The 71042-nt window shown below is 50.1% G+C and overlaps 1 protein-coding gene across 1 annotated transcript; it reads left to right on the forward strand.

The window, feature by feature from the left end:
• The first annotated feature begins 5684 nt into the window (after nucleotides 1-5684).
• Nucleotides 5685-45694, forward strand: MARCO (macrophage receptor with collagenous structure). Its single transcript, XM_019469331.2, has 16 exons — nucleotides 5685-5885; nucleotides 19553-19654; nucleotides 20749-20970; nucleotides 22290-22325; nucleotides 27367-27411; nucleotides 27728-27772; nucleotides 28092-28199; nucleotides 31612-31710; nucleotides 31807-31842; nucleotides 32328-32426; nucleotides 32519-32581; nucleotides 40824-40868; nucleotides 41863-41961; nucleotides 42546-42590; nucleotides 43091-43267; nucleotides 45426-45694. Exons 1-16 carry the CDS (start codon nucleotides 5777-5779, stop codon nucleotides 45554-45556), a joined length of 1461 nt encoding a protein of 486 aa, XP_019324876.2. The 5' UTR covers nucleotides 5685-5776; the 3' UTR covers nucleotides 45557-45694.
• The last annotated feature ends 25348 nt before the right edge of the window (nucleotides 45695-71042 follow it).

The following is a 71042-nucleotide window of genomic DNA, read 5'->3' on the forward strand; positions in this document are numbered from 1 at the left end:
CAGCAGTTCTGATGTGTTTCCTACCTTCTCTGTTCCATCCCAGTTGCTCTTAGCCCCGGATTGCTCGGGCACAATTTGTCTCAGATCGATGAGAATTAGCACAGGTGACCCTTGGCACAACTATGACACCAAAATTCCTAACAGTGGCTCTTACCTCTCTTTCAGTGCATATTTAACATCTTCTTATTCAGAGACTTCCAGGGACCTGGGTAGTCCCACTGTTTCCCGTTGCTGCATCACCTCCAACCCCCGAAACCTGCTCTGGGAATAGAATAATATTGCCTGTTTATACCTCAGAATGGATAAGTAAATGTTTCCTCTCTTGGGAGGACACATTTATTTTTCATGTTAATTTATTTATTTTGAGAGAGACAGAGAGAGACAGAGCATGGGCAGGGAGGGCAGAGATAGAGGGAGAGAGAGAATCCTAAATAAGCTTTATGTGTCAGGACAGAGTCCAACGCGAGTCTCGATCTCATGAACTGTGAGATCATGACCCGAGCTGAAATCAAGAGTCAGACACTTAATCGACTGAGCCACCCAGGCACCCCTGGAAGGACACATTAAAAAAAAATTTTTTAATGTTTGTTTATTTTTGAGAGAGAGACAGAGACAGTGTAAGGAGGGGAGGGGCAGAAAGAGAGGGAGACACGGAATTGGAAGCAGGCTCTAGGCTCTGAGCTGTCAGCACAGAGCCCGACGCAGGGCTCGAACCCACGAGCTGTGAGATCATGAGCCGAAGTCGGATGTTTAACTGACTAAGCCACACAGGCGCCCCTGGGAAGACACATTTTAATGGGGCAAGGGAATAAAGGATTTGGCTTCTGTGAAAACTTTGCAGATGTCAGGAAAGTAGACCACAGGGTCTGGGGTCAGGAGAACTCATGTTCTTGAAATCAGACCTTTGCCCTGGGTGGGCTGTGGGTGGGGGGAGTAGCATTGGATCAGTGGGAAAATCTCACCATAGACCTGTTTATTTCACTTTTTTTTTTCTTTGTTCTGAAAACACAGGCTGCAGTCCTGACATAGCAGTCCCAAAGCGTGGGTAAGTTTCCCCACTCAGGGAGGAGAGGGTGTGGGTGGCTCAGTGAGGCCTTTAATTGCTATTTTAATTGACTTTATGGAGGTATAATTTATATACTATATCCATTTAGCTTTATGAGGTATATTTTGGAAACTGTATACACCTTTCAAGCATGAAGTTCAGTATGTTTTGGAAGTAATGTGCCAATCAAGATACAGAATATTGCTATCACCCCAGAAATTCCTCTGTGCTCCTGTGCAATCAGTTGCCCCCTAGCCCCTACCCAGGAAACCATGGTTCTGTTTTCTGACACCACAGATGAATGTTGCTTGTTATGAAGCCTAATATAAATGCAGTCCTACACGGTGCCCTCTTTGAGGTCTGGCTTCTTTTGCTCATACTTTTGCTTATTATTTTCCACTGCTGATTAATATCCCATTGAATGGGCATACCACAATTTATTTACCTATTCACCCAATGATGGCCATTTGTGTTGCTGGGTTTTTTTTTTAATTAATCAGCAGTTATTTTAAAATGTTCTTTTAATGTTTTTTTTTTTTTTTTTTTGAGAGAGAGAGAGAGAAAGAGAAAGAGAGTGTGAGTGCAGGAGAAGAGAGAGAGACAGAGAATCCCAAGCAAGCTCCATGCCAGCCTCGCAGAGACCGACACGGGGCTCAAACTCATAAACCGTGAGATCATGACCTGAGCCAAAATCAAGACTCGGATGCTCACCCATTTGAGCCACCCAGGAGCCCGATTTGCAATCAGCAGTTACCAAGCTTCATTAAGCACCAGGCGATGAGCTAGGTGGGGGGGCCCCTGACCACCACCATCCCGCACAGCTAGAAAGAAAAATAAAGTCAAAGAACTTTTAACATTTTTCTTTGGTATGCTTTATACATTGCCTGGATCCCCCTTTCCATTGTCTCTGCTGATGAGCTCAGGCAGACGACAGAATAAGTGGTCAAACAGCCAGGGAGGTACGACGGAAACTCTGGGACCACCACTGGAGACTGGGCTTGTCTGCTTGCTGTGGGGTTTTGTCTGCCTGTTCTGAACACTTGGGTTTGTGCTGGCGATTTTTACATCATGCATTAACATGGTTGCCCCAGTGTTCAGCTGGAACGAGGCTGCTCAGAAGTTCTTGATCTGCCGGCTGACCCACCAGCTAAACTAGTTGGGGATCCACTAGTTCATAGAAAGCCCAGCTGTACAGAGACCACCAGGCATGGGGTCCCACTTGCCTGGGACTCCAGCCACATTACCCCTGTCTGATAAGAGCACCGTGAGCCACTTGGTTGTCACTTTGGAGAACAACAGAACTTGAGGTAACTACATCAGAGCAACGCTGAACACACATTTAAATTCTTCAATCCTTGTAAAAAAAAAGGGGGGGGGGGGTGGCGCCTGGGTGGCTCAGTCGGTTGAGCGTCCGACTTCGGCTCAAGTCATGATCTCACGGTCTGTGAATTCGAGCCCCGCATCCGGCTCTGTGCTGACAGCTCAGAGCCTGGAGCCTGCTTCCGATCCTGGGTCTCCCTCTCTCTCTGCCTCTCCCCCGCTCTCTCTTTGTCTCACTCTGTCTCTCAAAAATAAATAAATGTAAAAAAAAAAAATTCTCCAATCCAATTATACGCACTGGAAAAGTAAAGCCAAACCCCGCATTTCTTGAACAACACGGTCCCAAAGGCAAGTTAACCATTTCAACCTGTGCTCGAGAGAAAAAAACAGCCGATCCTTGTTCCCAAAGATAAAAGTGTCTGAGTGGAAGACACTTAAGAAGAGACTGTACAGTATTTCCCAAATTGCATGTTTTGTACTTTATGGGAGATATAAGGGATTTTTAAGGGTCATATTAACAGTGCAGGAGTTTCACATCACATGCTGGCTTGACAGGAGATGCCACTCTCCTGAGGGCCCTTCCACTGATAAACAAGCTTACGCTATTATTGTTCTGTCGGACCCTCATGTCCACCCTGTGGGCAAACAGGGCAACTACCGGTGTCCCCTTTTGCAAATGAGGTCGCCGAAACTTAGTAAAGAGCAGCGCTGGGACCAGGGAGAGTAAGCGATGGATCATTGCAAATGCAGCGGGGGATCCTGTCTTTTTTTTTAAGATGCTGACATTTTGTTCATCACGGGCTTTTTGTATTTAACTGACTTTTAAAATATCGTGTTAAAATGTTAACGACCTTGATTACTGAATCTCTTTGCACCGGAAGCTGGTGCCTCAATGACCTTATTCTAGGCCCAGCCCTGCAGGCCGAGAGGATTAGCTTGAATCCTATGAAGTATCCATTTACTACGTGTCAGAAAGGGCTGAATAGCAATAATTTTGTAGGGGTGCCCCTAATGGATGCTTCCAGGAAGGAGTCCTACGCGTCTCTGTGCTACGTGTGACTGTTTTATTTTTGGGCGTGCAAAGGTCCTCAGCCTGGCTGCACATAGATCCAACCATGGGGCTTGTGTTATAACCAGAATCTCAGGCTGGGGGGGTGGGGGGTGGGGAGAAATGGTATGTGTGTTCCCAAAAAACTCCTTCAGTGTGAGCTACTGGGTTACAGCTTCTGGATCAAACTCGGTCTAGACCAGGCTAGAGAGAGAGAGAATACCCTGGATTCCAATTCTGGCGGCCTCACTTTCTAACCACAAGAGTTGAGGCTAGTTGCACATTGTAGAGAGTGTTGAGTAACACATGTGTTTAGCGCAGTGCTGGGCCCTGAGAAACCCTGGACACCCGTTAATGGTTCGATGCACTGTTACTTGGTGCTGAGGCCCAGAGAAGTGAAAGTCACCCAAGGTCACCCGGCAAGTTCATGAAAGGGCTGGGTTTGTGGCCCAGGTCTTTCTGGCCCCGTATCTACAGCCAAAAGAACCATGTTTGAGATCCACTAAATGCTCCCTCCAAGGATGATGCACTCAGCAACTAGCCCACCGGGAATGAGGGTTACTCCTGGCCAGAGAGGAGCTGACCAGGCAGGGGGAGCAGAAATGAGCAGGTTCCTGTCCCTGGAGGATTGCCCTCCTGCAGGGGAAACCCCCACCCCCACCCCCCGCAGCCTCTACTATCTTCCGTGGCCCAGACTTCTGACTAGAGCTGACAGCTGCTTCCCTTTCCTCGCCTTTAACCTTTCCCGTGCTGGCTTCAGCTCCCCGCACCTCAGCCCCAGCCAGGGACTTCCTGATTACTGAAACCGCAGGCACCACTGGGGACCTCTGCCTTGTGGGCACTGCCAGTAACTCACTTTCCCGAGTTCCTCTCCCGTTTGGCTTTCTGTCACACGCCACAGGCCAGAGAAAGTGACTCGGCGGGGCCCAGCCTCATCTCCGGCCACCTCTCCTCCTCACCTCTCGGGTTCCAAGCAGCCCCAAAGTCTCGTGGCGCCTCGGCCCTGAGGCCTCCCTGCCTGTGCGCTGTACTCACCACCCTTCTGACCTGGGAACCCCCCACCCATCTCGCTCTCCAGGCAAAGCCCCGGTCAGCCCTCGAACCCGGAGCTGATCAGCAAGCTCTCTGGTGGCCCTGCTGCCTCCAGGCCATTCTGTCAGGGACTTCAGTGACTGCCTCCTTTCACAGCAGTTTTCTAGAATTCGGTTGTATCCACTTTCTCCCCGCATACCGGACTGTGAGCTCCTTTTGAGGCAAAAGCCGTTCCCTTCATCTCCCCGGAAACCAGGAAGCTCACGTCTCTAGCGATCATAGCCATGCCCCCTGAGCACCCACTGCCTGCCAGGTGCCATCCTGGCCGTTATTCACGGTCTCATCCTTTTAGCCAACAGCCAAACGAATATCACCATCCTATTTAGTTTACGATCGAGGAAAGTGAGGCGCTTGGAGCCCGCCTGATGTCCCCGTGGTCAAACAGCTCCTCTGCGGAGCAGGTGGAATTCGAACCCGAACACTTGAACTTGTAGGGTCTGTGGCTTCACCACCCGGCTATCCATCCAGGAAGGATGGGGAATGCCTGACAAGAGGGAGCTAAGGAAGGGGTTTCTCCCTTCCAGGAGTCCAGGTCTTACTGGGGCCAGAGCAAGCACACGGGCGGACCCACACAGAGCATGGGAAAATACGAGGGGAAACAGAATCAAAAGCCACAATGTGTGCTACAGAGAAGTGCTTCTCCAGCGTGTATGTACCTCACCCGGAAATCTAGTGAAACTGTAGATTTGGATTCGCATGGGGACGGGACCCAAGACTGCATTTCTAACAAGTTCCCAGGTGATGCTGATGCTGCTGGTCCCGGGTCCACACTTTAAGGAGCAAAGATGAACCCTGAAGCCAAAGTAGGCCAAAGGAGGCCAAAGGAGGGAGATTTCAGTGTAAGCTGTGGAGGTCCTGGGACAGTGTCCTGGGTCTGCGATGATGGCGGGGCTCTGGTGGGCGGAGGGAAGGGAGGGAAACATCCTCCTTGGGGTCATCCACCACCCTGCTCTCAGGAGCCTGGAGCGAGGGGTGGTTCCAAGGACCTGTGACTTATGTCCTAAAGCCACCTTGACACCCCCCCCCCCTTAACGAGCAGCTGCACGGAGCAGGAGCTCCACATGTGAATAGCCTGTTTTTGAGAAATGTCCCATTCTGATCATGTCAGGAAACATTTTGCAGATTCAGAAGTCAGAGCCAAAGGGAAGTGCCGTGTGTCCTACAATTAGCTGCAGTGGTTAAATAGGAACAATCTTTCCCCCAAGTGGTTCCTCTTGAGGGGAACGTTTCTGCTGGCTGCAGGACTTTTTGGCCATCTATAAAGCTTCACAATGGAAAATAAAGAAATTCTCAAGGAGGACAAGTTCTTGGCTAGCACTGGAGAAAGAGAAACTATCAACCAAACCATGTTCCCTGCTATGGAGACCTTTGAAATCAACGGTAAAGTACTCCTTCCCAGTAATGGCATTCCCTGGTGATGTACTTTTTCTGTTGGCAACATGAGAATGGACAAGGTGATAGGAAGCCTAGGTTTGTACCATAGACTCTCACTAATCCATTTCTGGAATGCTTCAAGCTGGAATTCGTAGAATGCGAGTAATAGATGCTGTATCGTTAGCATATAGTTGGGGTTGCTTTTTTTAGCTTCGCAATAAATTGTATTCAAATAATTTCCCCAGATTAATGCAGTCACCATACGCTCCTGCTTTTTATTAGCGTCTTATTTGGACACACAGATTGTGCGATGAAATGGCAAAACGAAACAAGAGGGATGAAAAGTTTCCACAAAACTAAAGCCAGTGCCACATAGTTATTTAATGTAATTCCTTGAAAATTCTTCTAGGTGACTTCCATAATAACTGATGTGTTGATCAGGGAGTGCTTTCTGCATTTCGTGTGGGCTAGGCTATGTTTGTAGCTTCATAATTAGTTTGTCTTAGATTCGCTTCAGGTTTTAAAAATTCAGGCAACTCTGTCGTCTTTATTTTCTCCCTCATTGTTATACAGGTGGTGCATTTTTTAAATCTTCTAGACTTTAAAGTCACCAGGGGGTGTTTTCCACAGGGGATCTCTGGTTTTCCATTCCAGAATATCCTTTCGGAATTGCCTTCTGAACTAATGAGTCATTCCTGCTCCCAGTCTTTTCTGGAAGTTGTATGTTCAGAGCAAGCGAAGTTCTGTCCCCTGGCCTAATTTGTCTCTCCCATCCAGCATTTGTTCGTGTGGTCACCGGCTGGGATTTAAGGGGGTACAAAGATGAGGGGTTGGGTGTTCTGCCTTTAGGAATTTGCAGTGTGGTAACAGAGAACGCATGCACGCAAATGCCTTTAATAATTGTTGGCTATTCAGAACTTGGGGGAATGCAGCATTGCTGATATGTGCCTTTTAAGGTACTGAAAATGTGCAAGCAAAGTCAGCTGATCAAACATATTCAGCACCTGCTGGGCACTGTTCTCGGCACCGAGGGAACAAGCAAGAGTAAATGGGGAGTCTTCAGTCACGTTGGTGGTGGCAGGAGGATGGCAGGATGAGGCCACCCGTAAACTATTTCTGAGCAATTTGTCACCAGCACAGGACAGATCTATGGACAGATCCAACCTGGTCTCATGTGAAGGTCAGAGGTGGGAACTCTTCTAAAGTTGAAAGAATAAAGGGAATTAGTGACAGAAGATGCTGGCTGGAGCAGGAATAGAGGACCACAAGTTTATGATCTATTCATAGGGGATATTTAGAGAAATACAGATGGTTCCATGAGGTGGGGTCAACATTGAGTGGGGAAGTTCAGAGGGGACTGAGACTGGGACCAATTAATTTAGACTTTGTCTTGAAGGCAATGGGGAGTGTTGAACGTTTGACATTGGGCAAAGAGGCATTGGTTTGCATTTGAGATTACTTGATTACAGGACGAGCTACAAAGAGTAACTCTGAGGACAGAGAGAAGCATGGCAGCAAGAGACAATAAGAGGCAATGGTTATGAGGAAGGGAAAGAGAGAATGCTCTGGAAAGATATTAGAAGTCACGTCAGTAGGACTCTAATGGCGGGGCAACGCAAGTGAGGGGGGAGGCCAGCTTCAAGGAGGGATTCCAGCTTTCTGACTTGGTTTACAGAGGCCACTAACTAAAATTCTGACCAAAAACCGAACGAACAAACAAAACCCTCCAGCTTCGTCGGAAGGAACATTTTTCTAAATGCATTGACAACTTCCTGTCTTCTCATACAAAGATCGCGGACCATATGGAACTTTCCAGATGAATGCATTATGAACAGTAATCTCTGTGAGGCTCTGTAACATAGTGACCCCCTCAGAGCTTACTGAAATGAATAAAACTCTTTGCTTCAGCACTAAATGGCTCCAAGCATCTTCCTTTCTTTCTTCCTCCCTTGCTCCCTCCCTTTCCTTATGTCTCCTGAAGATGGCTTTCGTTTTCTGAAGAGACTCAACCTACCGCTGGTCTTGCTGCACAGAAGGCCCACCAAAACCCCCGGTGTTTCCTTGGGGACCAGTACGAGCCTCCCCCTCCCCCTCAATGGCAGAGCGTCTGGCCTTGAACAAGAAACTCTCCCCTTGTCCCCTGTGTCAGTATCCTTCTGGGATGCGCTCCTGTGCTCCTTTTGGAAAATTACGGACATTTTTCTTTACTGAGCTTCCTGTCTTTCCCCCAGTGTGTCTGGTTTCTCAAGAAGGAGCTCTGTTAGCACATCAGGAAGCTCTTGCGGTCCGTGGGATGGAATCTGTCTGGACCTCTCACCCGGAGCCCTCCACTATTTCGGGCCTCACGTCTTGCTTCTTGTACGCCTTCCCACCAATTTCCGTCTGAGAACATACTTCTTGACAGTGAAAACCCCCAAACACACGGGTGGAAAAGTTGTTTGTTCTGCTTAGCAGGAAGCACCGTTCCCCCCAGCGGTGGGTCTAGCTGTCTCTTCTTCCTGCTCTAAAGATGATTTTAAATATTCTCCAAATAGACCTGAACACTGGGCGCTGGCGAGATTGCTGTCACTCCAGGTCCTTGTTCTGACTTTGGTTTCTGTCACGTCCCTATTTCTCAGCATCTTTTAGACATCCAGCTCCACCCTTGAGTTCTTTTTTTCCTAGCTTTTTATTATGAAACCATTACAGACTCACAGAAAGTTGCAAAAACATGTGTAGGGAAGTCTCTGTGACCCCCCACCCGGTTTCTCCCTCCCGGTGAGAACATCTTGCGTAGCTACAATATCACAACCGGGAAATGGATATTGGCACAACTTATAGAGCTCAGATTTCATTAGTTTTACATGCATTCGTGTGTGTGTGTGTGTGTGTGTGTGTGTGTGTGTGTGTGTGTGAATAGTTCTCTATGAGTTTATCCTATGTGCATATTTGTGTAACGATCACCAGCATCAGAATACCGAACTGTTGCATCACAAGACTCTGTGTCATGTTATCTTTATAGCCACACATACATACCCCTCACCGCCCCCCACCGGCGATCCGCGTCCCCTGGCAATCACCAATCGGTTCCCCAATTCTACAGTTTTGCCGTTTAAAGAATGGTGTATAAACGGAATCACACAGTATGTAACTTTTTTAAGATTGGCTTTTTTTTCCACCTAGCACGATTCCCTCGAGATCCATCCAAGTTGGTGTTATGTATCAACAGCTCTTTTTATTAAGGGGTGTTTCTCGTGAGTATTATCCCATGATATGAATGTACCGCAGCGTGTTTAACCACGCACCCCTTGAAAGACGTAACACACTGTTGCCAGTGTGCAGCTACTGCGAATACAGCTGCTATGATCATTTACGAAAAAGTTTTTGTGTAAGCCTAAGTTTTCATTTCTCCGGGATAAGTTTTCATTTCTCCGGGATAAACGCCTCCAAGTGCAGCGGCTGCATTCTAAGTGTGGGTTTGGTTTTTTAAGAAGCGGCGGATCTATTCTTCCAGCGTGGCTGTGTCATGTTACGTTCCCACCCGTGACGTACAGCTGACTCAGTTTCTCTGAGTCCTTGCCGGCAATTGGTATTTTTACTATTTTTATTTTAGCCATTCCGATGGGTGCCTGATTGCGATATCCTATTGTAATTTTGATTTGCATTTTCCTAACGGCTGCTAATGTCTGCAAATATTCTCTCCCAGTCTGTAACATGTCTTTTCATCCTCTTAACAGTCTTTTACAAAGCAAAAGTATTTAATTCTATGGGGGAGGCCCTACCTAGCAATTTTCCCTTTTACAGATTTACAGTCTAATTTCCCCTTTTGCAGATTTAGAGATTTATAGATTTACAGATTTACAGATTTACAGTCTAAGCCCTCTTCACCTGGCCTGAGGGCCCACAAGTTTTCTCTTATGTTTAATTCTAAAAGTTTTATAGGGGAGGTGGGTGAGGGGATGGGCTACACGGGTGATAAGTATTAAGGAGGGCACTGTTGGGGATGGGCACTGGTGTTATATGTAAGTGATGAATCACTAAATTCTACTCCTGTAACCAATACTACACCATACTTGTCGATGTCGAAACATCAAGTAGCTATTCCTCACATTTTATTCTTTTTCAAGATGATTTTAGCTATTCCATGTAAATTTTAGCATAAGCTTACTGATACCTACAAAAAAAAAAAAAAAACCTTTTTGGGATTTTATTGGAATTGTGTTACACTTCCAGGTCAGTTTTGGAGAATTGACATCTTAACTATGTTTAGTCTTACAATCCGTGAACACAGTGCATCTCCACATTTATTTAGGTCTCTGTTTTTGTTTTTTTGGTTTTGTTTTTTAATCAGGGTATTCAAATTTTCAGCCTACACCTCATGTATACATTTTGTCGCCTTCATATCTAAAAAGTTCATTTCCTTTGGAGCGACTGTAAATGCCATTATGTTTTAATTGTGATTTCCACCTATTTGCCAGGAATATATCAGTAGTGACTGAATAAGAGAGTGAGAACAGACATCCGTGCCTTCTTCCCAATCTTCAGAGCAAATGATCCTGTTTCATTATTATGTATCATGTTAACTTTAGATATTTTTAGATGCTCCTTTTTTTTTCAAGTTTTATTTATTTATTTTTGAGAGAGAGAGAAAAGAAGCACACACGTGCACACAGGAAGGGCAGAGAGACAGGAAGAGAGAGAATCCCAAGCAGGCTTTGCACTGTCAGAGTGGAGCCCAAAGCGGGGCTTGAACTCACAAACTGTAAGACGATGACCTGAGCCCTAATCAAGAGTTGAACGCTTAACTGACTGAGCCACCCAGGCCCCCCATTAGATGCTCCTTTTTTTTTTTAAGTTAAGGAAATTCTATTTTATTTCTAGTTTGTTGAGAGTTTTTACTTATGAATTTATTATTTATAAAGAGAGTTAGAATTATGAATTATAATTATGAGAGTTTCAGTATGAATTTGATTTTGTCAAGTACTTTTTCTGTGTCCATTATATGGTTATCTGATTTTTCTTCTTTAGCTCATTGATATGGTGGATCATACTGATTGATTTCTGGATATTGAATCAGAGTTACATACCTAGAAATCCCCTTTAGTCATGGTATATATAAATTCTTTTTATACATTGTTTAACATGGTTTACTAATATTTTGTGGAGGATTCTTATGTCACATTTCATGAAAGGTACTGATCTTCAGTTCTCTTTTTTTATGTTATCTTTGGTTTGCATTTTCAAGATAATCCTGACCTCCTAAAATGAGTTAGGAACTGTTCTCTACTCTTCCATTATCTTGTAAGAGAGTATGTAAAGCTAGTGTTAATTCTCTTAAAGGTTTGATAGGATGTTCCAATAAAATTATCTGGGCCTTGACATTTCTTTTTCAGGAGCTTTTTCAGTACAAATTAAGTTTATTTAATATATACAGACATTCATATTATGTATTTCCTATTGGCTGAGTTTTGGTAGTTTGTAGTTTTTGAGAAATTGATTCATTTCTTCCAAGTTGTGAGCATAAAGTCAGTGACAGGATTTTCTTATTTTCTTGTTCCGGGCTGCAGGAACTGTGGTGATAGCTCCTATTTGAGTCCTTATATTGATGATTTGTGTCTTTTCCTCTTTTAACTTTGTGAGTCTTGCCAGAGCTTTATCGATTTTATTGATTTGATTCATGGAACCAATGTTTTGTTCTTTTGATGCTCTCTTTCGTTTTCCTATTTTAAATCTCATTGATTTCTGCTCTGATCTCTGTTATTTTGTTTGTTTGTTTGTTTCTGGTTGCTTAGGGTTTATTTTGCTGCTCTCTTCCAATTTCTTGAGCTAGGACCTTAGCTTATTGGATTGAGACCATTCCTTATTTGTAATGTCAGCCTTTAGTGCTGCTATGAATTTCCTTCTCAGTGCTACTTTAGCTGAATCCAATAATTTGATATGTTGTATTCTCACTTTCAATCAGTTGCATTTTTTAAAATTTTTATTTAAGGGGTACCTGGTTGGCTCAGTCAGTTAAGCATCCAACTCCTGATTTTGGTTCATGGCATGATTTCACAGATCATCGGTTCAAGCCCCATGTCAGGCTCTGCACCGACAGCACGGTGCCTGCATGGGGTTCTATGTCTGCCCCTCTCTCTGTCCTTCTTCTGCTCTCCTTCTCTCTCTCTCAAAAAAAAAATATTTATGACTTTATAGCTCATACATTATTTAATTTTTAAAAAAAATTTCCAAGTGTTTAGAGGTTTTCCTTGTCTGTCTGTTACTGATTTCTGTTTTGATTCGATTGTCAGGAACCATACTCTGTGCAACTTCATTTCTTTTCCATTTTGTTGGGGTTTGTTTTAGGACCCATGATATAGTCTATCTTGGTGAATATCTCATGTGTGCATGGAAAGAATGTGTATTCTGCTATTGTTGCATGGAATATTCTATAACTGTTCTTTAGATTCTATTGGTTTATGCTGTTGTTCATTTCTTCTATAGCTTTGCTGATTTTTGATCAGTTTCTGAGAGTGGGATGTTAATATCCCCAGTATTATCGTGGATATATTGATTTCTCCTTCAGTTATATCAATTTTTGCTTCATACAAATGGGAGCTCTGTTGTTGACTTTCTTGGAGATAGCATATGGTTGAGTCATGCTTTTTAATCCACTTTGTCATTATCTGCCTTCTCATTGGTTTGTTTTTTAAAGTTTATTTATTTATTTTGAGAGAGAGAGAGAGAGAGAGAGAGCATGCACACGATCAGGAGAGGGGCAGAGGGAGAGAAAGAGAGAGAGAATCACAAGCAGACTCCATGCTCCATGCTGAGCCTGACATGGGGCTCGATCCCACGACAGTGAGATCAAGACCTGAGCCAAAATCAAGAGTCAGACGCCCAACTGACTAAGCCACCCAGGTGCCTCCTAACTGACATCTTTAAACCATTGACATTAAAGCAATTATTGATGTGTTAGGGCTTAAATCTGCCATGCTATTATGCATTTTCTCTTTGTTCCTCTGGTTCCCATTAGCAGTTTTTCTTATCTTACTTTCCCATGAGTTGCTTGAACATGTTTTAGGATTCCATTTTGACTTATTTATATTTTTTTGTTTGTTTTTAGTTCATCATTTGAAATAGTTTTCTTAATTTTTTTTTTCTGAGCACTACACCGTACATATATAATTTATCACAGTCTACGGACATCAACATTCTACCACCTTCAGTCAAGTGTAGAAATCTTATTTCCATTTATGTCTTTTGAGCCTTTCCAGTTTTGAAATGTAATCATCTTAAACATTTCCTCTACATGCACTAGGTATCACATAATTATGATTTTTTTTTTCAAACATCAAATGTGCTTTTAAAGGGGCGCCCAGGTGGCTCAGTCAGTGAAGCCTCCGACTTCGGCTCAGGTCATAATCTCATAGTTCGTGAGTTCGAGCCCTACATTGGGCTCTGAGCTGACAGCCTGGAGCCTGGAGCCTGCTTCCAGTTCTGTGTCTCCCTCTCTCTCTCTTCCCGTCCAGTGCTCATGCTCTGTCTCTCTCTCTCTGTCAAAAATAAATAAACATTAAAAAAATTGTTAAGAAATCGATTAAAAAAATGTGATTTTAAAAAATCATGAGAGGGGCGCCTGGGTGGCTCAGTCGGTTAAGCGGCCGACTTCGGCTCAGGTCATGATCTCACAGTCCGTGGGTTCGAGCCCCGCTTCAGGCTCTGTGCTGAAAGCTCAGAGCCTGGAGCCTGTTTCCGATTCTGTGTCTCCCTCTCTCTGACCCTCCCCCGTTCATGCTCTGCCTCTCTCTGTCTCAAAAATAAATAAATGTTAAAAAAAAAAAAATTTAAAAATCATGAGAGAGATGGCCTAAACACATCTCCATGTTTACTCATTCTTTTTTCTTCTTCTTTCCTTTTGCAAGTGCTATGCTTTCTGCTGTTATCATTGCCCTTCTGTCTGAAGAACTTCCTTCGGCCATTCTTCCTTTCTTTTTTTTTTTTAAGATTTTATTTTTATTAAAAAACATTTTTTTAATGTTTATTTTTGAGAGAGAGACAGAGACAGAGAGAGAGAGAGAGGTAGCACGAGCAGGGTAAGGGCAGAGAGAGAAGGAGACACAGAATCTGAAGCAGGCTCCAGGCTCCGAGCTGTCAGCACAGAGCCTGACGCGGGGCTCAAACTCACAAACTGTGAGATCATGATCTGAGCCGAAGTTGGACGCTTAAGCAACTGAACCACCCAGGCGCCCCAAGATTTTATTTTTAAGTAATCTCTACACCCAACCCATAACCCTGAGATTAAGAGTCACAAGCTCCACTGACAGCCAGACAGGCGCCCTCTGTTAGCCATTCTGTAAAGGTAGATCTAGCAGCAATAACTTTGTGTAGTTTTCCTTCATCTGAGAATATCTTTATTTCCTGTTCATTCTTAAGGGATATTTTCACTGGATACAGTTGATAATTCATTTTTTGAGCACATGAAAAATGTCATGTCACTTCCGCTTTCAGATGAGAAATCTGCTATCATTCAAATCGGTATGTCTATAGGTCATGAGTCATTTTTTCTTGGCTCCCTTCAAGATTTTTTCTTTTTCTTTAGATTTTTAATTTTCTTGGTATGTAGGGCTGTTTTTTCCCCAGCTTTTTTACTTGTGATGTGTCTTGTTATTGAGTGCTTTGAATTTATCACGTTTGGGGTTCGCTCAGCTTCTTGAATTGGTAGGTTTGTGACTTTCGCCAGATTTGAGAAGTTTTCAGCCACCATTATTTCTTTAAATATTTTTTTCGGCTTCACGCTCTGGGACTTTAATGACATGAATGTTATGTGTTTTGCTATTGATACATAGGTCTCTAAGTCTCTTTATTTATTCTTTTAGTCAATTTACTCTGTTTTCCAGAAAGCGTGATTTCTATTGTTCTATCATTTAGTTCATTGATTCTTTCCTTCATCACATTTATTGCACTGTTGAGCCCATCCAGTGAGATTCTTTTTTTAATTGGTAGTTTGAAGTTCTACAATTTCCATTTGGTTCTTTTTTATATTCTCTATTTTTTCGTATATTAAAAAAATATGTTTGGGGCGCCTGGGTTAAGCATCGGTTAAGTGTCCGACTTTGGCTCAGGTCATGATCTCACGGCTCATGGGTTCGAGCCCCCGCGTCGGGCTCTGTGCTGACAGCTCAGCGCCTGGAGCCTGCTTCAGTTTCTGTGTCTCCCTCTCTCTCTGCCCCTACCCTTCTCATGCTACCTTTCTCTCTCTCTGTCTCTCTTTCTCTCTCAAAAAGAAATAAACGCTAAGATTTTTCTTTATTTTATTGTTTAAAGAGTATTTGTAATTGAGTGTTAAAGCCTTTTTGTTTTACCCGCTCTCAAGTCCTTATCAAATAAGTCCAATGTTTTTGACACCTGCCAATTATCTTCTCTCATTCAGGTTGCCATTTTCTCTGTTCTTGGTATGATGAGTGGTTTTCCGTTGTATCGTGGACACGTTGTGTAGTATGTTAGGAGACGCTGGATCCTTTTAAATCTTCTGTTTTGGTAGAAAATCACTTCGCTGGTATCACATGCATTCTGGCCCATGTTGTGGGCTGTGGTTCCAATATCAACTTAGTTTTCAGAGCCCTCACTACGCTGTTCCGGTCTACTTTGTTCCCCTGATGCTATGGGTATCCTTGCTGGTTCCCTTCTGGTGCCGCCTGCAGGGGCAGAAGATACTTCCTCAAACTGTCCAGTGGTGCTAGGTGGGGGGTGGAGACATCAAGCCAATAGGGCAGAAGCCACTTTCCTGGGCCTGCCCACCAGTAGCCTAGTGCTGGGTTCAAGGCGGGGTGGGCAGGGGAGGGTGCTTCTGCACCCACCAAAGCCAAATCTGCCACAGCACAAGGAGCTGGGAGAGGGCAAGCCTGGGAACCCTAGAGTCTGCGTATGGATTTTTTTTTTTTATTCGTGGAGATCTTTTATAGAATTGAAATTTTATTTGCCTCTGGAGCCACATTTTCATTGGGAGTCAAACAATAGAGCTGCCACATTTCTGAAAACTGTTTCTCTAAACTCTTCAGCCAGACTCACCACGGTTTGCTCCGGGGAAGCTCTTTCTAGCTCGCCAGCGGCTTCTTTCATTCTCTCGTCTCAGACTGCTCTTCCTTGTTGGGGAGATCCAGTCTGGAGGAGAAACTCCTTCGCAGTTTCTTCTACTCCCTTAGAGCTTAAATGATCGGCATAGACGGTAAAGAATTTATCAGATTGGGGCGCTTGGGTGGCTCAGTCGGGTAAGTGTCCGTCTCTTGATTTCAGCTCAGATCATGACCCCACCGTTCGCAAGTTCGACCCCCACCTTGGGCTCGGCATTGACAGCACGGAGCCTTCTTGGGATTCTCTCTCTCTCTCTCTCTCTCTCTCTCTCTCTCCCTCTCTCTGCCCCTTCCGTAACTCTCTCTCTCACAATAAATAAATAAAAACTTTAAGAAGATTCATCCCGAATCTTATTTAAAAAAAAAAGAAAACTTAAGCAGATTATCAGCTCTGTACAAAGTCAGTTAGAGAAATGCCATTCCCAGTTTCTAAAATACCTTGCCTCTGTGTTACATGATAGCTCTGGCTTAAAAAAGCACCCTCGTTGGGGCACCTAGGTAGCTCAGTTGGTTAAGCGGTTAAGTGTCCGACTTCAACTCCGGTCATGATCTCACAGCTTGTGGGTTCGAACCCCACGTCGGGCTCTGTGTGGACAGCTCAGAGCCTGGAGCCTGCTTCGGAGTCTGTCTCCCTCTCTCCGCCCCTCCCCCACTCATGCTCTGTCTCTCTCTTTCTCTCTCTCTCTCTCTCTCTCAAAAATAAGTAAACATAAAAAGAAAAAAAAAGCATCCTGGGCCTGAGTGAACACCCCTGAACTACTCCCATCATACTATCATGTCTGGTTTTCCTTTCATCATCCTTACTCAAATGCCTTCCACCCCTCCGACCATCTGGTTTGAACATACTCGTATTTTCATATGTTAACTAACTTGAATCTAAATATGTTTTAAAGCCGTTAAAGAAAGCTATGTGTCCCCTTGCCAATTTAATTATACTAAAATGTGAATTAAAGAAAAGAGAATATCTATATTTTTCATGCTGGCCCTCATTGCCACCTCTGACCTCTCTAACACCGTGTCTCTGAAACACACTATCTTTCTATTCCCATTGTTTCCTTGGGTTTAGTGCTGTCTGCTTTGTGAGTTCGAGCCCCGCATCGGGCTCTGCGCTAACAGGATGGGGTTGCTTGGGATTCTCTCTCTCTCTTTCTCTCTCTCTCTCTCTTTCTCTTTCTCTCTGCCTCTCTCTCTATATATCTTAAAACAAACATTTTTTTACAAGGTGTAGTGCTGTCTACAAGATTGTATTCATCGTCCGCCATCTTCTGTTAAACGCGAGGCCTCCCTTGTGCGTTGCCCATCCTTGCCACAATGACACGCTTACCTGAGGTCTGCCGTTGCGTTCCTGATGCTTTCCCAACACTTCTAACCTGGCAGTGCTCCACTCTGCAAGTGCTCAGCGCCCAACCTCTGCGGCCACTCATTCATCCATTGAATATTCATCTTCCAGCACGTCGTGTGTGGTCTACACCACATTGGTGCCAGAAGGCAGTCCAAGAAGCTTCCGGGCTATTTGGGGGAAACTGAGACATAAACAAGACACGGTTCAGGGAGATGGATGCCTCATCAAGCGGAAACCCAGGGTGATGTGGGGAGGCAGAGTGGGATCCCACCTAACCCAGGGGAGTCAGAGAATGCGTCCTGGAGCAGGAGGAGCTCCGCCGTGCTCCCCAAAGATGAGGGGGAATTAGTCACGCAGAAGGGAGGAGGCAGGGCCATGTACTCAGAGGAGATACATGGCCTGGAATCAGAAGGGTGTCACCACGAGTGGTCCGGCCTGACTCTTGGTCAGGGTCCACATGGGGTGTGGTGTGGAGGTGTAGCCACAGGACAACTGGCTGGCAGGAGGTGAACAGGACAGTGGGCAGTGAACAGCCACTGGAGGGCTGAAGATAGGGAAGCGACTTGGCCAAGTTGTGTGTCAGAGTGCTCACCGAGGCCGCCGTGTGGGCCCCCCTTTTGGGAGGGGCAGTGCGGGGGACAGTCTGTGCTAGACGAAGCGTAACCAAGTGCCACTAACTAAAAAACCACCCAATCAAATAACCACTCCTCTTGCCTCTGCCAGAGCCACCTTGAGACCACCATGCATTAGACGATGCCAACGCAGAGGCATGTGCCCTGCAGGTGGCTGGAAGGATCATCAGCAGAATAGTAACGGTTCCACAGGTGATAGAAACTAGACGCGAGGTTCCTCTACACCGTCACCTACCACAAAGCAAAAAAAAAAAAAAAAAAAATGTGTTCACCACCCCTGCCTCCCTCCCCTGGGAGGCTCACCTATGATCCCTTTTGCCCTCACACCTGCCCTTGGAGTTCATTGCAAATGCATTTTTCCAAGGGTGACTGTCAGTGTAGGTTGATGAGGGAAGCTCAGGCCTTGGGGTTAGACAGACCCAGGGACACATGCCTGTTGTGTTGCCCTAACTTCTCTGAACACCAGGTCTGTACAAAGGGATAATCACACCTACCTTGCAGGATTGCGGGAAGCATTAGAGATGATAGAGGACAGTGCCTGGCACCGAGTAGGCCGGCTCCCCACCTTTGGATGCCCCAAAGTGGGGAGACAGGTGGAATGGGGAAAACACTGGAGTTAGAACCACCGTGGCCTCCTTTTGTAACACCCCAGACTGGAAACAGCTTGTCAAAGGGGACGTTATCTGCAGGAATTGTGGCTCTTGTCTTTAAGGAATATCAGGCAGCTGTTAAAAGAATGGCCCAATCTCTCTCTACAAAAAGACAAAAGACAAACAAACAAAAGACTGGAGGAATGTCCGTAGAAAATCACTCATTGCAGAAAGCAACGTGCTGTATTATATGTAATATGACGTCATCTGGGTAAAATCGAAAGAAAAAACAAGTCCATTCAGCAGGGTACGGGTTTGTCAGTTTCCACGAATAAGCAGGACGAAGGCCACACCCCAGAACGCCAGCAAAGCTTATGTCAGTGGGTTAGGACGCCAAGGAACTCAGGTCCCCTGAAGTCCCTGATGACAAGATCATTAACCTTTGCAATGCTCTCTATATTGTTTGATAAATTATATTAAGCAGGTTGTGTTTTTATAATTACATAATCTAAAGACAAAGAAGCCAAAGCCTGAACCTGATTTCCAGATCTGCATCTCACGACCTGATAGGTTTTTCAACTTCTCCGAACCTCACCCACAGTTTATAAAGAGGCAACAAGCATCCTCCTCCCAAAGTTTTGAAATTTAAGTATGTTCACTCATTAATTCATCCGCCGAACGTCTCTTGAGAGCCCTCTACTTCCAGGCACTGGAAGGGGCTTTGGCAGTGAGCCTGGTTTAAGGACTGCACTCTTCCAACTGATGACGTGTGGCATGGGTGTTTGTGTGCCCAGCACACCAGTGAGTGACCGATGATAGCATTTCCTGGTTTGTGGGAAGAGGAGGATCGGGGGAAGACTTGGGGGTAGTGAGACATTGTGTCTTTACCCTCGACCTCACGGGGTAAAGACCTCACGGTCTTTACCCTCCCCTCACACAGAGGGGAATCGGATGCAGTTTGGGGCTCCCTGTTCTCTGCCTTCTACAATAGCCACCTTCTACCGGGGTTGTGTTTCAGATCCGAAGTCCAGGAAGAGAAAGACGGTTAACTGCTTCATGGTCATGGTGGCCATCTACCTGGTTCTCCTCACCGCAGGTGCCGGGCTGCTGGTGGTAAAAGGTAAAGAGATCTGGTGCTGTCTGGTGCTTCCTGGGCTGACAAAGGGCTCAGGTTTGAGCGAAGAGCCCTGGGGTCACCTGTGGAGAGAGAGTTCTTAGTCTCTGGGCAGCTACATTGATGGAGGGGGTGGGGAGTGGCCAGGGAGGAGTGTGTGTGTATGTGTGTGTGTGTGTGTGTGTGTGTGTATGTATGAGAGAAAGAGACAGAGACATATTGATAGAGAGAGAAAGCACATGTGAACCTATGTGTGTCTAGAGCGGTGAACAGTGCGATAACTTCACCCAGGATGTCATGTGTGTCTTTCATCAAGGATCCCCAGCGTCTGGGTGCGAAAGGGCTCTATTGAGCGGATTGTTCATTTTATTTTTATTATTTTTTAAATTTTTTAAATGTTTTTATTTATTTTTGAGAAAGAGAGAGAGACAGAGCGTGAGTTGGGAGGATCAGAGAGAGAGAGAGAGAGAGACACAGAATCCAAAACAGGCTCCAGACTCCAAGCTGTCAGCACACAGCCCCATGCCGGGCTCAAACTCATGAACCGCGAGATCATGGCCTGAGCGGAAGTCGGACGCTTCATCGACTGAGCCCCCCGGGGGACCCCCGGTTGTTCATTTTAACATGATCTTACTTTCAAAGTGTCCCCAGTCCAAATGTTAAGGTCATGAAGCAATTCCACCCGCAGACACAGAAGTCATGCAAGAACATCGTGTGCTCAGCTGTCATAAACATGTGTCACTCGCATATTAAGGTCACACATGATTAGATCACACCAGTACATTAGTCATCATACGTTCACACCCAGAGTATCCAGGAAGGCTGAAGGTTGATCGCGATGCTGTGGGTACATCCCTAGGCCACGCAGGAATATTCTATGATGTGTAACGTCATGCCCGGTATAAAGCACACATGTGCAAGGTACGGAAAGAGCTCTGTGCTCACGTTAGGTCCTCATAACACATGACATGTGTGTTTAGTATTCAGGACCCACAGAAGCCATGCACATATGACACAGGAATGTCAGGGACATGCTCACATGCCCGGGGCTTTAATGAGGTCCCTAAGAGAGTGTTGTGGGGTGGGGGTGGGGTGTCCAGTTCTGAATCTTCAGGAGCGGCTCTGGGCCCTGGAGATGCACTTCGCCAATGGAACGCTGGGCGCCGAGGACAACCCGTCCTTCTCTCTGCTCCAGTCAATGCCCATCCCGCACCTCCCTGGGGGCACGCTGGGGCTACAAGTCTTACAGGCCCAGATCACCCAGGTCCGCACCAGGCAGGAGCATCTGCTGCGGAAAGTGGACAACTTCACTCGAAACCCAGGTTTGGCCCCCTCCCCTTGCACAGGGACCCTTCAGAGGATGGAAAGTAGGGGCTGCTGGCTCATGGGTAAGGGGATCTTTGGGCCTGAAAGTCCTTCCCCGGCAAAGAGAGCATTCCAGAACCCAGAGTATGAGACCCTGGGGCCCAAGACAAGGGGTGAGAGCCAAATGGACGGGCATGAGGTTACAGCCCCATCGGGGGCTGCAGACAGTGGGTCAAGAGCCTAGGGTGCAAGTGCCCTATCCAAGCAGAGTATGACCTCCGAGAGCCAGGGACCAGAGCAATCGGCCCAAGGCCAGGTCTTAGTCACAAAGCCCACAGATGGATCTAGAATGTTTGGGAAGGTGGGTAAAACACAGAGCCTGGGACGATTCCCAAGACCACTCCCGTGCAGCCAACTAATACTGGCTCGTGGCTGAAGAGAGCATCACGGAAGGCACCAAGCTGGTCCAGGTCACGTGGGAACCCTGGAGGGAGGGGGCAGTGGGCCTGCTGGGGAAGTGTGGTGGCTTGGAAGATAGGGCTGCGCACGGGAGAAAACAGAGTGGACGGTGGAGATGCCAGTGCCCTCCGCCTTCCCTCGGTCTTCCCTGGGCCAGGCGAGGCTGTCCGCCACTGCACCTGCCACCCTCTGGCTGTGCCCACGCAGGAAGAGCTGATCTGGGCCAAACCGGCTCCTAGGTGTGATCTGTTTGCAGCGTTCACACTGTGGCCTGGAGCTCCGGCTCTTCTGTCTCCAGAGACAGCCTTGGGGGCTGATTCCATGACGGTGGTTCTGTGCCCAGGGGAGCACATGCTGAAAGGACTCAGGGTCCAGGTGGGCAAATCCCTCCGAGGCTGCGTCGTGAGCGCAGACAGAGGCCGAGCCCTGATGTGAGGAGAGGTGACAGCCGTGGTAGATGGGTGGAGTCCAGGCTTAGCCGCTCAGACACCGGGACCAGCCCTCTCTTCATTGACATACAAAGGTGGTGATCCACACGAGGGGCCCTGCCTTTAACCTGAGGCTCTTCCTTCGTGGGTTTGGCTCCAAGGTCTTCTGACCACACAGGGGAGACTCCGGGGGTCTCAACCTTCTCTCCACACTTCTGCAGCTCCCAGGGATCCACAGCTCTCCGGTGCAGACCACTACCTGCAACCAAACATCCGGCTTTCTCGAAAACATTCATTCCTGGAAAATACCCGAGCGTTGGGCCCCTGTTGTCCAAATCCCCGTTTGCCTGAAGCCCCTGATCCTCAGCCCCAAGGGCACACAGCCTTCCAGCTCTGAGCTGGGTGCACCCGCCCGGCCCAGCCTACAACCCTCTCTTCTCCCCTTGCAGAGCTGTTCGGGATCAAAGGGGAACGAGGCGCTCCAGGTACGTTCGTTTCCGCTCTGACCCACGTCGCCCGCTCCCCACAGCCTTCCCCCAGGGGCTCCTGGGCCTGTGCTTTTCTGGGCCTCAACCCCAGCTTACCTCCCACTGGCCTCCAGAGCCCCCCTACAAACTCACTGGTCCTCAGTCGGGTCTGTTCTCTGTTCCCTGACCGTGCTGGGACTCCCAGCCTCTGGGCCTCTACCCTGCTCCTTGCCTGAAATGAGAAGTGACCTCTCCCTCCACCGCGCCCAGCCGATTCTAAGCCATCTTCCGAGGCCAACCTACGTGCATCCCCCCTGCTCCTTCTCCTCCTGGCGTCCCTGCTGCCCATGCAGGACTCCCCCTCTGTCTCCCATAAGCACTGATTCCAGGGCTGATTACCCAACACCTAGCTCGTCTCCCCACCTTGCCGTGATTGTTGACAGGGCCGCACAACTCGCGTCTCCTAGAGCACCGTAATGACATGGGGGAAGGGGTGGACCGTAACGGGAGGGGCAGCCTCTAATCCCAGGTCTGCTGCTTACCAGCTGTGTGACTTGGGGCCAGGTACTTAACTTTTCTGGACCCTCAGCCACTCACTGGTGTCAAAACTAAGGGAGACAATTGGGCTCACTCCATAGGGATGCTGGAAGATTCATGGGAAGTGGCGGGCCACGAATGTCTGACAATGGCAAGTGCTCTCTGAGGACAACCCCCTCGGCTGCTTTCTCTTTCTCCTTGAACACACTCGGGTTTCGTTGCACACGTGTGCACACGCTTCATTCACGTCCTACTCCTTTCTGTCACCTGAGTGGTTGAAATTCCACCCGGAAGATAAGGGTACACAGCCTTCTTGGGACAAAACTCCTTGGCTTCAGAATCTTTCACATATGGCCCAGATCACGCTGCTGGCCAGGAAGAGTTGTGTTGTTTATTTTTTAATGTTTATTTATTTATTTTTGATAGAGAGATTGAGAGAAAGAGAGAGAGAGAGAGAGAGCTCGCGCGTGCGCACAGGGGAGAAAGGGAGAGAGAGAATTCCAAGCAGGCTCTGTACCACCAGTGCAGAGCCGGATGCGGGGCTTGAACCCACGAACCGTGAGATCATGACTTGAGCCGAAACCAAGAGTCAGACACTTAACTATTTGAGCCACCTGGGCGCCCCTGCTGGCCAGGAAGAGTTTTGAGGCAGCAGAGTTTTGAGTGTGCACTGTGTGACTATCACACCGGGACAAACAGTGGCTCCCTCTGGAGCTGGGTGGCCTTGAACCAGTCACTTAACATTTCTGAGTTCTGTGTTCTCCCCTCGCAGCAGGGGATAATCCCAGGACCTCCCGGGATTGGTGCGAGAATTAAAATGATGAAGGTAAACATGCTTAGTCCAAGGCCCAGCTCAGAGGAAGCATTCGATAGTGTCGTTGCTGTTATCTGTTGTTACTATTTGCTTTGTTATTTTCTGGGGCAGATTGAATGCGCTAATTCCGGGGCAGTCCCGGCCTGATTGAACGTCGTCTCCTCCCTTCCAAGGAGATGCTGTTCCAACAGCTTCTACCGCCGTAGCCAACATGATGGGGGCTTACACCTCTTGTCAACCCAGTGGGTTTAGTCTGACGTTTAAAATCTGCTCCATCACCCGCCCCAGGCCCAGTGCTCCAGGAACAAGACACAGAGCCCAGCTCACCCTCAGGGTGGAGAGCGTCCTCCCTTCTGTCCCTCTGTCTCCGTCTCTCTCTCTGTGTGAACGTATACACAGTCGCTGACATACAGTGGCTCCAGTTACGATTTCTTAACTTTACCACGGTGCCAAAGTGATACACATTCAGCAGGTACTGTACCTTGAATTTTGAATTTGGATCTTTTCCTGGCTAGCGACAGGCAGGACGACGCTCTCTCGCGAAGCTGGGCGGGGCAGCTCCTGGTCGCAAACAACCACGCCGCTGACAACCACTCTGTCCCCAGACAGCCATCCTGACCCTCACTTTCAGTACACTAGTCAGGAAGTTACATGACAGGGCCGACACCGTGTTATAAAGTGGGCTTGCGTGAGATGACTTTGCCCAACTGTAGGCTGATGTCAGTGTTCCGAGCATGTTTACGGTGGGTGAGATTGAGCTGTCACGGGCATTAATGTTTAGGTGCATTAAATGCATTTTCGACTTAGCATATTTTCAGTTTATGTTGTGTGTATCGGGACCTAAGCCCACTGTGAGTCAAGGAAGATTCTGTACGTGTATGTATGTATATAATCTCCAGTACTCTCTCTCCATGTCTCTTGAAGCCTCTCTCTGTCCCTGACTACCTCTTTGTCCCTGTCTTTCTCTCTCTTCTGGAGCCCAGAAACCAGAGGCTGGAAACTGATTCTAGCAGCTGGAGCTCAGCAACGCCCCCACCACCAGTACCTTCCCAGCGTCCCCCACCACCCTGGCCCACCCAGGGGAGGCTGCAATCTCTCTCCCCTCCCCCATGGCCTGCTTCGCCTGGCTAGGGCTCCCCAAAGGCACATTTTCCTGCAAAGGCCCCTGGTGACCAATAGGTGGATCCCAGAGGACGTTTGGGTGCAGGGCTCAGGATGACCGGTTTGGCCCTGAGGCAGCCTGCCGAGAAACTGCACTCTGGCCCAAGCTTCCAGAACAGCGGGGATGGAGAGGGGAGCTGCACCTAAGTCAAGTTTGGGGAAAGGGTGATGTGGAACCCACCCACACCTCTTTCCCTCCCCTGTGTGTTCCGGACTTTCCAACAAATATTTACTGAAAGCCTCTTAAGGACCAGGCAACGTCCAGCCACTGGGAACGCAGACATAAAAAGACAGACAGAACCCCTGCCCCCAGGGAAGCATGATTTGGTTCCAGCCCCTTCTGCTCTGATAGACTGGGACAACTCCCTAGGTAAGGAGGGCACAGAAAGGGCCTAACCCCGGCACGTGAAGGGGTTTCCCAGAGAGACCTAGCGGCCTTGACCTGGGTATGAGCAGAAGGTGTCAGGAAATATGGGTTCCAGACAGAGACCCACATGTGCAAAGGCCCTGAGGTAGGAAGGGGGTTTGGTGAGCGTAGGAAGGCAAAGAAGGCAGACCCACGTGCTGGAGTGCAAGAACCAGAGGAGCAGAGGTGGAAGACAGGCTAGGAGCGGCGGGGACGAGGCCGGCCTGGGTCAGGGGAGGTGAAGGGGGCACCCCTAGCTACGTATTTTGGTTGACTCCTCATGCTAACCCCAAGTGGCTGCTGCTATTACCCCCGTTTCACAGATGAGGAAGCAGGCTCAGAGGGACGTTGACTTACTCAGGCTAACTCAGGCAAAGTTGGAGGGGCAGAGTCGGACTCCGCAGCCTGAGTCCCGTTCCCGCCCCGGGGGCCAGGCCACCGCAGCAGAGCTGGTACAGCCTGTGTAGCCTGTGGTGGGAAGGAGCCATACTGACGGGCATAGGATCCTAGGGACTCGCCTCGAAAATTCCCCTGAGGGACTGGACCTGTCCTATCAACAAGTGGGGCACTACTCTTAAAGGGCCAGGGGCCGGAGCCTCTGGCCTTGAGCCCTGTACTCGCAGGGTCTCTGGAGTTCTTGCCTCTTTCCTTTGGCTGGTAAGTATAGCCAAAGCTCACTTTCCCTGGGTTTTTACCGTGTCCCATGACCCCATATGGTCCCCCGAGGACCCTGTGAGGCAGGTGGCGGCATTCCCATGTGACATGGGAAAACGGGCTAGGCCGTGTGAAAGGCTGGTCAGTGGGGGCCAGCGGTCAGAGCCTGAACTGATTCTCCAGTGCTCTTCCCTGAGATTTGTGTGAGAGAGACCCTAGTCCCTTGCTCTCCTTCCTTGCTTCTGCCCGCCCCACCCCCCGTCTTGTGCACGTAGGAGAGATATGGCATCATGGGTCCCACCAATCAGACTGGGGTTCTACCCTGAAGTAGAAAGCATGTAAGAGGCCTTGTCATCGTGGTGCCCTGACACGGGGATAGGCTTTGCCATCGGGAGACCTGGAATCTGCCGGCCTCTCTCCACATGTGTGAGTTCAGGAAAAGCCACGCCTCTCAGAAAGTCACCCCCCTCGTGGAGATGTGGGGGACGAGCCACAGCCTGAGTGTTTTTCTCTCATGAAAATTCATACGTTGAAAACCTAACATCTGAAGCGACAGTGTTAGGAGGTGGGGTCTTTAGAAGGGGATTCAGTCCTGAAGGCAGGGCCCTCCTGAATGGGATCCGTGCCCTTATCAAAGGGACCCCAACGAGCTCCCTCAGCTCCCCACTGTCGCGTGAGGACACAGTGAGAAGTTAGTGGTCTGCAACCCAGAAGAGGGCCCTCTCCAGAACCCGACCACACCAGCTCTTGGATATAGGACCTTGTGCTTCCCACCTGCAGGACAGGGAGAAATGAATGTCTGTCGTTTCAAAGCCACCCGCCCTGCGGTGTTTTGCTATAGCAACCCGAACGGACTAGGACAGGACGTCCCGCGCTCCCGGGGTGCTGTGCATCTCCAGCCTGCAACACAGCCCTGGGAAAGGGACAGAACCGCGCGCAAGGTGCAGCAAAAGCAGGTTCCGTTTATCCAGAGCCTGCCTCCGGGACAGCCCTGCAAAGCTGGCATATTAGCCCCATTTCACTGACGATCAAGCTGAGGCTCAAAATGAGGGAGAGATTCGCACGAGGTCTGTGTGACGCAGCCTCCCTCGGGTGACGTCATCGATACGACTGCGTTTCGCCTGTTAGGCCCTGAGCTTCTTGTAGGAAGGAGCCCTGCCTTTCCTTTTCTTGCCCACACCGTTTGGCCCGTTCTCGGTGCTCAGCGACAGTTCGTTGAATACATAAAGGTGTGATAAGTGGCCTTGTCACCCCACCTCGTGGGTTGGCCCCTTGGTGTCTGTGCCCCTCTTCTTCAGGTCTTCCAGGTCAAAAGGGGCCCAGGGCATGTCTGGCATCCCTGGCCTGCCAAGGCCACCGGCTGAGAGGGGGACTGAGGGGACCGAGGCATGCCAGGGAGCGGCAGATACGAGCGTCTGTCTACTAGCCCCGTAATCCTTTTTCTCCTCCTTGTCCAGGCCACGTTCTGAATTCCTTTTCCTTTCCAGGCCTCCCAGGACTCCAAGGCCCGCCTGGAATCAAGGGAGAGGCAGGTGGGCAGGGGCTGGGTGAGTGCGCGGGTGGGGGGAGTCAGGAGGCAGGGGCCTGGCTCATTTACACCCTTGTGTCTAACAACTCAGCCTTTTCTTTCCTCTCTCTCTCTCTCAATCTCTCTTTTTCTTGCTGTTGTGAAGGGTGAATGTTGATACTGTTGGGGTGTCTGTGTGTGTGTGAGAGACAGAGAATGAGACAGACTGAAGCCCTTCCTTCCCCTCGTGCTGGGCCCTCGCCCCCTCCTACAGGCTCTAGAACGTCAGCTGATGGAAGAGCCTGGAACACTGTGACTAATTCTTCTTTCCTTCTCCGCAGGCCTCCAAGGACCCAGCGGCGCTCCAGGGAAACAAGGAGCCCCTGGTAACGCATGTTTCCCCTGCCTGGGCTCAGCCCTGCCTTGGCTGAGGTGCTGAGCCCGTTGCCCGGGTCCCCCCTCCCCACATCCCCACCCACAGCCCCAGGGGGTCAGTGCCCTCCCACAGTCCTCTGCTCTGGAGTCTTACGGTGCCTCATCGAGACACCCAAGAGATGACCTAACATCCCCCGGACTTCTTCCAGAGGCCCCTTTCTTTTCTTTTCAAAATGCCTCCTGCCCCACTGCTGAACAGCCCGTGGGCGGCTCCTGAGTCCTCCTTGGGAGGGCGGCAGGAGCCCATCTTGTTGGCCATTCTCTGCCCAGGCACCCCAGGACGGCAAGGAGAGAAGGGCAGCAAAGGTGATGGGGGACTCGTTGGCCTGAAAGGCGAACCTGGGGCTAAAGGAGACAAAGGAGACCTGGGCCTCCCAGGTAAGGGCCTGGTGGGGGTGTTGGTGCTTGTGGGGGAGGGGCTGAGGGGTAGCTGGGCCCCGACCCTCTGTAAGCATGTCTGTTTGGTCCCACTGAGGGCAGGGCTGTGCTCTGCTTCCCCCAGGAGCACATGTGTCCCATCCGTCCAGGTGAGCAGAGGCCAGGAATGGAGAGCTGAGAGTAGCATGGGCGGGGGGAGACACAACGTGATGCCAGGCACAACCGGTGACAAGTGAGGACACAGGCCATGCGACAAGCTCTGAGGAGAGGACGGCGAGGGGTGGCAGTGGGACGTGAGGTGGGCACAGGGCAGGAGGGGAGACTGGCTGTCAGGGAGGGTGAAGGGGCTGATTCTAGAAGCAGGTGCTACGTCAGAACCATTTGGGGCCCTTGTTCAAAGTGCAAGAGTCTGTGTTTCAAAGGCCTGGATGATTCTGATGCCGGAAGTCTGGGGGGCACGCTCTGAGAAGCGCTGCCCCAGGGGCTCCGGCCACGACAGAGCACTTTTCGCGCCCCTTGTCGCTTGGCCTCTGGAAGCCCCCTCGGGTGGTTATGGGGTACAGTAGAGCGGGGATGAGGGCCGTGCGGCTAGAAGCCTTGACGTCGCCCCTGCTCTGCACCTGTCCACGTGTGCCTCTAGGCACGTGACTTAACCAGCGGAGGCTTAGTGTCTTCATTTCCCAAAAGAATGGCCATTAAAATGATAATAATCAGGGGCGCCTGATTGTTGAAGTTGAGCCTCCAACTTCAGCTCAGGTCACGCTCTCACGGTCTGTGAGTTCGAGCCCCTCATCGGGCTGGCTGCCGTCAGCGCAAAGCCTGCTTCGGGTCCTCCGTCCCCCGCCCCCCTGCCCCTCCTCCACTCGTGCCCTCTCAGGAATAAATAAACATATATATAATAATGAAATTATGCATACTTTGTAGGGCAGTCCCTAGAGATCATGTGTTCAAACTCTCTGCCACACGGTTAAACACTAAACAAATGATAACCGTCCGTATGAATGATGTTAGGGATCCCTTAAGGTAGAAAGGGAAGGACTTCAGTTCTAAGGTCAGACACATCTGGGTCCTCGTATGGCTCACTAGCTGGGCAACCTTGGGCAAATGACTTGACCTCTCTGATCCACAACTTACTCAGCTGTAAGAGGGGGATAATAAAAGCAACCTTGAATAAGGATTGAGTTACAACTGGAGTAGAAGACAGAAGATGCGTGGCACTGTACCTGCGAATAGGAATTATTCACATTATCAGATACTGGGGTGCACGCTTCAGGAAGAGGGCCCTTACAGGCAGGTGTCAGCCATCCTGAAGAATGAGGAGCCGTGATCAAAGGTATCAGGAGAGCCAGCTGTGCTGAGATGACCGGGAGGGTTGGAGGGGGGGGGCATCTGTGCACCCGGCGGATGGTTAGACAGTTGACCTCTGACGGTGATTCCAAAGGCTGCTCTCCATAGTTCTCTATGTAACAGGAAAGGGAGGCCCAGACTTTCTCAAGGTGGCCCTTCCAGCCCCAGGGGAGGGGGTGACAGCCTGCACTTTTGCCTGTGGAGTCTGCGCCCTACTGTTTTCCCTCCCACACTCATCCAGCGCCCCAGATTTGCAGATACCCGACACCGGGGTGGCCCTCCCCCCCACTGCCTGCACTCGGCCTGGAAAAGCTGTGGTTGGCGAGGGGAAACGCGAAAGTTTCAATTCTTCAGAAATCAGGACTCTGACCCACCCCTCCTCTTCCCAAATTTCCTCTCCCAAGATCGCAAGGTCTCTTTCACCCGCTGTTTTCCTAAGCCCCTGCTGGCAGACAGGGCTGGCACAAGGGGCCCCTCTCCAGTGGTCCTGAGGCTTTGTGGTCTTTGTCCCCGCTAAGAGGTAATGTCCCTGGGGAAGGGCCAGGGGACAGGTGCGTTTTCCTCACCTTGCCTTGAGCTGTGATGGCAAAGTTCTGACACCAGACGGCAGCTGATGTTCATCTGGTGGGGCTAGACTCTGGGCCTTTCACCGAGAACGCCCTGCTTCCCCAGGCCGCCCCCTTTGATGGAGACATGGCAGTCATAGCCACACACAGCCACACACAGACTCAGGCCCAGAGCACGCTCCCGAATCCTCGGGCAGCCTAGGGATTCCCATAACGCGGTGGTTCCGGCCGGCCCGGGGCAGTCGGGCACCAACATATTCCTCCAGGGAAGTAATTCCTAGTCCCATCTGCCGAATGCCATTTGTCCCTTCTGCCGAAGCGCACACCTTGAATGAGCAAGGATCGCCTTCTTTGGGGCTTGCCCCTGAGGCCATAAGTGATCTCAGCTAGAACCGAGTTCTTTCTAATTGTTTTGTTTCCCATCAGGGAATAGTCATCCTTCAAGTATCTAAACCACCTGAAAGAAGCTACTTCCTGAGCCTTGCCCCTAACGTCACCCCACGCTTAGACCAGAAAGCTTCGCGTGACCCGTGACTCTCCCCCCCACCTCCCGCCCCCCGCTGCTTCAGACCTCTCTGTCTCCTTTCCCAACGCACAGGAGGGAAGGCTGCTATCCCTCTGAGTCCTCCCAGCTCTGATATCGGGAAGATAGTGGAGTGGAGCCTTTTAACCAAATTCCATCCCAATAAGCCTGTCCCAGGGCTGAGGGAACTGCCGGGATGGGACTTTGACTAGCTCCAGGAACACCAGCCAAGCCAGGGGGCCGCTGATGAACAGACCCAGCCTGTCACGGCTAGCGAGGGTGTGCAGCCCGCTCGGGAGCCAAGCCCGCAGACTGGGAAGACGTTGGCAGGCCCCATGCAAGGAGCCTCCCTCAACTGATATGCGCCATGCAGCCGCAGAAAGGAGGAGGGAGCAATGGAGGACCGAGGAGAGGACAGGCTGGGACAAGCCTCGAATGCTGATGACAAGTGGAAAATTTGAGACCTTGGGCACCAGGAAAGGCTGTGGCTGGAGCACTGGCAGGAGTCCGAGCTGCTGCAATGTTTTCCTCTCCACTCATGCCTTCACGTTTCTATTCTCGGCACTTGGGATCGGCATTCTGGAATATTCAGGTTTCAGTTTGGGAGGCTTGAAAAAAAAAAATTCCCCAAATGCAGACACTAAAATGAGCCGGGCAGCGCTTAGCTCAGCCTGGGCTGTGGTCCCTCCCAAGGGGACCAGCGTGCTGACCAGGGTCCTGAGAGCCTGGCTTCTGGGCCTTCGGCTGCACGCCAGCCGGGCTCCATGACCTCGTCTATTTCTCACGCGTTTCCATCTGGTCTCTGGGGCAAGATGGTGTGCTCCTTGAGGCCAACCATTGTATCTTCCACTTCTGGGAACCAGGTAGGCGGAGCCCAAGGAGTTTGAGTTTGGATTTTGGGTGGGACAGCGTCATCGGGACCTGGCTGCCAGCTGCGTCCTCCTCCGTGCCTGACCACAACTCCTTGGTTTTTCAGGAAGCAAGGGAGACATGGGCATGAAAGGAGATACAGGGGTCATGGGACCCCCCGGAGCCCAGGGGAGCAAAGGTGACTCAGGGAAGCCAGGCCCCCCAGGTAAGAGGCCGTCCACCGGCCTGTCCATATTCCCTTTTTCTCTGGCAGGCTGAGCTAGAGGGGAACAAAATCTCTAAAAGTCCTTCTTCATTTTAGGTGCGGCTGGATCTCCTGGAATGAAAGGAGACCAAGGTAAGAACTCTGGGGATCCAGACATCATTCGAGCTGCTACTGTCCCTGGGCAAAGTCAAGTCCGGGACACGACTCCACTGTCTTTAGTTTCATTGTAGCGTTAACCCAGAGCACGTGGGGGGTCTCTGAAAACCGGGCCCCGCCTGGGAGGAACAGGCTCGATTGGCATTCCCCTTAGACCTTCGCCGCAGTCCGCCACGCAGGGGTGTGGAGCCCACACCCACGACCGGGGTGCCTAGGGAGTCCGCAAGCCCCAGGCACTGCAGAGTGATGGTAACGATGAACACACAGCTCAGGCTGTAACTTTTCTCCTACTAACTGGGCTCGCTCGTGGCTTCTAAAGGGAGATGTGGAAAACTGCCCAGGGAACATGCACGCTGGTAGGAGGTACACGTGTCACAGCCGAGAAGACAGACGAGCCGAGGGGTGGGCAGCCAGCTCTCTGCCGACCACCCCCAACCTTGCAGCTGTCACTTAACTTGCAGGACAACCTGGAGCGCAGGGTCTTCCCGGCTCTCCGGGCGCAGCGGGATCCCCAGGTGCCAAGGGTGAGCCCGGCAGCACTGGCCCCCCCGGGCTGACAGGTGAGGTCCTTGGCCCTGCCGTGGGCATGGGGAGTGGTGTCTGAAGAGCCACAGAGCCCAGCCCTCATGCTCTCCGGACATCTGTTGTACAGGACCACCAGGGATACCCGGGACGCCAGGAGCCGACGGCATGAAGGGAAGCAAGGGGGACTCAGGTAACGGAGGGTGTGGGTAGGGGGTGGATGGGGTGCTGGGTAGATAGGGAGGAGCACTGCCTCAGGGGGCCCCCCAGAAGGAGGCACAGAGTCTCCTGTGCTCTGGCCCCTGAGGCACCCCGATTAAGGACACCTCCCTCTGTCAGGGCCCTTTTAGCTCAGAGCCCTAGGGCTGTCCTCTCTCTACCCAGCATCCCTGAAAGGCCTCAATGCCATGACCAAACCTCCACCATTAAAGAGAAGAGAAGGGCAGCTGGCCCTCATTGTCCCCTGGCCTGCCTTCCGGCTGTGTGCGTAGTTTCTATTCTCTCCTGCTGACCTGCAGGGGGGCCCCCAGGGTCAGGGCTCTGAATGTGGGCAGGGGGTGTCAAGAAACCCCTTCCTGCACGTTGTCCCAGAGGGACTCGGGCTGGGAGGAGGGACCCACGTAATCAAACTCACAGTGACTACAGGATGAACCTTCATGCCAAATTCGTCTAGGTTACAAAGCATCAAACCAGTGCGGTCTGCTTTGCGAACCTCTACGCCAATTTTGTCGCGTCCCTAAGTCTGAGCGCCTACAGTGGTCTAGAAAGTGTGGGCCACTGTGTTGGGCGCTGGGTCACCGTGATGCGTAAGACCTGCTTCCTGGCCTCACACATACAGGCTGGTGCAGGAGACAGGCACACAGACTGTTGCCAGGGTGTGCCAGGCACACTGTGTTGTGGGCTTTTGCATGGAGAAGTGAGACGTGACAAATGCCCTGTAGAAAGCCAAGCGCAGCCTGGAATGTGGTAGCAGCTCAAGGTTATGGCTGTGGACAGCCTTCCGTGGCTCCATCCTCCGTCCGAGCAGAAGGTCCTGCCAGGTTAGACAGCCCGATGCCCTCAGGCAGAGTGGTGCACAGACCCACACCAGGGGCACGTCCTCTCCGTGCTCGCTGATCAAGTGGTTGACTGATGGATGGATTGATTCCTTAAACAAATGTGACTTAACTCAGCTAACTGCTTCAGTCTCACAGTGTCCCCTGTCTGGCAGGGGTGGTGAAAGGCAGCACGGTCCAGGAGTGATGTAAGAGCTTGAGCTGAGTTTCATGGAATGAGTGGAGCTTGGCCATGGTGAGGAGGGGATGGGAAATCTAGAGAGCGGGAACAGAGCAGGCAAAGTCACAGAAGAATGAGGGAGGGCTCTGTAGGCTGATGTCCCTGGCATTTAGGGTTGAGATGTGAGAGAGGGTCAGGAGCTCTGGCCAGAGGGATAAGCGGGGCCACATCCTGGCTGGCCCTGGACTCTGGGCCTTCAACCATCTGGGTTTTTCTGAAGATTATTAGGAGCCATGGCGCAGGCCGCTATAACACCCACTGCCCTTCCAGTCCATCCAGCCCCGGAGTCAATTTCTTGTTTATGCACTATGTGTCAGTGTGGGCAGGGGATCTGCTCCAGGATGCCATATAGATGCCACCTGAAGGCAGCCAGCAAGGTTTCACCTTCTAGAAAGGCTCCATCTGGGTGTGGGGGTCAGATGTCCCTGACTTGTTGGCTGTTTCCTCCTGATCATATACATTTTCATCTTCCCTGGTCCCAGATTTTAGGGGGTCTGAATTTAGGGCCTGAGGCTGCCCTCTCCCTGAGTTTTTTGTTTGGCTTCATAGTATGATGGCTTTTATCCCTCGGCTATAAGCAATGAGTCTCTGTCCCCACCTGTCCACACCCTTCCCCCACTGCCAGACCAACGGTTCTTAACTAAGCAAGGGTATTAGGGGTAAAGCATGGTTTTACGCACAGGGAACACTGTGCCTACTCCCCAGCCCCCAACTTGTGTCTCCCACTGTCTGAGGGTATGGAATTCTGCCCTGTAGTCCACGTCCTGGGAGGGTTTACATAGTAAAAGCACCTCTTGATAATGAGCTTTTCTGTGACAACACAGTGGGAGCGGCACTCTTGTGAGTACGATTTCACAGGAACTTGCCCAGACTCGAGGGGCCAGGAGAAGACACAGCCAGGGCCAGAACCCAAACCTGGCCGACCCAACGCCCATGGACTTACCCACTGCACTCCATCATGCTGTCTCTCTGCCCAGGCAGCCTGAACGTGCCCCCTGCCCCCCATCAGGCGCTCTGATGAGCAACACCTTCTCTCTCCATCCCAGTCCAGGGAAGATTAGAGCTGAGGCTCCAGCAGGTTCTTCCACTCTGAGAAGGAAACATGAAGTTCTCAGGCCCTGTTACGGCTCTTCGTTATTTACCCCCAAACCCACCTCCCTTACAGCAGAGAGACAGTTGGCCCTTAGCCTGGGGATCATTTTAACCCCATTATCAAGTTCCTGTATATTTGCTGAGCACCTTTTTGGGGATTTCCATCGATCAGGCCTACTGGTGAATACCAACCGGGCACATTCTAAGGGTTCTTCCTTAGTTCTGGCTCCCCAAGTAAACATGGTGATTATGTTTCCAAAGCAGCGCATGTGATAATTACAGCTTATGTAAAATTGCACAGATTTCCCACACAAATCCAAATGCTTGTCTTGATCTAGGAGCTAATGGCCCACATGGACATCTCAGGAGGGAATTGCCATAGGTCCACAGTCTGGCGGCCCATAGGCAGGTCTCCATACCATCCCGGGGTCAGAGGTTAATGAATTCTTGGAGAAGTTAGATTTCTGAAGTGGGAAAAGGAAGGCTGGGCTCCCACCCAGGGGCCAGGCCTTCTCACCATGGAAGATAACGCATGCTTTTCCATGTGAGGACATCGGTATTCCCCAGACCGGAGGCACTACGGTGTTTGTCCAGTTTTGATTCTATCAAGCCAGTTTTTCAAACCAATGCATTTCCCATTTTGTAAATAAAATCATTAATCTCTCAAGAGAATATCTAGCCTCCCTAGATGAAAACAGAGAAATTATAGTGCCTTCGCTTGACCTAAGTAACAGCTAGATCCCATTATCGTGCATTAATTGTATATAATATACATTTATATATATATTATATATAATATAATATATTAATATATAATATTATATATATAATATACATATATAATATATATTAATATATTATATGTATATATGTATATATACATATATGTATGTATATATACATATATGTATATGTATACATATATACATGTATATGTACATACATATATACATATGTACATACATGTATATGTATATATACACATATATAATATTATTATATATTAATATATTATATTATATATATAATAAATCTGTTTATGATTAACAATGCCTCTGGGCCAAGCACTGTGCTTGGGATTTACTCCCATCATCTTAGTTCCCCTGCCCACACTCCTGAGTTTCGCTACCTTACAGCAGGAGAAGCAAAGACTCCCCGAAGGCAAAACCTCTCCTGGGGTAGGCAGGCGGGGGGCTTACAGTTAATATACTCTGAATCCAGGAGTTGATCCCAAAGTCAGATTCCAAAGTTACGCTGTTCCAGATTTTGTCACATAGAATAACATAGTGTAGAACTCCAGAGAAGTCAGAATCGCCTGTATTCCCATTCCACAGCAGATGGGTAAATCCTGGCCCCATCACCAGATCCCCCTGCCGCTATGAACAGCCACTAACCACACCCCAGCTCATCCAAGTGAAATGTTTCCCCTCATTGACACCTCTTGTGAGAAAGGAGCCGTCTCAGATTAAAGACAGTGAGGAGGAAATTCTTTTCCTTCTGCTGGGAAGGGAAGGTGCACAGTTTATTAAGTAGGGCATTATCACTCAGCAGAACTTTCTCTAACGGTCCTTTCCTTCACCCATTCACCAAACGGCATTTTACGAAACTCCCCAAACTTGGTTTTTTTCTAACCTTTGATGTTTATTTATTTTTGAGAGAGGCAGAGGGCGAGCAGGGGAGGGTCGGAGAGAGAGGGAGACACAGAATCTGAAGCAGGCTGCGAGCTCTGAGATGTCAGCACAGAGCCTGATGCGGGGCTTGAACTCACAAAACACCAGATCATGACCTGAGCCGAGGTCGGACACTTAACCGCCTAAGCCACCCAGGCGCCCCTGTTTTTTTCTAACCTTTGAGCTTTCAAAGGATTACAAAATCACTTGACTTTGAAGTGGGGAGAATTGCTAAACACAAAAACCCCACACAAAAATTAATTTTAGCTCAAAATCCCTTAGCCATTTTGAAGTTTGTTTGGACACGAGGAAGAACTTACTTCATCTTGTGATTGGCATTTCACTTTCTATCATTCCACCTCATAAAATGATGTTAGAAGCAACCAAAACATTTAAGCTCCAAAACACCAATCGGATCAGAAGTTCTGCATCTCAACAGCCTTCCCGTCTAAAATATAACAAGCATCTGAATTTTCTACGTTCTTTGATTTTCCTCTTGAGGCAAAGCCAAAATGCAAATAACCTGCAATCCATTTTCTCATCTGTGTTTTAGGACATTTTACTTTGAAGGTAAGCAAAAAGAATTCGTCATAATAGCAATTAAGCCCTATACTGTGAATATAATTTCTCAGTTCATTCCAGCTGCCATATCTAAGGACTGGGTTAGCCCCAGAACTTATTAAATTCTACCAAATCACATTACTAAATTGTCGCTTGTAAAACTTTTCTCATTTTCCTCTAAATTTCTCAGAGGTATCTGTAGAATTCTACATGCATCCAAGTTTTTGGTCCCCTTCTTGCTACACAGCTCAATCTGTCAGTTATTAAACTTATCCTCAACCTGCCAGGCTGCACTTAGTCTGTATGTCAGGAAAGTATTGAAGGAAGTTTCCTAATGTACTGGAAATTTCTACGTTAAATCAGAGTTGGGAGACTTGCTCCCCAGCTTGCCCCGGGCCTGAGTTTCTTCCCCTGTGGAATGCGAGGAATCGTCTAGAATAGTATCCAGATCCCTGCTAGTTTGATAACTCTGGGTTTGAAGTTGGCAGTTTCCCCTCAAAGCAGGAACCTAAGCTTTTAGGCAAAATACTAGCTAAGCGCTGAACAATAAGACGACGTGTGCTTTCTAACTACACGATTTTCTTGGGAGAAAGTCATTTCTCTAAATAAACACCTTGCAAATAAATATTTTGGGGTCCCCTCAGCTTGAGATGTGTGCAATATCCAGGAAGACTCAGGAAGCTGTGGTTAAGAGGAGAAACCCAGCATTTATTTGCCTCAGAGACGGGAAGGCTGTTTGGAGAAGGTGGGCCGTGAGTTTAAGGATTAAGGCCTTGCTCCTCCAAGTGTGGCCTCTGGACCAGCAGCATTAAAATCACCTGGGAGCTTGCTAGAAATGCAGAGTCTCAGATCCCCACCCCCGATCCACTGAATCAGCAATCCCGGGGTAGAGCCTAACAGGCTGCTTTGTTTGGCAAGCCCTGTGCTGGTGATTCCGATGCACCCCGAGTTTGACTACTCCTTTAGGGGAACGAGATGGCCCCCGGTGGGGCCGGGAGTGTCTTTGGTACCAAGTAGGCAGCCCGAGAGGGAAACTTCAGGAAGGTGTGAGCTGCCTTGCGAACAGGACACAGGGAGCTACGGCACCCAGTGGGAGGCCAAACCTGGGTTACAACTCAAGTTCACCGCTCACTCCCTGCATGACCTTGGATAAATCACCTAGCGTCTGTGACTGTGGACTTCCTCCTCCCCTGTAAGAAGGAAAATGGCACTACCTTGCAGGGCAGGTGAAAGACGGAATGAGGCGGTGTCTGTGAAGCCCCTGGAGCGGTGCCTGGCAGAAAGCAGGACGCTGCAGAGACAGAGTCCCCGGGGGGTGACTGGCTGGGAAGGAGGGTGTGAGAAATGAGCCAGGTGGGTCAGGCTGCAGGGACCATAGGTCTAGAGAAGAGGGGATTCCCTATGGTTCCTGTCTGTACAGGGTGTTTGTCGTTTGGTGCTTTGGGGACAGCTGGAGATGGGCACTTCTTCAGGAGGGGACAATTAGGGGAGGTCACAAGGCCCGGGGTCCCTGAACTTTGCTTCCAGGGACAGACTCTTAAGGTAGAGAGTTTTGCAATACGGTGCCCTCTAGGATGCAAAGAGCCAAGAGTCAATGTATGACCCGTTTTCCTATTTAATAACGTGTTTCTGAGCGTGGCTTCTCCTCTCTCATCTGGACGCATGCAATTCAGCTGTAGGTGAGCGGACAGGAAGCATCTGCCACCTCTGCTGGGTGACCTCAGGTCACCAGCAAACATTTATGGGACTTGTTGGGCAGCGAGCCTGGAACTCACGTGGGCCAGCGTCCGAGGCACTCCCCGCCAAGAGGGGAGACAGACACGTGCAAACAGGGTCCATGGGGTCCCTGTGACAGGGTCTACTGAGCCCACGCCAGACGTGAGGCTCAGCACATGACACAGATGACTCCGTTTCAGTCTCCCAAGGGCCCCCGAAGCAGCCAGGAGACTCAGAGGAGGAAAGTGAGGTTCCCAGAGGGCAGCACCTATCTCAAGGTCACAGAGGCGGATGTAAGCCCAGGCTCTCTGACTCTGGCCACTTTGCCACCTTGAAAGGAAGTATGCCATCCATGGGCGAGGCCAGAGAAGGCTTTGCAGTCAGGGACATCTGACATCTTAGCAGATTTCATAGGCTTGATCCGAGTTCTCTGGGGGATGAAGGGAGTGGGGCATTCCACAAAGGGGGCTGGGGCATGAGCAAATGACCCCGGAGTGAGCTGGGGCCTGCCTGCCAGGGTCTGACCTCTGAGGTTCCTTTAGCCCTTAGAAGAAGCTTCCTGAACCTCAGTTCTGTCCCATCCCTAACACGAGGAGCTGAACTAGTTGCCCTCTCAGATCATTCCAGTGCTTCCTGCCTCTGTGGTGCCAAGGTCTGAGCTCCTGGGGCTTCTGATCTACCTCCAGGCAGCTCCCGGCCTCAGGAGAATCATCTGAAGGGCTGCTGGGAGCCAGGAATTCCCTTGCTCATTATTCCAGAAAGGGGTCCCAAAGAGGCCCGCCAGGCCCATTGCCTGCCCTCCATTGACCAGCACACAGTAGGTGCTTAGGAAAGTCAGAAATTGAAGTCAGAAGCAGGAAGTTCCCCAGGTAGGAACTCCCCCCAGGCCGTGGGCAAGCTGGGGAACTGAGTTCCCTGTGGCTGCTAGGGATTGCCACCAGTGGGCTTGTGCCATGGGAAGGACACCAGTCGAGGGTGTGGTGGTGAGCACAGTGTTCCTCTGGTTACCCTCTAGTAACTGGTACTTCACAGTCAATACTGAGCTTTCGTTTCCCCAAGTTTGTGGGTTTTGGAGAGTCGTCTCTCTCTGAAATCAAATTGGTACAGGCACTTAAAATCCAGAAACCACAATGTTGCAGGGCACGTGGGTGGCTCAGTCGGTTAAGCGTCCGACTCTTGATATCAGCTCGGGTCACGATCTCACGATTTGGGGGCTGAGCCCCTCATCCGGCTCTGCACTGACAGCATGGAGTCTGCTTGGGATTCTCATGCTCTCCCTCTCTCTCTCTGCCTCTCCCCCGCTGGCTTGCTCTCTCTCTCTCTTAAAATAAATAAACTTAAAAAAAAGTTTATACAAAAAAAAAAAGGAAACCACAATGTTGCTAAACCAACAAAGTATTATCTCCCTGTGACCCAGCATGGTGCTGGGGACAGTGGGCCTTCCATGAGTCAGTGAATAACGGGGTGAGTGGGTGGAAGGAAGGAAGGAAGGAAGGAAAGGAGGGAGGGAGGAAAGGAGGGGGGAAGGAAGGATCTTTCACATTAGAACCACAAATACGATCATCACCAATGATTGCAGTGATAATTTTTCCATCTTCTGGACACGAGACCCTTTAGCCACATAAATCTTTAGCCACATTAGGGCCACAATGAAATGAACCCACAAATTCTGTGGGGCATCTACTATGGGTGAGAGCCCCCAAGCACTCCTGGCGGCCAGTGAGTCCCCTCCACAGGCTTTTGGAAATAAAGAGAGCTTTGTTTTCAAAATATCCCTCAACTTCTTTCCAATCAAATGCATCAGGAAGAAACGGGATTAGAGTTAGCCATCAAGTCAGGTTATAATCGGACAAAGAAGGCCAGCCAGTAAATCCAGAGTCTGTCTGTCTGTCTAACGCAGACTTTCCTCCACTCCATCTCTATTTGTCCCCAACACGTGTCCCCATTTATCTGCAGTCTGTCTCCTTTTATGCTCTGCTCAGGAGGCTTTAAACAATCGTGGAGAACCAATGTATCTTTCCGTCTGCATTAATCAGACAAAAGGTAGAGGTTGTCTAAGATTAAAAGTGTCTAATATCTAAGTTTTATTATCTTCCCCTCTTTTTTGTATTTCGATCTTAGGACTTCAAGGACAGAAAGGAACAAAAGGAGAATCAGGATTTCCAGGTAAAGGGCCAGCTTCATTTTAATTTCTCAGAATGATGTCTGGAAAACCTCGTGCTTGGAGGACAGGTTTTGTTGACTTTGAACATGCTGCTGTGACCTTCCCCCAAAGGGGCTAGAGTCCAAGCCTGTTTGATGCTAACACTCCAGGACTCTGTCCTTCAAGTTTCAGATTCCTGCCCCTGGAAAACCTGGAGAGCGACAGAACTCAGTGACCTGGGCGGGTAGGGAGAGGGGCCGCACTGAGGGTAGAGAAGGGGTGAAGAAGAGCCTGGAGAGCCGGGGCCGGCTGGTGGCTTCAGGCCGTGTGGCCACCATGGAGCTGTGCGGCCTTCCTCTCCACCTCCCCAGTGGGCTGCGAGGCCTCATCTGCTTCCCCGTACCTGCGCTGGTCCATCTCTGTCTTCCCTTTGGCCCCTCAAGCTCCTCCCCTCCTCCTGCTGCTGTCCGCTAGCCTATTATGATCACCTCCCAAGCCCAAGCGCGTGGTCGGTCACTGCGCATGGCACTTCCCACAGAGCACTCGCTTCTAGCCTTCTCCACAGCCCCCACCCCAACGGGCGCCAACGCAAAACTTCTCAGACACATCTCTTGAACCCTCTTTCTGCCTCATGATCTGGGTATTCGGTTCCTGTTTGAACTTACTAAAGGAGAACTCGAGACCTAGAAACACGACGGCAAGTTCTCTCAGAATGGCCACACCTTCCACACAATTATGTCGCTCAGTGAGGCCCTCCAGGATCCCGTCCGCTGTTTTTACCTGTGTGTTCCCAGCCGGCATTCGTAGGAGAGTCAGTGGGGAGATCAGAACAACACCCTGCACCCTACTGTCCCTCCAAGGTGGACCAAAGACACGGGCTGAACATCCTAGCAGCCCATTCACGGAGGTGGGAAACGTGGTAGTCGAGGACAACTCAGTCATTGAGGACCAAGGCCCTTGGCCCCCCTCGGAAAGCAGAGCGAAGCATCTGACTAACATGGTTTCTCTCCTCTCCAGGCCCTGCAGGCATGAAGGGAAGCCAGGGAAGCCCAGGCCTGGCAGGCCTCAGGGGTGCACCGGGACTAAAAGGCCAAAAGGGAGAGCCAGGAGTGAAAGGTCAGGCCTCGGTCTCTGATTTGTGGGTTCTGAGGAGAGTCCCTGTTGTCAGGGGTTTGGGAGTTTCCAGAACCAGAGGTGTAGAGGTTTACTGGCTTCCCCCCCTCCACCCCGGACAAGTTCTGTGCTGGGATTGCCCTTGGCCCTGAGCACACAGAAGTGAAGAAGGCACGTTGTGGGCGTTTCAGAGAGGCATACATGTGAACATTTGACGCGTTCACGCCCAGCCAATGCCCCGGCCGCTGCACCTTTCCACAAAGGAGATGCCTCCCCTGTCTGTCACATGTACTTCCCACATGTCACATGATGGGGTCACATGTTTCTCCCCTGTTAAATGCTCCTCTCTGGTCGAGCTCAAATCCTTCATGCTGTATTGTAAGCTTATTTCGTCTGGCTCAACCATGGGTGCCCGTGGTCCATCCAGCCCTCATGATGCCAGGTCACCTGCAAAACTGCAGGAGACCATCTGACCTCCTCACCCTCCTCCACTGCTGGCAAAGAGGGGTGAGGGGATCCTGGCTTCTTGGTTTCCTTCAAATTGTGTGTGTTGGGGGGGGGGCTTTTTTTTTTTGTCCTTGTGACAGGATCCTCTGGACAGCAAGGAATACAGGGACAAAAAGGTCAAAAAGGTAATCACTATTTCTAGTCTCTTTAATTTGTGGTTTAGAGGAAACTCTGCACTTGAAAACTGCAGGTGCGGTGGGGAGAGGCCCTGGTTCTCGGAGAAATCCGTCGGTTTGGGAAAAGCTAACAGGCTTATCCCTCGGCTAGGCCTGCCCATGGCGGAGAGCCACAGCTCCCGTCCTCTCCCCCCGACTCCTTCTCTTTCTCTCTTCTTCCCCCCTTCCCTTTGTCTCCCCCTCCCTTCTCTCCCTCCCTCCCGTTACCCCCTCAACTTTTCCTTTTCTTCTCCCCACAAGGCCAGGCCAGGCCAGCTGCAGGTGCATGGAGGCTGCCGGCCGGGTTGTACCTGTGCCGTATGTGGGATCTTCCCTGCTCTGGTGACGGCCAAGCGGGGGGCTGGCTCTTCCCTAACGACAGAGCTTCCAAGAACGGACAGGCAGAGCACACATCCATGCAAAGCCCTAGACTGCTCTCCTCACCTCTCCCATGTATGTCTTTCACCCAGGTGAATCCATGGTGTCCGTCAGGATTATCGGCACTAGCAGCCGAGGCCGGGCTGAAGTTTACTATAACGGCATCTGGGGGACAATTTGTGACGACGACTGGGACCATTCAGATGCCACTGTCTTCTGCCGCATGCTGGGCTACTCCAGGGGAAGGGCCCTTGTCAATATGGCACCTGGTGAGTGCGTCTTTCCTTGAGGCCTTCCCTTCGGTTGCAAGTGACTCAGCGAGTTTGGGTTAAAAGAGAGGGATTGGCTTAAGCATCTGAAAAGTGCCCCTGGCTGCCAGCCTTCCAGGTTGGCGGCCCCAGGAGAGAGAGGACTTGTCTTTTGCAACAGTGACGGCAAAGTCTTGGTCGGGGCTCTGGCTGACCTGGCCTGGATCGCGGTCTGCGCCTCCCTGAAGCCAGGTCGCTCCGTGGCCGAGGCATGGCTCTCTGAAGGCCAGCTGAGGCGCTGGCCCCAGAAGGACAGAGAAGTTGCAGGACGGGCAAACGCGGGGGTTCCTCTCAGTCTTCTGGGAACTAGACACGAGGACATTCCATATTGTGACCGTCTTTAAGGAGAAGGTGCAAAAGGAAGAGAAAATAAATTGGGGCAGGGACTTCCTAAAGTTCATTTTGGAAAGATGTCCTGTGTCTTTCAGCAAAAGGTCCAAACTTTCAACAAAGGAGTGAAGACCCCAGGCTGAGATCATTTCTTTGGCCACAAGAGCTGACCTGGCAGGGACACTAGGCTGGCTTCTCCTGCCCACACTTCTAAATACTCTCTGCCCTTACTCTACTCCAAAATGCCTCCTCTCTTTTTTAATGTTTATTCATTTTTTGAGAGAGAGAGGGATCGTGAATGGGGGAGGAGCAGAGAGCGAGCAAGACAGGCTCTGAAGCAGGCTTTAGTTTCTGAGCTGTCAGCACAGAGCCCGACGAGGGGCTCGAACCCACATGAGATCATGACCTGAGCCGAAGTCGGACGCTCAACTGACTGAGACCCCCGGCTGCCCCAGCACCCACCTGCTTTTTAATCTGAGTTCCAGTTGGATTGTGACACTACTTTAAAGGATATATTTTCCTCATGTAGATTACCCTTATATAGATGGCCACACTGTAGTATAAATTACTATAACTGAATACACATCTTCTTCGATTTACGATGAGGTTACATCTCAACACACTCATCCTAATTTGAAAACATTGTGCACAAAATGCAACTAATACACCTCACCTACACATCATAGCCTAGCCTCATCTACCTTAAGCATACTCAGAACACTTACAGGAGCCCACAGTTGGGCAGAATTATTTAACACGAAACCTACTTATCATGTTGTCAACTTGTCCCTGTAATTGATTGACTACCATACTGAAAGTGATGAACGGAATGGCCATCTGGGTACTGAAGGGCTCTAAGTCTATCGGTTGTTGACTCTCGTGGTCGCCTAGCTGACTGAGAGCTCGTGCTGGCCCGCACCCCAAGAGCACCGCCCCGCATGTCTCTAGCCTAGGAAAAGATCACAATTCACAATTCTCAAGTATGATTTCTACTGAACGTGGGTCACTCTTGAACCATCGTGAACTTGAAAAGTCATAAATCAGACCATCGTAAGTGGGGACTCTGTCATCCTGCTGTTTTTCCCTGTGCTATTGATCTGAAATCATTTATATCAGAAGTTAGGGGTTTTTGAAGAATGTGTGAATGCTTTCCAGCCAGAGGATGGCCTGGTAATAAAAGGCCATTTGAAGAAGGTAGGTATGGCTGCTGTGAATCAGCAGGAAAGAGGTAAACACTGGGAGCCCCTAGGAGGAAATTTCAAACAGTGCATAGCTTAAGTAATAATAATTAATAACAGCTTGAATATCATAATGTATCTTAATCTATCTCATTTAATCTTTGGGTGAGACCTTTGCCAAAGGGTAGAAAGCAGAATAGAAGCGGAGTTAACATAAGAGAGTGGACGAGAGGTGCCTGGGTGGCTTAGTCGGTTAAGCGTCCGACTTCGGCTCTGGTCACGATCTCACGGTTCGTGAGTTCGAGCCCCGCATTGGGCTGTGTGCTGACAGCTCAGAACCTGGAGCCTGTTTCGGATTCTGTGTCTCCCTCTCTCTCTCTTTCTGTCCCTCCCCCACTCGCACTGTGTCTCTTTCTCAAAAATAAATAAACATTTAAAAAAAGTAAAAAAAAAAAAAAGAGAGAGAGAGAGAGAGAAAGAGAGAGAGAGACTAGACCAGCTGTCAGCACCCTGGGCCTGAGTGGATGCAAGGGAAATTGGCAGTCTACCCACAAATGGAAGTTTGACCCTAATTGTGCTTTCCTCTCTCTCCTCGCCTTCCGTATCTCCAGGCACTGGGCAGATCTGGCTGGATAACGTTGCATGTCAAGGGACAGAAGGGACCCTGTGGAATTGCAACAAGAATAGCTGGGGCTCTCACAACTGCAACCACAATGAGGACGCAGGCGTGGAATGCAGCTGACCCCCCACAGCCCCTCCACTTCCGCTCCCAAAGTGTCTGCAGGCATGGGCACTCAGCTCACCTGGGGGAGGGCCACTGCTCTCCGAGGGGTCCCTCTGGGGTGGGGTCACTAATAAAGCTCAAAGCACTAGCTGGTAATGTCATTGGCTGGGGCCGAAATCACTCGTTCCTACCTCTCATCCCTTACGGATGAGCCCACTCCACACACACATTTCACTGAGTTCTCCCGGGGAGACAGTGGCGTCTCAACTCGGGGGATCTAAACGCGATGTGGAAACCGAAGAGTGCCCGAAGTCAGTGTGAGGCATGACCGTCATTCAGCCCCAGCACTGGGGCCGTTCGCCAGCGAGTGAGGACGTTGGCATGTGGTTGACATCATGGTGCGTGATAAATAGGAATGGCGCCTTTAAGCATGAAAATTAGTTTCCTTGGGATGTGAGCTCCATAAATAAAAGGACTTTTGTCTGTTTTATTCACCCATGTAGGGACTCAGTAAACATGTACTGAATGAACTGAATTAAACCAAGAGGGTGGAGGGGCTCATGCTTTGCGCAACTTGGCTTCTGACTCCCTTTTCAGCTTCCCCTGGGTTATATATTTTCTGAGTGCACTCTCACGAGTATTCTCTCTCTCTCTCTCTCTCTCTCTGTCCACTATAAATGCTTTGGGTAAATGGTAAATCTGGGAGAGTGAGATGCATGTGTGATATGACTCTGAGGTATCATCATTTGCACCGGACCCATGGGGAGCTCAGCCTCAGGGCATTTGGAAAAAATGCCCAGGGTCACTTGTAAACAGGGGAGCCAAGGTTAGAACCCACAGAGGGGCAATGGAAGGCCCGGGCCTAGGAGTTACCCACCGCGAATAAACACATAGGTGGATCTCTGCGGGATGGAGAAGCTGGAATTTGGTGAGATGTGAGCTGAACTTTCTGAAACCGAAAAAGGAACGAATCAGGAACACCCCCTGTGTTGGTTAGTTATTGCTGCACGACAAATCACACCAAGTATGGGTAGGTTAGAATTCTTAGTTTTTACTCATTCGTGCACCTGCAGGTTGGCTGGAGACTGGCCCATCCAGGCTGGGCTCCACGAGGGGGCGCTGCTTCAAGTTGCAGGGCCAGCTGGGTTTGGCTCTTCACTGAGGGTCAGGCTCAGTCTGCCACCTAGATGCCCTCTACAACTTGTCTCCTGGTGAAGGCAGCAGCATAAAAATGTAAGCAGGCACACACGATGCTCCTTAAGGCCTAGGCTCACAGTCACTTCCCATCCATGGCCTTGGTTTCCATCCCTGAGCTATTGACTCCCTAGCTTATACTCCAAGTGCAGAGCTCTCTCCCGAGCCCTAGTCATACAGATCTGCCTACCAGCCACCTCCATGTGGGTGTCTCAAGGTCAGGAAGCTAAGGTCTGACTCATCGTCTGCCACTCCTGCGTCCCCATCTCAGCCAATGGCTCCCTCCATCAGGGCCCAAGACAGAAACTGAATGCCAAAGCCCACGCCTCCCCATCCCTTACCCCTCAAGCACCAGGCACCCGGTCCCACTAATTCTACCGCCCTGCCTCCAAAACATCTCTCCAGCCCATCCAGCTGGCTCCTTCTCTGCAACCACGACGGTTCAGGCCACAGCACCAATAGTCCAGATGCTTGGAACATCTCCTAATCAGTCTCTTCCCTGCACCACACCCCATCAGCCACCTCTTCATTCTCCAGGCAGCAGCCTGAGAGATCTTTAGAAATGACAAAGAAACCATGCTGATGCCCACCTAAGGCCTTCAAAGGCTCCCCATTCCCCGAGGCAGTGGGCCACACGCATCACATGGCTTACAAGGAAGTGCCCCTGACAATGGATCTATCTCCTACACATCACACGAGGGGCTCTTGCTATCTGTTTTCTGATCGACTCCCTGAAGGAAGGAAGGAAGGAAGGAAGGAAGGAAGGAAGGAAGAAGGCAGGCTAAACCTAGCACTCAGCTTTTTCTGCCCTGGGATGGCGTCACTGTCTTCCCTCAAATGTTGTGCATCGTACTCTAATTATTGTGACAGAGGACCTCCCCACTGAAACCCCTTCCCAAGGAAAGGAAGGAACGGCTTTCTCCAAAGGTGAGTCTAATCCTCGGTCATTTACATTTTATAAGGGTAGCTTTCAAAACAAACTCACGGAGCTCATGGTTTACTAGGTGCATTGTAAATTTTAAAAGTTCCTATCTCCCTGCTACATCAACATCCCCACAAAACACGCTGTGAGCACCCAGCCCAGGGGACCAGGTGTACCGGTATGGTAAGGTGGCCCCCTGCCACAGGTGCCCCTTCCCACCTCCCACGACTATGACCTGGTGATAGTCAAACACCAAAGGGGACCCGTGAAGACCCCTCACGCCCTTTGCTTGTGCACCGCCCTGACCCCCCATAAAGGCCCTTGCCCGTGGGTCCTCGGTCTCTCTGCTCCCCACCTGTATGGCTCAGCCTGTTCCCTGAACCTGAACACTCCCCACCATGTGGCGGCCCCTCGGCCTGCAGTGACTCTGTCTCACTAGGACCTGTGAGAGTAGCACACTTCCTTTCCCTGCACCTCTCCTGTGCCCCATCTTGTGGCAGCATGTGAGTGACATCCCCGAAAAGGACAGGGAGCCGAGAGCATCACGCGATGCAAGTGATACTATTCTCATCTTATAAACCCGCGGCACGTGGCTCCCAATTCATCACCCTTCCATCCGTGGCCTTCACAACGTGACCCTGCAGCTCCTCGACAGAGGCCAGGTCTCTTCTCTTACACTCTCTCTCTCTCTCTCTCTCTCTCTCTCTGGGAATTCTCATCATGTGATGAAAACTAGTCCAGGTTAGCCCACTGGGGGATGAATGAGCATGTGGAGCAGGGTCCGGTCACCCCGGCTGGGGCCAGCCTCCACCAGCCAGCCTAGGCCCCAGTCACATGAGGGAGTCCAGCCAAGGCTGGTCAAGCCTGACCCACGCTGGAGGGACTAACTGTCCAACCAAGACATAAACGCATGGGCAATCACAGATGGCTGTGGCTTAAAGCCACTGGCTTTGGGGGTGGTTTGCTATGTAGCAGTAACCCCCTAACACAATTAACTCGACTAAGGACACCCAGCCAGTAAGAGGCAGAGAGATTTGAACCCAGGTCTGTCTGGCACCAGTAACATTTAAGAGACCAAGGAAAATTGCTGCCGCCCGCACCTCAGCCAGGCAGCTCCCCTCATTAGCTCTCAGACCAAGCTAAGCTGAGAAAACCTTCCTTCCAGAACCTCCGCCGGGCGGGGCAGGGTGGGGCACATGGCCGCAGCGTGGGCACGCTGGTTCTGCGGCTGATGGAGGGCTGGTTGTGGGGCAGGAGGGGAAGTGGGTAAAATTAGCATGACAGCATCCTCAACTGCCCGAGAGCAGACTAGGCTGGGCTGGGGCTGCTGAATGTTGGGCATGAGTGCCTAACCTCTGCCAGACGTTGCTGTTCATGTGCAGTAATCCTCTTCCCTCCTGCTTCCTGGAAATGCTGTGGCCTGGCTGAGGCCCGCAGGTCACAAACCAGCATGGGGCCCCCCGGCCCAGCAGGACAGAGATGGCCCTCTGTGCACAATCTGCACCCCCCGCCCCCATCACTCCCCTGCCCAGCAGGGAAAGCCCAGAGAGCTCCCTGGCATCCAACCATAGAGATGCACCTAAGAGGGAAGGTTCCAGAGCCAGGCTGCCTGGGCTGGGCAGCCTATAACAGGCTTTTACCTGGACAATCAAGGTGTTGAAATTCTCTGGGCCCCGGGGGGCAGCTGGGTGCTCAGTCGGTAAAACGTAGGACTTTGGCTCGGGACATGATTTCGCAGTTTGTGAGTTCAAGCCCGCATGGAGCTCTCTGCTATCAGCATGGAGCCTGCCCCGTCTCCCTCTCTTTCTGCCCCTCCTCCGCTCGTTCTCTCTCTCTCTCTCTCAAATATAAACATTAAAAATTAAAAAAAAAATTCTCTGGGCCCTGGTTTCCTTGTCTATAAAATATAGTAAGAATTCCTCCCTCTCAGAGTTCTTGTGAGGATTAATCAAAATGATAGCTAAAAAGAAAGCATTTCGCATGGTGCCCGGCACATGGTAAATGCTCCGTGCTCCTTACTATGATCCTTCAACACCCTCCACAGTCCACTCCTCGACCCTTGCCTCCCCCCAACTGCCCTGCTGGGCCCTGTGCCCCAGGCAAGAGGGTGTTCTCAGAGCCCTCCCATCCGCGCCACGCTTGTGGGGTAGGATGCACTAAGATGGGGTCCGTGGGTCCTCCAGGGCCCTACACAGACAGAGCTGGCAGTGGGAGACGTTTAGTCTCCCTGGCCAGGCTGCCCCGGAAGTGCGCGGACTTGACCAGGAAGTGGAGGTGCATCCGGAAGTCGCCGCCCAGAGGCCGGAGGCTCCTGTGCTCCCGCAGCTGAAGGATAGCTTCTCTCCTGCGTGGCCGCTGGGGGTGGTTTGGGGGAAAGCGTGTGGGGTTTGGGATCAAATTTAAATCCCAGCACCAATGACCGATTGTGTGGCTTTGGGGAAGTCACATACCCTCTCTGAGTTTGTTTCCCCATCTGTAAAGGGGGGAAAATGACGATGATGATGATAAAAATAAAAATAATATAGTGCCTCACATGGATTAACTGCCCCTGCTCTTGGTACATACTGGGAACTGAGTAACAGTAGTTATGAGAACAGCTTGACTCCAAGCTTCCACTGTAACCTGTCTCCACGCCTAGAATATTGTATCTTCTTCCACCCACCACTCCAGAATCCTTTCCACCCTGTATGGCCCAGTTGACGTTGTACTTCCTTTAGGAAACCTTTTCTGACGACTCTTGCTGCAGACAAATCTTTCTTTTCACTCAATCCCAATGGCCCATCCATGTAAGGAAAGAGAAATCAGCACAGAACCTAAGATTTTCTGAGAGCCAACTGTGTGATATGCACTATGCTGGATGCGTTATATTTTTGTGCCGATTATCCTTCACCGCCGCATCGGACGGAATGTTTCATTAATATCTCCATTTTGCAGATGGAAAAACTGAGGCTGGGAGACATAAGGCGACTTTTCTTTGCTCAGTAAAACTCATCCCCAGGTCTTCTACTTATGCACTTTTTCCTTTGCACCATGTTGGACTCGGGAACCATTCAGGAAATGTGTATTGTTGCCATATGGGAGCCTGCATTAAAATAATATGCAAACAACACTCCCCTGATAGGGATGTTCTAAGTCTTTGGGACTGAGGAGGGGATCAGAACTCGAGGAATTCTTTCATTTAAACACTCTTCAGTTCCCCTTTGTAGTGGAGCAATCAGAGGCCAATTAGATCAAGTCCCAGGAATATAAGCCATCAATTCACAAGAGATCATGGTCCAATAATCATTGTTTTAAGTTCATCATTACATTCAATTAAAGAAATGCAAAAAACAGCAACAGCAACAACAACCCATGAGGTCATTTATTTGAATGTCAAATTGGCAATTAAAAAAAAATCTTTGGTGTTGGTCAAAGAGGAAGGAAAAGAACACCATTAACCACTGCAAATAGAAATACAGATGGATCTCCCGGGTGTAGGGGAGGGGAATTTGGCGAGATGTGACTTGAGCTTTTTGAAACAGAAAAAGGAACGAATCAGAAATGCCCCCTGTGGGGCGCCTGGGTGGCACAGTCGGTTAGGCGTCCGACTTCAGCCAGGTCACGATCTCGCGGTCCGTGAGTTCGAGCCCCGCGTCCGGCTCTGGGCTGATGGCTCGGAGCCTGGAGCCTGTTTCCGATTCTGTGTCTCCCTCTCTCTCTGCCCCTCCCCCGTTCACGCTCTGTCTCTCTCTGTCCCAAAAATAAATAAAAAACGTTGAAAAAAAATTAAAAAAAAAAAAAGAAAGAAAGAAATGCCCCCTGTATTGGTTCGTTATTGCTGCACGACAAATCACACCAAGATTTGGTAGGTTAGAATTCTTATACTGCACCTGCAGGTCGGCTGGAGATTGGCGGATCCAGGCTGGGCTCCACTAGGGGGCGCTGCTTCAAGCTGCAGGGCCAGCTGGGTTAAGCTCTTCGCTGTGGATCAGGCCCAGCTGTGCCACCTGTATTCCCTCCACAACTTGTCTCCTGGTAAAGGCAGCAACGTCAAAGGATAAGCAAGAATACAGGATACTTCTTAAAGCCCAGGCTCAGAGCCGGCACGTTGTCACCTCTGGCCACATTTCGCTGGCCAGAGCAAGTCACAATGGCCAAGCCCAAAGTCCTTGGGCAGGAATGTTCCCTCCACCTTCAGTAGGAGGATGGCAAAGGGACAAAACGCATGTATGGGAGAGGGGGTGGAACTGGGCCAATTAGGCATCTACAAACCCACAGAAGTATATCCGTGGAGCACTGTGCATAATGCTACAGAGCCACACAGATGCACCTTTAACTTATGTTAAAGGTGTTCAGAACAATCAAAAGAGAAATGGCAATTTAAATAGGAGTCTAGGGGCGCCTGGGTGGCTCAGTCGGTTGAGCGTCCGACTGCAGCTCAGGTCACGATCTTGCAGTTCGTGGGTTCGGGTCCCGTGTCGGGCTCTGTGCTGACAGCTTGGAGCCTGGAGCCTGCTTCGGAGTCTGTGTCTCCCTCGCTGTGAAACAGTATGTACAGAAGGACCACAATTTAATAAAATCAGTTTTCTCCTTCTCACCACCCCTAACCAAGAGTCGATCACATGCCACAGATGTCTGAGTTCTCCCTCAGATGCTTCTTGAGTGTGTCCACCGGTCCCCCCACCTCCCACCCCTGCCTCTACCACAGCCCGAGCTCCCGTCAGGGGCCTATGTGATGCTCACCTCCCAGCTGGTCTCTCTCCCTTCAGTCTGGCCTCTTCCTAGCCATTCTCCCCAAGCGGCCAGAGTGGCCTTACATCTGGTCACTCTCCTTGCTTCACACCCTTCAAAGAACACCCACTGCCATTATAAGAAGGTCCCCTCTCCCATCCGTGGTAGAAGGAGCCCTCTGTCATCTGGCCCCACTGACCTCTTGGCCTTTGAACCGCTTCTTGTCACTTGGCCTAAATTTACTCTCCAGCCTGAGGAGCTCCACACAGTCCCTCAGAACAGCCGTGGCCATTCATCCCTCCTCGCCCCCACTTTTCCTCCCGCCCCATCTCCTCTGATCCCCATATGCCCAGATCCAGTCAGTAAGATGGCACTCAGCATAGTTTGGAACCGTTCTGGGCACCGGGATGGCCCAGTCAGTTAAGCGTCTGACTTTAGCTCAGGTCATGATCTCATGGTTCATGAGTTCGAGCCCCATGTTGGGCTCTATGCTGACAGCTCAGAGCCTGGAGTCTGCTTTAGATTCTATGTCTCCTTCTCTCTCTGCCCCTCCCTTGATCACGCTCTGTCTCTCTGTCTCTCTCTCTCTCCAAAAAAAAAAAAAAAAAAAAAAAGACTGTTCATTGCCTCTCTCTGCTGTGTATGCAGGAACTGTGTTTTTAGTAGTGTCCTCCAATTATTCAGCATAGTGCCCGGCACATAGTGTGTATATATCATGTGTGTGTACGTATGTAAGGTGTATGTGTATGTAATAAATAAATTTTTAAATGTATACGCTTTGGGAAAAAAATTGGAAACAAATGCACCAAAATATTTCTCTTTGGCAGGATCCTGATGGATTTCATTTTATTTTTGATTTATTTTAGCATTGGTTTTTATTGTATTTTTTCTATTTTTCTATGCGTTGGGAGTTGTCTACCATGACAATAAATATATACCATGAATGTATATTCGCAAGCAGAAGAGAGATTGTTATTTAAAGTGGACGGTAAAAGCACACGATGCACCATCAAAGGGTCCAGCGTCTTCCCCATCCTGGGCTCAGACCTTCAGTCCTGGTCCCCCTCTCTGTGTGTCCTGGAGCACAAGCCCCTTGGAGAACATGAGGCATGGGGTCCAGAGAACACCTAGGGTGCGCTGGGCTGTGACGGGGAAGGGGACCGCAGCTGGAGGAGACGAGGCGTGCAGGGGAGGACTTTGTATTTAACAACAAGATATACTAAGTCCTGTTTGTATGTTGATGGGAAGGACCCAGTAGGTAGGGAGAAAGTAGTAAATCGGGAGACAGGGCAGAATTTCAGCAGCTACGTCCTTACAAGGGCTAGAGGTCAGAGGGGTTCAGAGCAATTGGTGGGAGCAGGAGAGCTCTTCCATGGCAAGAGGAAGGAAGGTGAAAATCCGAATAAAGACGCAGAAGCCGTGCATTGGGTATTGGGAAGATGAGGGACGGGTGGAGTTCTCATTTGATTGCTTCTATGTTCTCAAAAGGCATGAACCAAGGTCAGCGGCTGAACGCAGGGAGGGACGGGTGCCAGAAGTGTCAAGGGAGAAGGATCTGACTCTGGGGTTTGGGTGGGGGGCGGGGGGGGGCGTGCAGCCCACTGCTGCCTTTACTGGAAATGCTGCCATCCACCGAGGCTTACCCTGGGCCAGACACTCATCCTCTCATTTGATCTTCAAAACAACCTGCAAGAGACAGACCCTAAGTACAGAAAACAAATTGATAATTGGTGGGGGGTGGGGGATGGGCCAAATGGGTGAAAGGGAGTAGGAGGCGCAGGCTTCCGGGTGTGGAATGAATAAGTCGTGGGGGTGAACGGCACAGCCTAGGGAATATGGTCGATGGAACGGGGATGGTGTTGTATGGTGACCGATGGCAGTTGCATTTGTGAACATAGCACCACGTTAATAGACTTGTTGAATCACTAGGCTGTACGTCCCGAAATGATGTGACGTTGTGTGTCAACTAGCCTTCACTTAAAAAAAAAAAAAACAAAAAACAAAAAAAAAACCTACAGGGTGAAGATTCCTGAAACTGTTCTAGAGCTGAGGAGGTCTGTGTTCAAGGTCACACACAACGTGCACAGAATTGAGGCCAGAATTGAACCCAGGCATGTCTGATGCCAGGGTCAAGTGGCCCTCCGTGCACTCTGCTGAAGATGCCTTTGCTGAGCCTCGCGCCCCGGCCTCCTTTTCTATGAGATTTTTTTTTTTATGTTTATTTATTTCCAAGACAGAGAGAGATAGCATGAGTGGGGGAGGGGCAGAGAAAGAGGGAGACACAGAATCTGAAGCAGGCTCCAGGCTCTGAGCTGTCAGCACAGAGCCTGATGCAGGGCTCGAACTCACAAACCGTGAGATCATGACCTGAGCCGAAGTTGGTCGCTCAACCGACTGAGCCACCCAGGCGCCCCCCTGGCCTCCTTTTCTGCCCTTCTGGGCCTCACCCCATGCCACTGCTCACCTCCCAGTCAAGTCCTGTTGCCCGAGAACCCAACAGATTTGGGGGGGGGGGGGTGTCTCTTGTATCGATGGCTGCCGACGCCTTAATGACAATTCAAAGGCGTTTTTGGCGAGGACCCCTCTTACTTAACACGGTGCTGCACCTCTGTTTCCCTTTCCACTGGGAGCCACCCTGTTCCCAATCTCAACATCTCGCATTTGCACGTTCCCCTGCAATGTGTCAGACATTCATTCACCTGTGCCTTCTACGAGGGAGTCACTGACACAAAGATAAACGGCCCAGTTCCTGTCCCCTGCGGTCAGGGTCCATGGGGGAAGCCACAAGTGAATACATTCTCAGGACAGAGCAATGGACTGGGCCGGCCCAGGAATGTGGGGGGTCTTTGCTCTGAACCCCAGCCAGACCCAGGGCCCAATTGGAATTCCTTCCTTCAGCCCTGCTTCCCAAATCTACATAGTAAAATCTTTTATTTATTTATTTATTTATTTATTAATGTCTATTTATTTTTGGAGAGAGAGAGAGACAGAGCACAAGTGGGGGAGGGGCAGAGAGAGAGGGAGACACAGAATCCGAAGCAGGTTCCAGGCTCTGAGCTGTCAGCACAGAGCGCGACACCGGGCTCCAACTCACGGACCGCGAGATCACGACCTGAGCCGAAGTCGGACGCTTAACCGACTGAGCCACCCAGGTGCCCCTATTTATTTTTGAGAGAGAGTGTGTGTGTGTCGAGGTGGGGAGGAGCAGAGAGAGAGGCAGGTGGAGAGAGAGAGGATCCCAAGCAAGCTCTACATTGTCAGCACAGAGCCGGGAGCGGGGCTTGAACCCACAAAGAGATCATGACCTGAGCCAAAAAAAAACAAGAGTCCTGACGCTTAACCAGCTGAGCCCCCAGGTGCCCTTCTGTGGTAAAGTCTTCATAACACATGCGAAACAGCTTTATGGTGTCTCCCCAGTAAGTGCACGTCAAAGTCATGCAAAAGATAACACAAGAACTTTCCAAGTTTAAGATACACATTAAATGGCATTTTTTATCTGGATTTCTTATTGCAGTCCTTTGATAAGCTGATGAAACCTCTTCTCTGGCCCTCTGGCCCTTATGGCCGGGACTGGGAAGAATACAACAAGGGGCATAACAGGGGCTTAATGCACACAGGCTGTCGCTCCCCGGGGCAAGAATCTGGTATATGCTGGGCAATGACTGACCATTGCAGGTGATGGCAGAGCTGCTGTTGAGGAGCGGTCTGGAAAAGGGTGGGTTTCAGGCCTCTCCTTTCCTCTAAACATATCCTGCCTCTGATTTCAGGGCCTGCTGACAGGACCCTGCTCTCCCTTCAGGGCACAAGCCCTGGGGACAAGCAGATCCGGTGGTGGTGGTTTGGGAGGTTGCCTTCTCGCTGTGGGCACGAGGGGGCGCTGCAGGCCATGCCCAGCCCGCCAGGCAGCTGCCTCGGTCTCCGCGGTTCTGCCCGTGTACAGACCTCCAGACGCTGTGGTCGGTCGGCCAAGGTCGGCTGGCCGGTGGGTCTCAACCCACCTGCCTCGGAAGAAACACACGCCTTTCGTCTGTGCCCGGCCTGGGCCTCCACTAAAGTCCTTCCTCCTTCCTTCCTCACCTTCCCCGGGAATAACCAATCTACAGCTGGCCCTGGACAGAATGCTTTCAAAAAGGCACGTACTTGGGTCCGTTTCCCTTAGGATGTAGGGAAACTTCCGTTTATTAAGCACTGACTATGAGCTGGTACCATATGAAGTTCTTTTTTTTTTTTTTTTTTTTAAATCTTTATTTATTTTTGAGAGAGAGACAGAACGCAAGGGGGGGAAACAGGCTCCAGGCCCTGAGCTGTCAGCACAGAGCCGGACGCGGAGCTCGAATTCACCAACCGTGAGATGGTGACCTGAGCCGAAGTTGGGCACTCAACCCAGGTGCTCCATGAAGTCCTTCATATGCATTAATTCCTCGGAACAATCCCATGAGCGTCTATAACTCCCATTTTACTGAGGAGACAGACCAAAGCTCAGAGAGGTTACCTTATTTGCCCAGGGCCACCCAGCAAGCAGGTATGCAGCAGAGCTAATGGTCTAAACACAAGTTGACCTAGAAGTTCATGTTCTTCTCCTGCACTGGCAATCCTCTTCTCATACCCACACTCCCGGGTAAAGAATTTGGGCGGGCGGTGGGTCCTCCGGCAGATTTGATGGAGGGGCTTCTGAAGAGCTTGGGTTCTCTAGCGGACAAGGAAGGGTGAGACTAGGTCACTGCAAAGCCCCCTACCATCTCCAATAGTCTGTGCATGCAGGACTCCCCAAGTAGGGGCTTCATCCAAGGACTGGCCAGCGAGGACAGCAAAGAACCAGGAGGGGCCTTCATGCCAACAATCTCACGGGTGTGCCATCTGGGAAGTGGGCAGGGGAACAAATGCGCTCCTAAGCAGCTGCTCACGCATGGTCTCAGCCGGTCTGCAGCCGCTGGTTACGTCTCGAGCTCTCTGGCATCAGGAGGTGCTCCCGGCATTTGACAGCCATCCTCCCTTCCCTTGAAGAAAGCTCTCTCTTCAGCCTCTTTCTCTCTGAGGGTGTTGGATTTAATTCCATTTCAACAAAACTTGCCTAGGCACATTCTAAGCACCAGGAGCCCTGTAGCAGGGGCTGGGAGGGGAGAAAGAGAGGGCCCATCACAGCCAGGACCCCAGAGAGCTCTCGGTCCAGCCGGGGAGAGGAATCATCAACACACAACTAGAGGATCTAATATGGGGTCCAGGGACATGGAGCAGGATGGTGAACCTGAGGTGACAGAGCTCATGGGAGGCTGATCGAGGTTAGCCAGAGGAGTGAGGCCGGGGCAAAGCTGTTGTAGAAAGGGAGAGCTGGGTGAGGAGGGTGTAGGGGCTGGACATTCAACAGGCAAGGCTGGCGAGGGGCCTGGTTCAGCAGCCGAGCCAAGAGAGGACCAGGGCTGGGACAGGGGCCTGGGCACAGGATGGGCCCTCAATGCCCAGAATGGAAGGTGGACTCCAGGCTGATTCCTGGCTGGGGTGCCCAGGAGTGTGGCTGTGCTAGTCACCAACATGGAGAATTTGGGAACAGGGCAGGTCGTGGAAAAGAGAAGCTTGAGTTTGACCTATGGGACCCCCCAGAGGAGCTGACTAACTGGGGAAGAGAGGAGGGAGTCATCAGGGCTGCCTGGGCCCGCTGCGGAGGCCCTCCCAGAGCATCCGAAGTGTGGAGAGTTTTCAGAGGTAATTAGAGCAATTCTGTGATGCCGATTGTGGCCCCTCCTGTCATTGACAAAAGAGGCTGCGATTAATTGAAAATGAACCTCCTCCCTGGGTTAGCTTCCATCAGTTTGCCCTCCTCACCCCCATCTGTACAGGAACCCTCCTGGGTTAGCTCAATCAGAGCTGGGACAGGTGGTCCAGACCAAAGCGTGGGCCAGGGGCAAAACCACCGTCCAAAGCCTGCAGGCCCCACAAGCCTGCACGTGGCTACACTAGCTCGACAAATGTTTGTAGAGCAGTTCTCAGTGCTAGCCACCGTGCCAAGTACTAGAGATCGGGGGGCGAACGTCGTGATCCAGGAGTTCAGAGTCTAATGAGGAAGATGGGGGTATCCAGAGACAATTCCAATAGGGCATGACTCATACAGTCAACAGTGAGGCAACACAGATGCCTGAAGGAAGGGCATTTGAGAAGCCTTGAAGGAGGTGAGGGCGTAGACATTCTGTGCCCTCCTGTCATTACTTTCTGGTGCAGTGATAAGAATTTCCCTTTTTATTGGGCACCTACTGTGTGCCAGGCCCCTGAGAGGAAGCATCTCTAATCTCCATGACCACCTTGAGGGTACTCTATACAGGGAGAAACCAAGTCTCAGAAAAGATCATCAGCTTATTCCAGGCCACACAGCTGGTAAGAAGCAGAAACGGAGTCCCAATCCGAGGACATGTGACTGACTCGAGGCGCAAACTCTCCACCCTAGGATGCCAACCACTCCAGCCCTCTGTTGGCTCAGCTCTACAGGAGGCTCTATGGGAAAGTAGAGAAATGGAGGAAAATATAACCAAGGCTTGCAATGGGGTCTAGAAAGAAATGTGGCAAAACCAGAATGTCTGGGCTACGAGGATCTTTGTAGGGCGTGACTTGAATTGGATTCTTTCATTTTATAGGCAAGTGAGGGAGATCCAGAGAGGCAATGAGATCGGCACTGAGACACAGCTGGGTTAACTGCTGAGTTGGATTAGAACCCAAGTTTCCTTGTCCCCAGTTCAGGGCTCCTTCCACTCACCGAGCTGTGCCACCTTGGGACACACACACACATACACACACACACACACAGTTACCCAAGTTAGTGACTCATTTTGTCTTTGGCCAAGACAATACTTGGACATGTAAGGATCACCATGCAACGGAAGCTGCTCAGAACAAACCTGCCGTGTCTGTATCTTGGGGCAAGATGGCGGGGGCTGCTAATGGTGGTGGGGGAACATCTCGGGCATCTTGGGGGGGCTTTTCCTGAGGACCTCCATGAACAATACGCAGTAACATAAGGACTTCACAAAATAGAAAAACAACATGGTGCAGAGGGGTGACCAGACAGCCCTCCCATCCCAGCCCCTGTTGGCTGAGCAATTCAATGTTTCTCACATGCAGCCTTGGGCCAACTACTCCATTATTGCCTTAGTATGTAATTTTACCTAAAATCTGTTACAAGGCAACAGTAATACACGCACACAGTAGAGAGTTGAAATAGTACTTGAAAACATAAAGTAGATAATAGCAGTGACTTTCTGTCTGCACTGAGCCCCTCTCTGTCTTCCCCCTAAATATGCCTTAAACTCAACAGGCAAAAGCCAGACTCATGATTTCCATCCAAAGACCTGCTCCTGCATTTCTCATCTGGCCTGATGGAGTAACCATTCATACAGTGTTTTAAGACAGAAACGGTTACCAGTTTCACATGTATCCTTCCAAAACAAATTGAGTGTAATCCACATACAGCTTACTGCCTAAGCTTTTTATCAACATAATGGCATAATTCTAGACACACTGTTCTCTATTATACCCCATCCTTCCTAATGGCTAACACGATATTCCACAATAGAGATGCAAAATGACTCATCCCTCCCGTCCCCAGTCGATGGACATTAGGTAGTTTGCGGTCTTCAAACGGTGCTGCCCTGAGTGTGTTCCTACTGGTATACCTTGTGGTGGTGGAAATGCTGAGTCGAATGGGGTATGTGTTCTAAATGCTGACATAGTCCTAAAGGCGCTTCCAAAAAAGGTTTCCCAGTTGACTTGCCACCGGGAGTGAGAGGGTACCTATTTCCCCCAACCTTGGACAACACTTGATAGTAATGAGCATTTTAAGATTTGCCAAGCTGGAGGTGCGATTATTGAAGTCTCCTTGCTGTTTTAAATCACGTTCTTTTAATTGTGAGTTAAGTTGAGACTACTTTTCCTATTGGCTTTCGTTTTCAAGAGCTTCCTGTTCACATCTGCTCATTTGGGGTCTTTCAATGATTCTTTCAATGTAAATTAGGGAAATGGGCCGACCGTCACATGCACTCCAAATACCTCTGCAGTGTGTACTGAAGGGTTTGGTTTTTTTGTTTTTTTGTTTTTGTTTTTTTTTTGGACTAAAGCTTTTCATTTTTTGTGTGTGGTCAGATTTATCCATCTTTTCCTTTGTGGCTTCAGGGGTAAGCTGCCACTTCAATATTTTATGGCTAGTTTTCAAGTGTCACCCAACTAGAGTATAGGTACTTTAACAGCGTTGCCTAAAGATTCTACCATAATGCCTTGTGCTTGGCAGACATGCCTTAGGTATCTATGGATTAGACAGATGGATGAATGGATAGATAGGTGAGAGAGAGAGAGAGAGAGAGAGAGAGGAGATAGCTGACACTGTTAACCGTTGCCTCCTTTAAAAAAAAATGTGTTTTAAGTTCAAAATGCATTATGTGTTTTTCGAAACATTGTCTCTCCTTCATTTTCTCAAACTTTTTTGGAGCTTTACCCCGCTGTCTCCCTGACCCACCCCCTTCAGCCTTCCTCCCCAGCTTCTTTCTCTTCTGTTTGGCCCTGAAAAACTGATATTCACTCTCTCTTTGCTTCGCTGTCCGTACGTTCTTTGGTAGGAACGGTGCCACGTGGTAGCTGGGGGTGGTCACCCCAACTCTATCTGCTTCCTCCCAAAGCCACCTCCAAAGCAGATGAAGAAGAGGAGGGGGAAGAGGAAGAGAGAAAATGCGAGTGAGTGACGTGTGTGTGTTGTCATTCTTCAGTAAAGCTTGAATCATCTTAGAGGACTTTGCTATTTCTATGGTAGTGAGGTGAGCAGGAGCGGGGTGCCATGCATGCAAGTGCAGCCCGGTCGCTGTGGCGCCTCCCCTCCCTGCACCGCCACCGCTCTGTCCCTCTGGTGAGGACCCTGCTGCTGGCCCCTCGTCCACCCCTGCAGCATCATCATCCTCTGGGCGTCCCGCAAGTGCCTTTGCCTGCACGTTCTCACAGTAGGACCATTGTCCCCCTCACGCCCCTTCTCAGAAAGGAGACAAGGGGTCCCTCCAGCTTCCCCAGTCTTTTCCATCTGTCACCAGGTCATCCTCAGACCCTTTCCCTCTTCCCAGCAGCCACTGTCTTAACCCAGATCTTTGTCCCGCTTCCCCCGAACCAACCTCCAGCTTCTGCCCTGCCTCGTCTCTTGCCCCTCTTGGTCTCTGTGCCCCGCTCCCCCTCCCAGCCCAAGGGGTTTTCTAAAATTCACATCTGACTTCATCAAGGGTGAGGCAGAGTACCCAGGTGCCCAGACTTCCCAGACCCAGGGCGCCTGTCAAGTGTTCGTGGGTCTGAAGTGAGAGGGGACTTTAAGAGATTAGGCTCCAGGGAGTGCCCCTCACCCCCCAGCTCCCCCTCCCAATGCTGACTCAGGCCCTGCACACTGGCTTTCTGTACATATTTGTGGAAGGAAGGAAGGAAGGAAGGAAGGAAGGAAGGAAGGAAGGAATATGGAAGGAAGGAGGGAAGAGAGGGAGAGAGGGAGGGAGGGAGGGAGGGAGGGAGGAAGGAAGGGAAGGAGGGAGGAAAGAAGGAAGGGAGGGAGGGAGGGAGGGAGGAAGAGAGGGAGGGAGGAAAGAAGGAAGGAAGGAAGGGAGGGATGGAGGAAGAAATATGGAAGGAAGGAAGGGAGGGAGAAAGGAAAGAAGGAAGGGAGGAAGGAAGGAAGGAATACAGAAGGAAGGAAGGAAGGAAGGAAGGAAGGAAGGAAGGAAGGAAGGAAGAAATACAGAAGGAAGGAAGGAAGGAAGGAATCATACCTGGCTGATCTCCTGCCTGCCCTCTTGCCTTCAGGTCCCACCTCTGTGTTCTTCCAGCTGCCTGGGCCCTCCAGCCAGCCCTCCCAGGACCAGAGCTGCTCTAGGATGCCCTCGAGGGGCATATCAGTCAGAAGAGAATTGGGGCAGATCTTTTGGGAAGTGATAGGTGTTGCCGCTAAGATACTGATGGTCTCATTTCCATCCTTTCCCTAGCTAGATTTCTTTTTAATTGAAAAGTTGTTTCTACAAATGGTGAAAAAGGAAAACAATACCACAGGATATATTATGAAGAGTCTCGCCCTGACTCAAACCCTCAATCCAGTTCTGGTCTCATTAACAGTTTCTTGTGTATCTTTCCAAATACATTCTATGCATATCAAAGCATATGCACTTTTCTTTCCACTCAGCTGTCAGCTCACTTTTCATCCTGCCCTGCAGTCACTTTTTCACTCAGCGAAGCATCTGCGAGATGGATCCCTGTGACTACAAACAGCCCCCACCTTGCTCAGATCTTTGACAGCCTGGGACTCCACTAAATGGAGGCATCATAACCAATTTAACTAGTCTGCTATTAATGGTCGGTTAAGCTTTTCAAGTTCTCTGCTGTTACAAGTAATGCTGCCGTGAATATCTTTGTGTTTAAGCACCAGAATATTAACTCCAGGAGGCTGTGTGTTTGGCAGAAAAAAGATCCCCAGAGACGTCCGCATCCGATTCCCCAGGACCCGTGAATATGTTACCTTAGGTGACCAAAGGGACTCTGCACATACAGTTACATTAAAGATCTGGAGATGGGGAGAGCATTCTGCATTATCCAGGTGGGACCTAAATGTAACCACGGTGTCCTTGTTAGAGGAAGGCAGGAAGGTCAAAGTCAGGGTAAAGGTGAGGGGGCCATCAGGGAAGGAGCACAGGGGACCTCTAGAAGCTGGACAAGGCAAAGAGATGCATTCCTTGACTGTAGGGCTTCTTGTTTTTTAAGTTTCTATTTAAATTCCACTTAGCATACAGTGTAATATTAGTTTCAGGGGTAGAATTTAGCGTTTCATCACTTCCATACAATACCCAGTGCTCATCACAGCAAGCACCCTCCTAATCCCTGTCACCTAGTGCACCCACCTGGCCACCCACCTCCTTTCTGGGAACCGGCAGTTTGTCTTCTGTAGTTAGGAGACTGTTTCTTGGCTTTTCTCTCTCTCCCCCCCACCCCGCCCCATGATCATTTGTCTTGTTTCTTAAATTCCACATATGAGTGAAATCATATGGTCTTCGTCTTTCTCTGACTGATTTATTTCACTGAGCATAATACACTCTAGCTCCGTCCACGTTCACACTGCTGGTGGGAACGTGAACTGGTGCAGCCACTCTGGAAAGCAGAATGCAGTTCCCTCAAGAAGTTAAAAATAGAACTACCCTAGGATCCAGCAAATGGACTACTAGGTATTTACCCAAAGCGCGCAAAAATACTAATTTGAAAAGATACATTCACCCCGTTGTTTATAGCGGCATCAATAGCCAATCTATCCATTGGCTGTCTACGATGGCCAAACTATGGAAGCAGCCCAAGTGTCCATCAACTGGTGAATGGAGATAGATAGAGATAAAGATAGAGATAGAGATAGAGATAGAGATAGAGATAGAGATAGAGATAGAGATTAGAAAGATAGAGATAGAGATAGAGAAACAGATTAGAAAGATAGAGATAGAGATAGAGATAGAGATAGAGATAGAGATGTAGATTAGAAAGATAGAGATAGAGATAGAGATAGAGATAGAGATAGAGATAGAGATGTAGATTAGAAAGATAGAGATAGAGATTAGAAAGATAGAGATAGAGATAGAGATAGAGATAGAGATAGAGATAGAGATAGAGATACAGAGGTAGATTAGAAAGATAGAGATAGAGATAGAGATAGAGATAGAGATAGAGATGTAGATTAGAAAGATGTAGATAGAGATAGAGATAGAGATAGAGATAGAGATAGAGATGTAGATTAGAAAGATAGAGATAGAGATAGAGATAGAGATAGAGATAGAGATACAGATGTAGATTAGAAAGATAGAGATAGAGATAGAGATAGAGATAGAGATAGAGATACAGATACAGATACAGATGTAGATTAGAAAGATGTAGATAGAGATAGAGATAGAGATAGAGATAGATAGAGATAGAGATAGAGATACAGATGTAGATTAGAAAGATAGAGTAGAGATAGAGATAGAGATAGAGATAGAGATGTAGATTAGAAAGATAGAGATAGAGATAGAGATAGAGATGTAGATTAGAAAGATAGAGATAGAGATAGAGATAGAGATACAGATTAGAAAGATAGAGATAGAGATAGAGATACAGATTAGAAAGATAGAGATAGAGATAGAGATAGAGATAGAGATAGAGATAGAGATACAGATGTAGATTAGAAAGATAGAGATAGAGATAGAGATAGAGATACAGATTAGAAAGATAGAGATAGAGATAGAGAGAGATAGAGATACAGATGTAGATTAGAAAGATAGAGATAGAGATAGAGATAGAGATAGAGATAGAGATAGAGATAGAGATAGAGATACAGATGTAGATTAGAAAGATAGAGATAGAGATAGAGATAGAGATAGAGATAGAGATACAGATGTAGATTAGAAAGATAGAGATAGAGATAGAGATAGAGATAGAGATAGAGATAGAGATACAGATGTAGATTAGAAAGATAGAGATAGAGATAGAGATAGAGATAGAGATAGAGATAGAGATAGAGATAGAGATACAGATGTAGATTAGAAAGAGAGATAGAGATAGAGATAGAGATAGAGATAGAGATAGAGATAGAGATAGAGATACAGATGTAGATTAGAAAGATAGAGATAGAGATAGAGATACAGATAGAGATAGAGATACAGATAGAGATAGAGATGTAGATTAGAAAGATAGAGATAGAGATAGAGATAAAGATAGAGATAGAGATAGAGATACAGATGTAGATTAGAAAGATATAGATAGATACAGATATATAGATATAGATACAGATGTAGATTATATAGATACAGATGTAGATTAGAAAGATATAGATAGATATAGATATATAGATATAGATACAGATGTAGATTAAAAAGAGATAGGTAGATATAGATATAGATTAGATGATATAGATATAGACATAGACATAGATATAGATACATATGCACAATGGAATAGTACTCAGCCACAAAAAAGAGTGAAATCCTGCCATTTGCAATGACGTGGACCGTGAGGCTTCTGACCTGCAGATCTGTAAGGTGCTAAAGCCATGTTGTTTCAGGTCACGTTACAGCAGCAGGAAGAAACGAACCGGTGCTTAGCTGATTTGCTCTCCTCTCTCCATCCCAACACCAAGAACCACGCCTGTCGACAACCGACAACGACAACCAACCGGGAGTCTACTACGGATTTGTTGAATGAGGTGAAGGGTGTGAGCGATTACAACCATAAAATAGCTCCGAGCAGTGGCACCGCCCTCTCAACGAAGAAAAGCCTGGAAAACGTTGGTAAAGTTGTCGAACTGCCAGTCAAACAGGCTGCACCAGTTTACAATCCCATTAACAGTCCCGGCTGTGTCTTCCTCCCCATTCCTTCGCCTGACTCTACTGTCATCATTATTTTGCCAAGATAATTGTGAAAAATGGCGCCTCATTGTTCTGCTGTGAGTTTTTCAGTAACTGAGTGAGTCGGAGCTTCTTGTCAGATGTTTATTGACCGTTTGTACGTCCCTGCTTGCAACCTGCTTGTGTGCTTATTTCCTGTTTTTAAAAACTGAGTTATTACGCTTGTTCACTAATTTGTAAGAGCTCCTCACATCGCCTGGATAAGAATATGTAAATCTATTCCCTTGGTTTGTCCTTTTACTTCGTTCCTGGTATTTTTTGCCATGGAGAAAATTTTAATTTGACAAAGGCGTGAACGAGACGCTCATCCTACTTTGGCAGAGAGGAGAGGGGAGATCATTCCGTCGCACCTGACAGGAGCAAAGGCTCAGAGATAAGAAAGAACAAGGAAGATTAATATGACTGGAGCAGTTAGGGGAGAGAAGGATTGATGAGGTGTGTGTTGTCAGGGTGGGGGGCGGGGAGAGGCAGACAGGAAAGTGACAGGGAAGCGGCGACAGCCGGAAACCGGATGGGGGATTTGGATACTCCACCCTTCAAGGCGGTTTCCATGGGCAAGATAATAATCTTTTGCTTTTAATTCCTTCTTGGGTGCCAGGCACTATGTTAGGTATTTAAAATACTTGGTCTTATCCTATCAGCCCTGGGTGGTGGTGAGGGAATATTATTACACCCACTTAAAAACTGGAGGGGCACTTGGGTGGCTCAATCGGTGAAGCGTACGACTTTGGCTCAGGTCATGATGTCATGGTTCATGGGCTCGAGCCCCCCATTGGGCTCTTTGCTGTCAGCACAGAGCTTGCTTCGGATCCTCTGTCCCCCTCTCACTCTGGCCCTCCCTGCCTTCTCTCTCTCTCTCTCTCTTTCAAAAATAAATAAACATTGTTTTAAAAAAAACTGGAGAAGTGAAGGTTCAAGAGCGGTTAGATAATTGCCCAAGTTCACACAGTCCGGAAAGTACAAAACATATCTGCCCGAAGTTCATGGTCTCCGTTACTGAACTCATGACAGTCTTATGAGGTATCCAGTTTACACGGGAGGGAACAGAATCTCAGAGAGGTTAATTAACTTGTTGAAAGTCACACAGCATACTGGTGAAAGAATTAGGATTTGAACTCAAGCCTGCTGTCCCCAAAGCCCATGCTTTTCTCATTCTCTCTCTTTATCCATTTCCTGAACACAGAACACCCCTAGATTCTGATTTGACTGGTCTGGCACGGGTCTGGGAACATCACCAAGTAACCCCAGTGTGCAACCAGGTTGGGTACCCCTGCACAGGCACGGGAAGACAAGGCCCAGGGAGAGGCACCAACCTGTTGAGTTCAATCTGCAAACAGCAGCCTCCCTTGGGGACCTGACCCACTGCCACCCCAGCCAAGCCCATGTGTCCCCAACAGCAGCCCAGCCGGGCCCACAGCAGTTAGGGTGAACACTGGGCAGAGCAGAGAAATTCTTACACAGTTCGGTTTTTCATGCCCCTTAGATTTAAAATCTCGAAATCTCATTCATTGTTTTGATCTTTTTTTTGTTTTAAGCTTTTTTTTTTTTTTTTCCAAAGTAGCTTCCTTAGGCCTAGGCAAGCAGACCCCTGCCCTTGGCCCTGTGCCCCAGGGAACCCCACTTTGGGGTGCCTTCCTTGCAGTTCTCTGAATCTCCCTGGAGTACCTGGGACCAGCTGGGGCTGGGAGTTCTGCTCAGGCAGGGCACCCCAAGCCCAGACCAGGGCCTGCATGGGTCCCAGCTTCCAAAAGCCCCCTCCTTGAAATTTTCTCAGGTCCCCATTAGTACCTGAGAAAGGTCCTCTGCAGAGCCTCTGTGGGGGGTCACCCCTAGTCCAGACCTGTACTGCCAGGAGCCTCAGGCGCTGTTTCTCCCCTTCCAGATGCTCTCACACCCTCTCCCCTTTGCACGGCGTCTACAAAGCCCCTGAAAGAGCTTCAGGACCCACGCCTTGGAGATCGTCAACCACTGGCGGGTCACGGTTCCAGGAGAGCGGTGGAACCGCCTTCCAGGAAAGCCAGTTCCTTTCACTGGCCGCATAGGCCGGGGCCCCTGGAATGTGCGGACATGCCGATGGGTAATTCTCATTCATGCCGGAGGGAGGATAGATCCGGGGGCTCTGAGCCACCTGCAGTCCACCACAGAGCCTTAAGTTCGAGCCACCGTTGCAGGCCCACGTGCTGGTTCTCAGCGGGCCTATGCCCGCCACGGTGCTGCTGCAGGTCTCTGACCCTTGAGGGCGGTGGGAGGGGCGGGGCCCATCTTTACACCGTGTGCCTCCCACCACTGGCACCGAGGATGGTGCCCACACCTCCTCTCCGGCTCCGAGTCGGGCAGTTTCCAGGGGGTGGGCGGCGGGGGGGGGGGGGGGCAAGTCTGTCTCCTCAGAGCTTTGGACAATGCTGGCGATGCCATCGCTTATGACTGACGGGTGTGGCGACAGCACGCTCCCCACCCCCGCCCCGGGGCCCATCTAAAGGCAGTCCAGAGATGGACACTGCACAGATGCACCAGTCTGCTGGCTCCCCCCGGGGCCACTGGCCTATCCTCCACGCTGGTGACGGCGCGAAGAGGCAGGCACCTGAGCCGCGGTGACAGCCATCACCTTCCAGGGGCGCGGTAGTCATGGCCCAATGGGTTCAAGAGAAGATGGGGGCGGGAGTCCCGTTGTGTTATGTGTACGCTACGAAATTCCAAGCGGCAAATTGAACGGGACCCGAAAATGAATCACTGTCTCCCTTTCCCGAGGGGGGCGGGGGGAGGTCTTGGGGCGGGTCTCACACACGTGGTCATCGGGGACAAAGCGCAACCGCAGCCTGACGTCGGTGAGGGTGACTCACCGACAGCACAATGGCTGACTGTCCACCAGCATCCAAGGAGTGACACCGGGGAACCGCAGAGCCCCCAAAGACGGACGCAGCTTCAGGGGCTTACGCTCCGCAAGGCCACGGCATTGGGAGTTTAAATGGTGCTATACCACCTGTTACTTGCGGTGGGAAATACGAAACCAGCCAGGGATGTGCTCTTGTCAGTAGAGAGTACAGTGAGACCGGTCCTGGACCTGAACGGGGAGAGACAGTGCTGGGCCCTCTGAAGAGCCTTCAGGAGCGCTCATGGGCCAGTAAACAATTAAGTGCCTCTTCTCTGCCCGTTATTCCAAGTCTTCGTCAATAAATCATCAGACTCCGCATGGATTTTATAACACATTTTTCATCAAATATTTTCCAGGGGCCCCAGACACCCTAAGGATCGTTCTGTTCTTTGGGCTTGGCAACTCTGTGAAAATGCACATATTTACTAGTTTTTATCCTTCATTTCATGCTTCCCATGTTCCCTGCACCATGCTAAACACGTTGTTAGCGTTATCTCATTTCGTCCTCATATCACCCTCTTTGAGGATGGTTCTGGCATCATTTTCCATTTTCTACCCGAGGAGTCCAAGGCGCAGAGAGGGAGACTAACTTGCCGGAAGCCACACAGCTGAGTAGGTAGCCAAAGCAGGGTTTGACCCAGAACATGTGTACCCACAGTCACACTCCCCTGTCCTCGGTCTCTGTTAGTTCTCAGAGGGGTTGGAGTGTCTGTAACCGGGCAGCCCTCCTTCCCCCAGCCACAGCAAACACGGAGAAAAGGTGAGAGGCTGGCTGGACGTGTACTTTCCTCATTGGGGGTCCAGCTCTCTGAGCCTTCATCCCCACCATTGCACGCTGCAGCCTTCCCTCTGCTCCCTATTAACTAAAAAGGCCAAAGCATCCTGCTAAGGAAGCTTCCCGGGACTGGGCTCTCCTGGGCCCCAGAGAGGAGTCAGCAAAGGGGAAACAGGCGGGAAGGAGCTGGGTGGGGGCTGGAGGGGCAGGACAGGGGCTGGTGAGGGGAGCCAGGCACCGGGGAGAAGCAGATGTGTGTGGAGGGCCCCGGAGGTGCCAGGCACTGGGCCTCGCGAGCGTCATATCAACGCTGTGCAGAGATCTCATTATGACGGACGGATGTGGAGGAGTCCAAGGCCCAGATGCGGAGGTGTCACTGGGTGTGATCAGCAGAGCCGGGTCCGACTCCGAAGCCATTGTGCCCTAGGCTGAGTCCCAAGAGAGCAGAAGGGGAGAAGCGCAGAAGCTGGGCGAGGGCACAGGAAGGGGTGATCAGTGCTCCTGGTCCCCCGGCTTTGTAGAGAAGGCCCCTTTGCAGGGTCCTGAAGGAGCCGTGTGGTCTGAGCATGAGATGTCAGAGGCAGAGAGCCACCTGCACCAGGCCTCCCTGAGCGTGCAAACCTCAAGTGACCCCTGTCACCTCCCCGTGGAGCCGCCTCTTCTGGTAGCACCAGCTGTCACCCGGCCTCCCACGAGGCCCTTGCTGACCCCTTGCTCCAGCCCTCAGCCACCTGCTGTCCAAGGTGCTAGGCGCAGCTCCCCGGGGGCTTGGTGGTGACGAGGCTTTGTCTCCCAAAGAGATTCCAAGCTCCCCAAAGGAGCTCATCTCTGTCGTCTTGTTCTCCAGAAATGCTGCAGCCCGCACCCCCAGGCGGGTGGGTGACATCTGGCTGGTGGATGTGCAGGCTCCTCCTCGGGCCACAGAGAAGACACGGGATCCTGGACACAGCCTGGAACCGGACAGCACCTTCTCAGCTGCCCGAGGCACGTGTCCTTATGCGGGAAGGGACTGGCTGGGGATGCCCAGGACCCCAGGTATTGGATATTCAGTTGGATCAGCTCCTACCAGGGAGATAGGGATGCAAAGCCAAAGGCCCTGAAGCAAGCAGGAAGGCAGGGGGCTCCAAAGGAACCCCACAAAGGAGAGCACACAGCTGAGGGCTCTTTAACCTCCTCACCAGAGGAACTGGGCAGATCCCTGCAGCTCGGCGAGGACCTGGGTGACGGGAAGACAGATGAAAAAGAGGCCACCATGTTGGGTGTTCCAGGGCACCCGTCGGAGGGGAGTCTGTTTCTTGGCTAGGGGGCCCAGACAGGCCAGGCAGGCTGGCTCCCCCATCAGGGGTCAGCTGTCACGACTGTCAGCCACATATTCAGCTAGCGTTTCTGGGGTGCCCACCATGGAGCTGCCACTGCATAGAGATGAACTTGAAGACACTGTGTCCCACCCCCAGGGGCTCCCACCTGCTCCGGGGAAAGACAGCTGCCTTTCCTCCTCCCCTCCAGCTCTCTCCCTCCTGGCTTCTCTTGGCCAAAGAGAAGCCTCATAAAACATGTTGGTGTTAAAAGTCCTCTCTTCCCCCTCATGATGAGCTGTAGGCTGCAAGTGAACACGAGAG

This window comes from Panthera pardus, unplaced genomic scaffold, assembly GCF_024362965.1.
Source record: "Panthera pardus isolate Hobbes unplaced genomic scaffold, ASM2436296v1 HiC_scaffold_10, whole genome shotgun sequence".
Taxonomy (NCBI): domain Eukaryota; kingdom Metazoa; phylum Chordata; class Mammalia; order Carnivora; family Felidae; genus Panthera; species Panthera pardus.

Excerpts from the sequence above, each read along its gene's own strand:
- MARCO (XM_019469331.2), top strand. The coding sequence starts at position 5,777 with ATGGAAAATAAAGAAATTCTCAAGGAGGACAAGTTCTTGGCTAGCACT. Across the intron at positions 5,886-19,552 it reads GGAGACCTTTGAAATCAACG|ATCCGAAGTCCAGGAAGAGA; the intron begins GTAAAGTACTCC and ends GTTGTGTTTCAG. Across the intron at positions 43,268-45,425 it reads CCTTGTCAATATGGCACCTG|GCACTGGGCAGATCTGGCTG; the intron begins GTGAGTGCGTCT and ends CCGTATCTCCAG.